The sequence below is a fragment of the Myxocyprinus asiaticus genome, chromosome 1 (assembly GCF_019703515.2).
Source record: "Myxocyprinus asiaticus isolate MX2 ecotype Aquarium Trade chromosome 1, UBuf_Myxa_2, whole genome shotgun sequence".
In the NCBI taxonomy this organism is placed as follows: domain Eukaryota; kingdom Metazoa; phylum Chordata; class Actinopteri; order Cypriniformes; family Catostomidae; genus Myxocyprinus; species Myxocyprinus asiaticus.
In genome coordinates, this window is record NC_059344.1 from 21,616,293 (window position 1) to 21,687,469 (window position 71,177).

General features: G+C 40.1%; 4 protein-coding genes and 2 non-coding genes across 10 annotated transcripts; 5 read left to right on the forward strand and 1 right to left on the reverse strand.

Moving 5' to 3' along the window:
• The first annotated feature begins 213 nt into the window (after nt 1-213).
• On the forward strand, nt 214-18,685 carry efs (embryonal Fyn-associated substrate). The gene is made up of 8 exons (XM_051697687.1): nt 214-394; nt 2,598-2,854; nt 7,807-9,201; nt 9,329-9,454; nt 10,306-11,235; nt 13,913-13,987; nt 14,115-14,372; nt 14,760-18,685. Exons 2-8 carry the CDS (start codon nt 2,843-2,845, stop codon nt 14,940-14,942), a joined length of 2,979 nt encoding a protein of 992 aa, XP_051553647.1. The 5' UTR covers nt 214-394; nt 2,598-2,842; the 3' UTR covers nt 14,943-18,685.
• On the forward strand, nt 15,814-46,704 carry LOC127440762 (apoptotic chromatin condensation inducer in the nucleus-like). 3 transcript variants are annotated; one of them, XM_051697625.1, is made up of 17 exons: nt 15,814-15,938; nt 21,653-21,718; nt 21,878-21,986; nt 22,798-22,877; nt 24,129-25,727; nt 26,059-26,120; nt 33,906-34,041; nt 36,584-36,629; nt 36,776-36,903; nt 40,918-41,073; nt 41,635-41,791; nt 42,003-42,148; nt 43,082-43,189; nt 44,362-44,469; nt 44,595-44,952; nt 45,169-45,266; nt 45,352-46,704. In XM_051697625.1, the coding sequence occupies exons 1-17, from the start codon at nt 15,933-15,935 to the stop codon at nt 45,697-45,699; spliced, it is 3,711 nt and encodes a 1,236-aa protein (XP_051553585.1). In that variant the 5' UTR covers nt 15,814-15,932; the 3' UTR covers nt 45,700-46,704. The 3 variants fall into 3 exon arrangements, with proteins under 3 accessions (XP_051553585.1, XP_051553576.1, XP_051553596.1); XM_051697616.1 differs by lacking the exon at nt 15,814-15,938 and adding an exon at nt 19,434-19,602; XM_051697636.1 differs by lacking the exon at nt 15,814-15,938 and adding an exon at nt 19,690-20,336.
• LOC127449338 (small nucleolar RNA U6-53/MBII-28) lies at nt 22,524-22,636 on the forward strand. The gene has a single exon (XR_007898717.1). It is a non-coding gene; the product is annotated as a small nucleolar RNA U6-53/MBII-28 (small nucleolar RNA).
• Nucleotides 25,799-25,907, forward strand: LOC127449343 (small nucleolar RNA U6-53/MBII-28). The gene has a single exon (XR_007898718.1). It is a non-coding gene; the product is annotated as a small nucleolar RNA U6-53/MBII-28 (small nucleolar RNA).
• A 339-nt stretch (nt 46,705-47,043) lies between the features above and the next one.
• ajuba (ajuba LIM protein) lies at nt 47,044-56,680 on the reverse strand. 3 transcript variants are annotated; one of them, XM_051697760.1, is made up of 10 exons: nt 55,823-56,680; nt 55,587-55,729; nt 52,925-54,443; nt 51,725-51,826; nt 49,693-49,760; nt 48,400-48,462; nt 48,179-48,309; nt 47,910-47,961; nt 47,735-47,803; nt 47,044-47,605 (listed from the first exon to the last, which is right to left on the reverse strand). In XM_051697760.1, exons 3-10 carry the CDS (start codon nt 54,420-54,422, stop codon nt 47,474-47,476), a joined length of 2,115 nt encoding a protein of 704 aa, XP_051553720.1. In that variant the 5' UTR covers nt 54,423-54,443; nt 55,587-55,729; nt 55,823-56,680; the 3' UTR covers nt 47,044-47,473. The 3 variants fall into 3 exon arrangements, with proteins under 3 accessions (XP_051553720.1, XP_051553711.1, XP_051553706.1); XM_051697751.1 differs by having other exon boundaries at nt 52,925-55,729; nt 56,263-56,679; XM_051697746.1 differs by having other exon boundaries at nt 52,925-55,729; nt 55,823-56,679.
• Nucleotides 56,681-67,976: 11,296 nt separating this feature from the next.
• Nucleotides 67,977-69,601, forward strand: mrpl52 (mitochondrial ribosomal protein L52). Its single transcript, XM_051701297.1, has 5 exons — nt 67,977-68,105; nt 68,345-68,414; nt 68,517-68,584; nt 68,750-68,814; nt 69,420-69,601. The coding sequence occupies exons 1-5, from the start codon at nt 68,072-68,074 to the stop codon at nt 69,564-69,566; spliced, it is 384 nt and encodes a 127-aa protein (XP_051557257.1). The 5' UTR covers nt 67,977-68,071; the 3' UTR covers nt 69,567-69,601.
• The last annotated feature ends 1,576 nt before the right edge of the window (nt 69,602-71,177 follow it).

The window sequence follows — 71,177 nt, forward strand, 5'->3', positions numbered from 1 at the left end:
GCTCTTTTAATTACTGTGTACATGCATTTATGCCAGCAGCATTAAACAGTCTGTGTAAATATATCTTTTCTTGGTTTATGTGTCACTTCAGATACAGCTGCTGTGCCACCTTTGCAGTGTCAGATGGCATAAGAGTGTTCCACTAGAGGGCGTGATGTGCCGTTAAGAGTCGTGCGGTGTCGGGCACAATGAGGGGGGAGCAACCATATGCGCTCAACTGTAATTCAAAACCAAGAAGGCCAGGGGTAGGGCGAAGCCTGGCAGAGCGAGACGTGTATCCCCAAAGAAAGAAAGAAAAATAACAGCCGTGCGTTGCGGACTTTTGAGGAAAGATGATCTGTAAGGTTTGACTCGACTGCTGTATTTCAAGATGATTTTTCCAGTCATGTGAACGGTAAGACGAGCATTGCTTATTTAGTTCATATTTTCCACTGGGTTATCGCCTTTTTGTTTGCGTCTTTGTGCTGGAAATAAAATGCATCTCATAATGTGAAAGAGTGTTATGTATTTAACATCTCTGTCTCTGGTTTATCCTGGGAATCGGAGCTTCTCCTTATTTTCTGTATTTCTCCGTTCTTGATGCCCTTTGTTTATCTCATTGGGCTTCCAGTGCATAAGGCTTCTTGGATGCGAAACGAAACGTGGCTTAAACTGTTGTGATATTTTTGCTCTCCTTTTTGCTGAGACAGTCTACTGTCATTCAATATTCGCGAAAGAGCTTGAAATAGATTTGTTCAGCAGGATTATAAACTGTCTTTGTATTAAAATGTAATGTATTTGTCCTGTTGTAAAAGGCCAGTGTCCTAGTTTTAGTAGACTGTTGTGTCCAAATTTAAAATAGATTTACTAATTAATTTCATGCATTTAGTAGGATATATATATATATATATATATATATATATAACGAATACAGAACGATGTCTGGTATACATAATTACTAAGTTATTATGATATTGAGGGTCTGCGGATTCAAATACAAAATTAAAGTTGTTGTTCTCAAAAAGTGAAAAAATGTCTGTTTTGTCTGAACACCACTGCTCCAGCCTCATGGCTGGTCTGACTAGTTTAACCACTGCAGCTCACTGCCTTGGAGGGTTTTAACAAAGTGTGGAAGTGGTGTGGAAGTGAAGCACAATTTCAAAGTACTTGAATGTTGTTTTGCATACAATATTGTCATCAACACACACACACACATACACATACACGTTTGCTCTAAATGGGGACATACCATTGACCCTTACTATAATTACTATAAACTAACCCAAAATGTCCCCAAAGGATTTATTTTTTAATTTTTTTATTTGATTCACTTTTGGCTACTAAATTGTCCCAAAACTATAGCTAAGTACACACTCACACAAACACGTTTGCTCAGTGATCTAAATGGGGACATACCATAGACGACTTCTATTGTTTATATAAAGCTAACTATAATTACTATATAATTAACCCTAATCCACACCCTAAACCTAACCCTAGCAGTAAATATTTTGCATTCTTTTAATTTTTTAAAATTAATTTTAATTTAAAGGTGCACTCAGTAACTTTTTGCTCGTGTCATCTTGGACTTACAGTGACACCTAGTGGTGTGGATGCAGCATCATTCAAAAACAATAGTTTTCAGTTACAGATGCTATTGTAGAAATTCACTATTTACAATCAGCCATGATTACTTTAATCCAAGAGTGAAAGTGACTCCAGCCAGGTCTTCTAAGCAACCAAATTGGCCCGGTTGCTAGGGTGGGTAGAGTCACGTTGGGTTAACCTCCTCGTGGTCACTATAATGTGGTTATCGCTCTCGGTGGGGCGCGTGGTGAGTTGTGCGTGGATGCCTCGGAGAATGATTTGAAGCCTCCACACGCGCTAGGTCTCCGCGGTAATGCGCTCAACAAGCCACGTGATAAGATGCGCGGATTGACTGTCTCAGACGCGGAGGCAACTGAGATTCGTCCTCCACCACCCGGAATGAGGCGAGTCACTACGCCACCACGAGGACTTAGAGCGCATTGGGAATTGGGCATTATAAATTGGGGAGAAAAGGGGGAGAAAATAAAAAAAAAAAAATCCAAGAGTGAAAGTGTCCAAGAACAAGACGGTAAATGAGATTAAGCAAGTAGTATTCAGCTGGTCATGTGATTCTAAAATGGCAGCCCCCATTAGGGCGCCCCTCCCCCATGTAGAATAAAACAGTTTTTATAAGGTTACTGATATGACCTTATCCTCATCTTATGTGAGTGTCATGATTTTATATATATGTTTCAAAATTACAGTTCATTTCTTTAGAAGTAAAACTTTTTTAATGGGGAAAAATTACTGCGTGCACCTTTAATTTATCTATGGATGTTTGTTTGTTTGTTTTTTTAATTAGATAGCCCCAAAGGGAGGTTTTGTCTGATTAGACTCACTTTTGGGTACAAAATTGTCCCCAAATTATAAGTACACACATAAACACACACACACACACAGAGAAAGAAAATAATAAAAAAAGTAAGGTGCCACTACCATGACTGCCACAAAGTTCGAAACTCTGCTATCATCATAACACAAATCTAAAGTGTTGATATTTATCAGTAAAATATATATTTTTCATCCACTAGGTTCAAAATGGTCAGATGTGATGAAAGTCACAGACTGCAAAGGAGGCTGGTCATGCGTTTGTGAACTCGATCCTTCTGGATGTAAAGGCCATCATATTTACCACCACTGCATAGTTCAGGTTAATGGAAAACCAGATCTGTAAAACATGCAGATGAGTCACACAGTCTGCATGTGAACTGGAGAGTTCTCTGGAGAGCCCATGTGGAATTAATGAACCCCAATCTGCGGAGAGCCAGTTGCAACCATGTCCCTTTCGGTGAGCGTGTGTGTTTATATGAACTTAACTGTGACAGCTTTATATGTAAGCTTTGGTATTAAGTCACCACTGTAAACCCCTCTGTTGTCCAAACTGATAATATTCAGGCTTATTCTACTATGGAGGAGGGGGGAACTGGGGCTCAGCTTGCCCCACAGCACAATGTCCCATGGGGGTAATGAGAGAGAAATTTAGAGGTAAAAAGGATGACAAAAGGACCGGGGGACAGATGTTGAACCCCTCCCCCACTTGTTTTTCTCATTATCATCAACTCAGCAGCTCTTTCTCTTAATCACTGTTTCGCTCTTTCCTGTAATCACAGACCTCTGCCCTTACTTATACGTCCTCTCTATCAGTATTGATTTACCCTTGAAGGCAGAAGTGTGGTGTTCTGAATGCAAAAATACCATAAGGCCAACCCTTTACATCAGTAACATCCCTCTAATATAATATAGCACGTATGCACTGGCCTTTTTGGAGATATTTAACAGAGTAATTCTCTGATAGGCTTTACGTATGCCAAGAAATAGGTCAGTGATTAAATTGCTATCTGCTGTCCATCTTTTTTAAGCTACTTGACTTTTGTTTCTTAACCTTAGCTATATTCATTTGCTGTGTCCTTTTTAAATGCTGAGAGACTCATTGAATTTTTTTTAATTCTCATACATTTCACACATGGCCTTCTTCACTCTGATGTTGTCATGATGGTCTGTTAGTTCAGTCTGTTAAACAAACAGAAAAGTTTGATGATCCTGGTTGATGTGCCCATGATAGATCCTCTATTTTATTTCCTTTTTCTGACTTATCTTATTGTGGCTAAAACTCTGCCGAGGCAGAGTCAGCTGAAAGCTCAAATAAATAGATTTTAACTGAGTACATTGAATTTAAACAACAACTTGATTATGTTGTTGCTTTAACGAAATCTAGCATTTCTAGTACACTGGGAGCCACACTACTGCCGTTAGGGATGGGCGATACCACTTATTTTCTTTTCAATCCAATATCAAGTACTTTTAGGCCAATATCGCCGATTTCGATACCAATACCGATACCTCTAATAAATAGAATTCTTATGAATTCTTTGGATAAAATGAGTAACATAAATTATTACTTAAATGTATTATATATTTATAGACCTAAGCAGAAAATTATTAGGCTGCTTTGTTTACCCTTTAAAAATGTGTTAGTGTAAGTCACATATAAAACCTCAAAATTAACCATAGATATTATTATATGGTTACTATTACTAAAACCAAGTTACCATATGGATACTACAGTAATGCTGTAGTAAAGTCGTGGTTAATTGTATCAAAACCTTGGTTACTGCCATAAAGAAAAAAAAGAAAAAAAAAACAAAAAAAAACATGGTTACTACAGTCATGGTTAATACAATATTACTACAGTAAAGCCATGGTAAATTTTCATAAGGGTATCATTTATTAATGAGGATTACAGATCATTATCAATGTTTTAACAATTCTGAATTTAAATAAACCTGTAAAAATGGTCACACAAGCCCATTATAATACATGTCACATCTAGGTTTATTCTTACTGGTCATTACTTAGTGTGAATAACAGATGCTGTTTTTCTGTCATTTCCTCTGGAAAACACTGCTCTCTCTTTGAACGAGCGCAATGACTGAAAGGGTGAGCGCTGTCTGTGACTGCTGGTATATTTTAGCATTTCTGCGCGTCAAGATGAGCGGAAGAAAAAATTGTTCTGGTGCCATGCAACTATTAACTAATATAATTCTTTTTTCCACTTTGAAGATTATGAGATGCATTAATATTCATGTTATTTAAATAATAAGATCACTAGTTCTAAAAATCTGAATAGATAATTTTATGTGTGGATCGATATTCTTGATACCACATCAGTATCGGAAGTAACCTAACTGCCGTCCCTCCCCATTTCTTCTAATTTGTCTCTTTTCATGAAATATTTATTTATTTTTTAAATATGTTAATTTTCCTGTGGTTTTATGTATCTTTACAAGTTTTAGTATTTAAAGCCTTTTCTTAGGGGGTATTTACACTTGGTTACTTCATGCGTTTTTACTAATCTGATTGCTATCCGATTGAATAAGCACATTCCATTTACACTTGGCCACGTCTCCACCAAAGTGACTCATCAATTCCTACGCTATATGCAATTAAAATGTAGTTCACGTCCATGGTTATGCTAATGCAGATCTATGAATTTTAAGGTGCACTAAGTAAGTTTTTGCTAATTAAAAAAGTTTTACACATAAAGACATGAATATAATTTTTTAGAAATATGTTGAAAATTATACACTTAAATGAGATGAAGACTCCAGTGTCAGAAACCCAATAAAAGCTGTTTAATTTTACATGGAGCGGGTCGCCGCCTCATGGGCGCTGCTATATTGACAGCACATGACAACCTCTGTACCACTACCACTAATAATGGCAATAATAATAGCATGTTTACTTTATATAGCACTTTAAGCAATGCTCAAACATAAAAGTACATGTAAATAAAATAACAAGCACAATATACAGGTGCATCTCAATAAATTAGAATGTTGTGGAAAAGTTCATTTATTTCAGTAATTCAACTCAAATTGTGAAACTCGTGTATTAAATAAATTCAGTGCACACAGACTGAAGTAGTTTAAGTCTTTGGTTCTTTTAATTGTGATGATTTTGGCTCGCATTTAACAAAAACCCACCAATTCACTATCTCAAAAAATTAGAATATGGTGACATGCCAATCAGCTAATCAACTCAAAACACCTGCAAAGGTTTCCTGAGCCTTCAAAATGGTCTCTCAGTTTGGTTCACTAGGCTACACAATCATGGGGAAGACTGCTGATCTGACAGTTGTCCAGAAGACAATAATTGACACCCTTCACAAGGAGGGTAAGCCACAAACTTTCATCGCCAAAGAAGCTGGCTGTTCACAGAGTGCTGTATCCAAGCATGTTAACAGAAAGTTGAGTGGAAGGAAAAAGTGTGGAAGAAAAAGATGCACAACCAACCGAGAGAACCGCAGCCTTATGATTGTCAAGCAAAATCGATTCAAGAATTTGGGTGAACTTCACAAGGAATGGACTGAGGCTGGGGTCAAGGCATCAAGAGCCACCACACACAGACGTGTCATTGAATTTGGCTACAGTTGTCGTATTCCTCTTGTTAAGCCACTCCTGAACCACAGACAACGTCAGAGGCGTCTTACCTGGGCTAAGGAGAAGAACTGGACTGTTGCCCAGTGGTCCAAAGTCCTCTTTTCAGATGACAGCAAGTTTTGTATTTCATTTGGAAACCAAGGTCCTAGAGTCTGGAGGAAGGGTGGAGAAGCTCATAGCCCAAGTTGCTTGAAGTCCAGTTAAGTTTCCACAGTCTGTGATGATTTGGGGTGCAATGTCATCTGCTGGTGTTGGTCCATTGTGTTTTTTGAAAACCAAAGTCACTGCACCCGTTTACCAAGAAATTTTGGAGCACTTCATGCTTCCTTCTGCTGACCAGCTTTTTAAAGATGCTGATTTCATTTTCCGGCAGGATTTGGCACCTGCCCACACTGCCAAAAGCACCAAAAGTTGGTTAAATGACCATGGTGTTGGTGTGCTTGACTGGCCAGCAAACTCACCAGACCTGAACCCCATAGAGAATCTATGGGGTATTGTCAAGAGGAAAATGAGAAACAAGAGACTAAAAAATGCAGATGAGCTGAAGGCCACTGTCAAAGAAACCTGGGCTTCCATACCACCTCAGCAGTGCCACAAACTGATCACCTCCATGCCATGCCGAACTGAGGCAGTAATTAAAGCAAAAGGAGCCCCTACCAAGTATTGAGTACATATACAGTAAATGAACATACTTTCCAGAAGGCCAACAATTCACTAAAATTTTTTTTTTTATTGGTCTTATGATGTATTCTAATTTTTTGAGATAGTGAATTGGTGGGTTTTTGTTAAATGTGAGCCAAAATCATCACAATTAAAAGAACCAAAGACTTAAACTACTTCTGTCTGTGTGCATTGAATTTATTTAATACACGAGTTTCACAATTTAAGTTGAATTAGTGAAATAAATGAACTTTTCCATGACATTCTAATTTATTGAGATGCACCTGTACTTACAACACAGCCCAAACCAACAGTATAGTCCAGAGTGATGGTATGTATTGATAAACAAGAGTAGACAGTCCGAAGGGAATGAGTGCAAGTGGAAAGATAAAATGTCCAAACAAGAGGTCCCTGCTGGAGTCATGAAACAAACCGCTACGACCTGAAGCTCTCACGGATAAGCGGCGCAACATCTAACGGCAAGCGCAAGCACAAGGCGGTGTTCAGCCGGGGCAGAGAGCTCGCGAGTCATGGCTACACAGTCATAGCAACAATGCGTGAAAATTCATTGGGATTGGATATAAGAATGTTGATTGTATGGATGTATGTGTTATGAGACAGATAAAAACACAGACTAAAAGTAACAAAACAGAAGATAAACAAACATATTCAGTGTAAAGCAGCAGCACTTAGTAAACAAACTTCCAGTACCAGGATGATGGGTGTCAGCATAGAACTAAAATCTTACTTAGTGCACCTTTAAAAGATGTGATTTATTATCTGATTCCAAGTGACTTTGCCCAGTGCAGGTGTGTGTCTTTGTGTGCACGCTGTGGCTTGTCACAGTTAAGATATGTCCATGTGCATCACTGCGCTCACTGTCAGAGTTTGAATTAACTAATTTATATCCGTCTCGAATCTATCTTGCAGGGCATTTACACTTGGTCTTTTTTTATGATCGGATTGCAATCTGACTAGCAAAAACGCATGTAGTGACCAAGTGTAAATACCCCCTTAGGTTCCACTTCCCCTCCTCTCATTTTCAATCTTTCTCCACCCTTCCCATAAAAAATTTATCTTTAAATGAATCCGTTTGCAAATCTTACAAGTCTTAAATGTTATCTCTATTACTGTCTTTTAGACTGTGCTTGCGAAGGCACTTTTTGACAATGCCGCTGAAAGCCCGGAGGAGTTGGCATTCCGTAAAGGTGATATCCTGATGGTTCTCGACCAGGAGCAGGAAGGTGGACCTGGATGGTGGCTTTGTTCCCTCCATGGACGGCAAGGCATTGCCCCTGCCAACCGGCTACGCCTTCTTCAAACCAATCAGACTCCCACTTCAAGCGCAGGTACAGAACCCCGATGGGCTCCTAGTGTCGATTCGGTCCATGCATCACCTAGCCAACAGAGCCGCGTAAATGGACTGAGTATTGAAGATTCAGATGGGGTATATCTCTCCCCACCCAGCTTGGCAGAAGGTGTGTACCAGAGCCCTGGGACCGCTCCTGCCGCAGTCAGGTCTGGGGAGTTACGCCACTCTGATGGTGGGAGGCCACGATCACATTCTAGTTCTGGTTCCAGGCCTCGTCCAGACTGGGGGGATATGAGTGTGGCAGGGCGACCTCGCTCACCCTCTCTTAGAGGACGGGGTGGCGAGTCAGGGACGCTCTACCAGACACCCACCTCACCTGCACCACACAGATCACAGGATGCATTGGCATCAAATTCGGTGTACCTGACTCCAAGTGCCGTTCCCAGGTCTGCAGCAGAAACAGCAGTGGAAGCGAGGTATTTGACTTCGAGTGATGCAGGGGCTGGACATTCCGATGGATGCTACTTGGTGCCTAGGCCAGCTGTAACTGCGTTGACCAATGAGAATTTATATCAGACTCCTTCGAGTGGTGCCCCAGTAGCAGGACAGTGTGTACCAGGAATGACTTCAAGACTTACAGATGGAATTACACCCAAGAGCACCTCTTCTCAATGTAAGACTAGCCAGGATGCACCAGGGATGTACCAAACCCCAACCCCACCCGGAGGAACAATATTAAGGACTCCTCATGCTGAGCCAAAACACCCCTCTGGAACTGTAGGAGTCTCTGCAGTCTCAACACCAGGACAGAACCTAAAGGAGACACCTCCTTCTTCCAGAGGATCCCTGAAGCCTCAGGTTACTTCTTCAACTCCCCCTGTTGGTAGAGGAAAACTGCCCCAGGCTGGCATGAGAGAATCCCCTCTACTTGCCAGGACAGGAAATTCTGGAGTACCAGGGTCTCCAAACTTTAGACGCAAACCCCCTCCGCCAGCACCACCAGTTAGAAGTGTAACCAGGAAGGATTTAACTCCGTCTAGTCCGATTCCAGCCACCAAACCTGTTCTCCAGGCAAAACCTGCACCCCCACCGACAAGCATACTGGAAGATGAGAGACAGGGACGTAAAAATGGACAAACACAAGTGGACAAGATGAAAAAAAACAGTGACACAGTGACCAAGAAGGAGTGTGCAAATTCTCATGATGAGAAACTCAGTGATGAGGTGAGGAAAACTTGATGAAGGGGAAGGATAATATTGTGTATGATGTAGTTCTTTGGAATATGGAAGAGGTTAAAGCTCTGCAGATATAGTAGAGATGATTGCTGATGCTTAACCTTGTGGTCTTTAGGTATATGATACACCTCCCACCAATAGGTGGCAACATCCTGTTCCTGCGGTGCCTTCTGAGGAGGAGGATGATGGGATCTATAACACTCCTCGTGCTATACCCCTACACACCGACCAGGCCTCTGAGGTGAGAACTAAGGTTGCCACTTTTGAAGTTTTAAAATAAGGGACACTTAAATGGGGGGTGGGTGGGTTGAGGAATCACGAAGCAGTCGCAGTGCATTTGTGTCGAAAGCGTTTGCATTCACTTGCGGTTAGAAAATTATACTTTTAAAGGTAATGCGGTCGACCCGGCACTATCCAATCCGGAAAGCACAAAAACGAAGTATACTCGTGTATTTACTCTTGCAGTTTTTTTCTCTAGCTATTTTGTTTTTCCTCTTCTCTCTTTCTTGCTGTCTTGCCCTTTGTTTTTAAACCACACCTTTTCTTCTGCTATGAGCTAATCCCATATAACACTTTTTTCCTGTTCACACAAGTCATACCCACCTGTCTGGTTGAGCAGATCAGCCAGACCCGAGAGCTGATCTGCTTGGCTCTTTTTTGCAATAACATAGAGAACTCAACTGTAAATTAATGTAACAGCCATATAATTAGGGGTTATTATACAAGGGATTTTCGCTCTTGATCCACAGAAATTGTGATGTTTCACCAGTCAGTGTCTCAACTGTGAAACCTGTTATTTATTCAGTTGCTGCTCTTTAGTTGTACTGCTGCTCTAGTTGCATATTGATGATGACCACACACAAGAACTTCACAAGGTCATGTAAACTTTGCACCATTTGAGAACACACACTATGCTGAACAGTAGACAAGGCTTTCCCACACAGAGGTCAAAGAAACAGAGGTTTTATGCACAGACTGCTTGATTTGTGCCAGCTTGCTTTTACAATTACACTATAGTGGAACTGAATGGAGTCTGGATTCACAGTTATAAACAGTGAGTAACACTGTCTTTCTCTCTCTCACATCATTCAGATATATGATGTTCCCACTCTGGCCCTGAATTCCTCTTCAGACCATCAGCAGCAAACTTACAATATTCCAGGATCACCTGCTGTGGGTAGAAATGCAGAGGATGAGGATGTATACAGTGTTCCCAGTCTCCCTGGTTTACCCTTGGAGGCAAGCGAGATGCCAGGATTGACTGCAGAAACTGCTGGAAATGGATGGGCCTATTCCATTTCCAGCCCCAGAAAGCAAGACTCAGTCTTTGAAGATGTGTCAGAACCAGACGGAAGCATCTACAACATGCCTGCCCTCACTCTGGATATCCCAACACGCCGTTTGTCTGTATCGAGCACTGGCTCTGCAGACATCCAGTGGAAAGCCTCTCTTTCTGCAATTGTCCAATCTGCACTGACCTCCGCCTCTCTCCCCACCACCTCTTCCAGAGACCTGGCTGCTGCATTAGCTGAGATCCTCTCTGTCTGGAAGGCCGGCCATGTTGGTGATGTGCCTCCAGTTCTCCAGCAGGCGTGGTCCCGTCTCTCAGACCTACTTCCTGCTCTCTCTGTGTGCGGGACTGCCCCTCCAGCCAACGGCCTACTCCCGATGGTCAGCTGTGCTCTTGAAGACTCCGCCTTACTTTTACAGAGTCAAACACGGCCCCGCCTGCCTTCCCAGGAGTCTCTGTCTCGGAGACCTCTGCCTGCTTTACCAGTGGCAGAAGTCAAACCGATTGCAGGCGACATGGGGTCACGGAAGGGCAGCTGGATCCAGGAACGACCACTTCCGCCTCCACCACCAGCAGCCTTCCCATTGCCCCCAACACAAGTCTTTTTAGCCCCTACCATAGGAAGAGTGCAAGATGAGGAACAAGGGAACGAGTATGCAGGAATCGGCCTAACTCCTACACCAGCACCTTCATATCCTGTAGGTGATAGTGTGGGCTACGTCAAACTGCAGGTTAGACACCTGTTTTATGGAGAAATTATGCGTAAAATTACAGTATTGTCATTGTTAGTTCATGTAAACTAATAAAGGAATAGAACCTTATTTTAAAGTGCTACCCAAATTTGATTAATTAAGTACAATATTTCAACCTTTCAAGTAGAGGTTGACGGATAGTGGATTTTGCCGATACAATTACTAGGGTGGTGGGAAAGGCTGATAACCGATCAATCAGCCGCTATTTTTTAAGATCAGATTTATATAATGTTCCCAGATGTAGTTTATTGTTCAACCAAAATTCTATTCATAACCAGAAAAAATTACGATTTGGTGCATAACTTTTAACTATAAACGAGCCCAGAACACACCAGGGACTCCTATTTTGACGTGACTTGGCGCCATTACAATGCTCTATATTAAGTATTAACCAAATTAAAAGTGCTGTTAGTGATTTTTAATGAAATGACAAGCAAAATATGTCTCTATTTTCTTAAAAAATCTGAATGAAATAGGTGCAATGAAATATTACACCTGTCTCTGTGACAGCACAATTCTCTGTAAATGGTGAAAAAAAATATAGCCGCGGGCGGCTGTCAGTTTGACGGTTGTCAATTTGAGAATGCTATTTTGCTACTGTTGATTTTTGCTATGTGAAGTTCTAGAACTGTTAAAATCGCTTACAGCACATTTAAGCTTTTAATAGCCTAAGTTTTATATATATATATATAGTCAGTATAGCATTCTGAGATGCTATTCTTCTCACCACAATTGTACAGAGCGGTTATCTGAGTTACCGTAGACTTTGTCAGCTCGAATCAGTCTGGCCATTCTCTGTTGACCTCTCTCATCAACAAGGCGTTTCCATCCACAGAACTGCTGCTCACTGGATGTTTTTTGGTTTTGGCACCATTCAGAGTAAATTCTAGAGACTGTTGTGTGTGAAAATCCCAGGAGATCAACAGTTACAGAAATACTCAAACCAGCCCGTCTGGCACCAACAATCATCCATGCGATTATCTAATCAGCCAATCGTGTGGCAGCAGTGCAGTGTATAAAATCATGCAGATGTGGGTCAGGAGCTTTAGTTAATGTTCACATCAACCATCAGAATGGGGAAAAATGTGATCTCAGTGATTTGGACCATGGCATGATTGTTGGTGCCAGATGGGCTGGTTTGAGTATTTCTGTAACTGCTGATCTCCTGGGATTTTCACACACAACAGTCTCTAGAATTTACTCTGAATGGTGCCAAAAACAAAAAACATCCAGTGAGTGGCAGTTCTGTGGACAGAAATGCCTTGTTGATGAGAGAGGTCAACAGAGAATGGCCAGACTGGTTTGAACTGGCAGAGTCTATTGTAACCCAGATAACTGCTCTGTACAATTGTGGTGAGAAGAATATCATCTCAGAATGCTATTCTGAGATGCGGGTTGGCACTGTTTTGGCGGCACGATGGGGACCTACACAATATTAGGCAGGTGGTTTTAATGTTGTGGCTGATCGGTGTATGTATATATATATATATATATATATATATATATAATTCACCAGAATGAAATGTATATTTAATTAGGAATAATGTTTATTATTATTATTATTAACAAAAAATGAAGCTGGAAACATAATTGCTGATGGGGCATGTTTCCATATAGCCATATAAACATTTTTTGCATGCTCTCGCTTCAATTTAGAACACTTGTTTTTATAATCAAAATAACAAAATATGCATTGAAGTGGGAATAATAATATGGATGAATACTGTCAATGATAAAAGATTTAAATACAGCAAATCCCCACAAAGTGATTGGTTTTATTTCACTTCTAGAGGCCACTGTTAAGCTGGCTCTACACTAGTAGACTCATATCAACTTGAATTGGGCGGGGGGTGTCACACTTAATGACTGTTTTTGCTAATCTTGCCCTCCTAGTCAGTGAGCCTGTCACATTTACCAATTAAAAAGAGAGGGAAGGTGTCACACTTAATGACTGCCTTTGACTTTGTTCTGTGCCTTATTACTGCAGCAGCAGTAGTATAAATATTAATCGCAACCTGTCATACAAACATACGTGCTGACTCCAAAGAGCAATAAACTTCTCCAAATGCACCGTCCACGAGCACTTTCCAGATTCCATAATTTTTCTGCAGAAAAAAATCAATTCCGTCTTCCGAGCCAGCTTTATACTGTAGAATCAAGCCTGTCTAGCTGAAGAATCCTCCAACGTCGACCACAGAGGAATATTTTATAAGAAATATATATATTTTTTTTTTAAACATTGGCAACTAGAGGCATAGAATTTTGCAGATAACCGATGGTTCCAAAAAGCATCTAACAGCACAGATTAACCGGTATATTGATCTACCTTTACTTTAAAGTCTTCTTTAGGCAATGGATTGAAACATCATACTTGTTTAATAAAATTTGGAGCAATAAAACTGATGTGTGAACATTTACTCTTTTCACCACCCTGTCTTCATCTATCACTCAAATTGTTTCCATCTCTTTCATGCTCACTCAAGCTTTCATTTTCCTCACCCATTTACCACTCTGTCTTGTTTAATGTCAGCCAATCAATCAGATATTTCCTTTTCACTTTTCTGTTCATACTTTGGTGTCTGCATATTTTGTATAATTTCTGTTACATGCAGTTCTCTGTTTGTGGAATTTAACATGTTTTGTTGTTCTTAATCAGGGAAAACCTGAGCCTCCACCAGACACCCAAACAGAGCACAGTTCTTTACCGCTTATCACCGCAACTGATAATAAAGTAAGTCTTTAAATATCTGTTTTTCCCCCTAAAATAGACATACACTTAGAGTTTGTACTATATATGTTAAAGTACAGTATATTATTGTGTGTGTACATAAACAATCTCCTTCTCTGTGTCTCTCCAGTTGAGTCCTTCTCCCCCTGCCCCGGTTTCTCAGTCTCTAGAGGATTCAGAGCTTCTCTCGTTCTACTCATCTCAAAGTCTCTCTCATCTTTCTTGCCTTGCAAATGCCATCGACTCCCTGTTTACAAGCGTCCAAGTGAACCAGCCACCTCGAGTCTTTGTTTCCAGAGGGAAGAGTCTCATTGTAACTGCACACAAACTTGTCTTCATTGGGGATACGCTTGCACGCCTTCTCAGCTCTTCAGACCTCAGGGCAAAGGTTAGGTCATAAATACTTGAGTTATGAGTTTTTGTCCTTGTATTAAAGCGCTAATTCATGATTCCATCAAGGAAAAGAGTGTGATTTGGGTGTGACTTATTAAATGTCATTTAGGATTCATGCCACAACAAGATCTAATTAGACGCACCTAATACTTGCAGTCCATGTGTCTTCTGTTTTGTTGGAGTAGCATGCACATACTGTATGTGAGTCATGGTCTCATTATTGTGACTGTAGATTACCTGGGGGCAAAACTCAACATGATCAGTCTGGGAAGTGAACAAGCTATTGGTAAACATGTTGACTGGTCAGTCTTCGGCAATGCAGTTGTAAACAGGTGACTTTATTTAAACACACTGAAACACAGAGCACTGTTTGTCTCCTCAGGTCACCACCTCCAGTGGACGCTTATGTCAAGCTCTGAAGGCTGTTGTTGTGGCAACCAAGGGAGCAGCCCAGAATTATCCTTCAGTCCCTGCTACACAAGAAATGGTGGACAGAGTAGCTGAACTGTCGCAGCATGCAGCTGGATTCTCTGGGCTTTTGCAGCGATTAGCTGAGATTTCTTGATGCCATTTGTGTTTTTTATAACCTTTATTCTTTATCACAGTGGAATGCCTTATAATTTTCATTTTATATATATATATATATATATATATATATATATATATATATATATATATATATATATATATATATATATATTTCTTTATTGATTATGTTTGAGAAGGTATTGAGAAAGTGTGTTAATGCTTGTATTGGTTCATCAGTGATAAAATGCTGATCCATTGATCAAAACAGTTAGTGGGGTTGTGTTTGAGTGTATCAGCTTGTCTGTGTGGGTTTTGAAACTTTAGACTGGTGTTTTCTCTTTTTTTCATATTTTTTGTGGTGCCAAGCACAATTTTTTTAATAACTTATTGATAGATGTTTTGTTTAAAGATGTTTGCAACCTCAGGCACATTTTCTAATAGCTTTATTTTGTTCCCTTATCATGTGATCTCACCATAGAGTTATAACTGACGATAACAGTGGTCCTCGGAAGAGAAATTCTCCACTTAAAGGGATGGTTACCGAAAAATGAAAATCGAAGCTCTAAAAAGCACCTACAGGCAGCATAAAAGTAATCCACATGACTCCAGTGATTATCCATATCTTCTGAAGTGATACAGTATGATAGGTTTGGGTGAGAAACAGATCAATATTTAAGTCCTTTTTTTACTAGAAATATCCACCTTTGACCAGCCCTCGATATGCACGAAGAATGTGAAACGCCAAAAAACAAAAGAATAAAAATGTGAAAGTGGAGATTTATAGTAAAAAAGGACTTAAATATTGATCTGTTTCTCACCCACACCTATCATATTGCTTCTGAAGACATGGATTAAATCACTGGAGTTGTATGGATTACTTTTATGCTACCTTTATGTGCTTTTTGGGCCTTCAGAGTTCTGGTCACCATTCACTTGCATTATGAGGGCCTACAGAGCTGAAATATTCTTCTAGAAATCTTTGTTTGTGTTCAGCAGAAGAAAGAAAGACATACACATCTGAGATGGCATGAGGGTGAGTAAATGAGGAGAGAATTTTCATTTTTGGGTGAACTGTTCCTTTAAATACCCTCTTGTAAACTGATTACCTGATAATTCTGTTTGTAAATGTGAAATGGCCTTGGTGATATAGAGATAGATGAAGTGACTGATTGGACAGCCCAGGAGGTTGAAGTTTTGCGACCACCGTAACTAAAACAACAGGGCCATTTGTTCAGATAGGGCTAACCCACCGTAGTAGTGCAGTTACAGAAGTAGAAGGAATTGTGAAGTACAAGAAATTAAATAATTTATTGAATTTTTTAGGAGAGATATTAGATTGAGTTCTTTCCCATGACACTGATTCAGATATAAACCTGTCTGTCAGGTTCACTCACCTTCTCCCTTTTTTACTTACACACTCTTTGTTTCTCTAACAGTTTTTCTTCTCGTAATTCTCACACTCCCACAATCAGATTCTGCCAAGTTTCTTCTTGCAGAAATAGTACTATATGGGGTTTTCATTTTTAAATAGGCTATGCAGCATTCCTGAAACAGCAATATATACAGTATCTACTAGCTTCTACTGTGGCATTCAAAATGCTGGTGCATGCAAAGATTCAACAGGAATAGTTTAATATGCAGACAGGACTGCAAACTGCTTGGTTCTAACTAATATAGGCTTTGTGTATCTTCACTGGAACAGTGCTTACACAGGTTGAAACATGCACCTGTTCCCCTCCTGTCTTGAACAATCAAGTCAGTGTCATAAACACTCATGTTTACATGTCACCCTTATAGCCTGCACCTCAGAGACCACTCCTGCATATAGTTAAACCCACATCTCTTATTTTTATATTCAGGATTTACATGTCAGCTGCCAATGTAATACTTTCAGTGTTATTCTTGCTGTTCGACTTAGGTTCGAAATTAGATGTGTTAATTTGTGAAAGGCAAAAAATGGTATGTGGAATGACACCACAGAGATGAGAAAGAGTCTACCCAGGGACATTTGCACCATTTTCATAATCTGGGCAATTGTGTCTGGCTTTACAGTGATCATTATCCAGAAAAATATCTCGCAAGTTAACAGGTCAGCCATGCAATTTCAAAGTTCACACCTCAAGTAGCCTTTCCCCCTTTTTTTTTTTTTTTTTTTTTAGGTATGTACTGCTTACTTTAAAAAAAAAAAAGTCTTGTCTACTCTACCTTGTGGCCTTTTAAGTTTTACATATTTTGTCAGTCCTTTCACAATGGTGTTTGAAAGTGGTGGAATCTTCAGTTGAATGCGTCGAAGCTGGTTTATTCTAGTGCTAGTGTGTGTGAGTTGCCTCAAAGTGCCATCTGGTGGGCTTTATCAGTATTAATACATAACTTGGTTAGGTTAAAGGGATAGTTCACCCAAAAATGAAAATTCTCTCATCATTTACTCGCCCTCATGTCATCCCAGATGTGTTTGACTTTCTTTCTGCAGCAGAACATGAATTAAGATTTTTAGAAGAATATTTCAGCTCTGTGGGTCCATGCAATGCAAGTGAATGTTTACCAAAACTTTGAAGCTCCAAAAAGCACATACAGGCAGCATAAAAGTAATCCATATGACTTTAATCCATGTCTTCAGAAGTTTTTACTATAAATCTCCACTTTCACCAGCCATCCTATGCGATCTTCTCTCCTTAAGAGTTATTTTGTTTTTGGCGATTTGCATTCTTTGTGCATATCACCACCTACTGGGCAGGGAGGAGAATTTATAGAAAAAAAGGACTTAAATATTGATCTGTTTCTCACTCACACCTATCATATCACTTCTGAAGACATGGATTTAACAACTGTGGATTAATTTTGTGCTGCCTTTATGTGCTTTTTGGAGCTTCAAAGATCTGTCCACCATTCACTTGCATTGTATGGACCTACAGAGATGAAATATTCTTCTAGAAATCTTTGGTTGTGCTCTGCAAAAGAAAGAAAGTCATACACATCTGGGATTGCATGAGGGGAAGTAAATGATGAGAGAATTTTATTTTTGAGTGAAATATCCCTTTAAAACAAGAACACAGAGCCCCTCAAAAGGTAGTTCAGATTTTACTTTCAAACATTTTCTGGTGGTCTAAGCCAAATAATGTTTGAAACAGCTCTCTTGTCCTACTGTACAAACACAAATAGTTATGTGGATATAATCATTGCAATTATAGTTCTTTCCTCAGCATCCTTTTCTCTCTCAAGGCGGTATATTCAGTTCTTAAATTAAGTGCTCACAGCAATTCTTAGATTTCACGGCCCTATATAGTTATATATATTTGATTTTGTTAACCAAACGTCTGCTTGTCTTTAAGTTGCTTTTTAAAAGATATACAGTATATGCACATATATCCAGGGATGTTTTCATGTAACTTTGCTTTAATAATTCAAAGTTTGCTCTAAGAATGTGATTTTTATTTTTATTTTTTATTTGCCATCAGAATGTATTTTTGACATGCATTTTTGTGCTTCTTTGCTAGTCCATTTTTACATTTTGTTTGTAAGATGTGCCCCACAGGTACTTTGCATATATGAAGTTCTTTGAAACTTGTCTTCAAAATGACTTCAAAGAAATTTTCATTACAGAACACAGACAATTAGTTGTGTTTTAATGTTTTGTAATGCTAAACACAACATATGTGCCCCTTGTTTCTATGTTAAGAATGTGTAGAAAATTGATCTGCGCATCACTGTGTCTATTTATAATAGACGCATGTAATGTCAGATTGTTTTTGTACAGTACAATACAGTCTGAATGATTCGGTAGTTGTATGCCTGCCTCGTTCTGTCCTAGGCAAGATATTCTGTTTGAAATTCTTCAGAGTCTGTTTAGGATATGCCAGTCACAAATACTAGTTTCTTTCTTGTGGGTACCAGCTCATGTGGGTGTGGAGGGTAATGAGGAGGTGGATGGTATGGCTAAGCATGCTCTGAAACATGCTAGAATAGAGGTTAATGTCCCTCTATTAAATCTAAGTCAGAAGTTAAAGGATTAATTAAAGGAGTGGTAAAAGGGATGTGGCAAGAGAAATGGAATAAGGAAGTTAAGGGACGACATCTGTACAATATTCAAAGTCAGGTTGCATATGAGAGGATTATATATGGAAATAGAAGGGATGACACAATATTAACAAGACTCCAGATTGGACACTCTGCTCAAAATAACATTGGTAAACTTGAATCTGATTGCTGCAATAAACGTGGTCTTTCTGAAACAGCTGAACATGTGCTGTTAAATTGTGTTGCATATGACAGAGTAAGATTTCAGCTAATAGAAGAATTAAAGTCAGTGGGTATTAAATGTGAGTCTATTCAGAATCTGCTAAATAATGCTCTTCTAATTTATCTTAAGAAAACAAATGTGTATGATAGGATTTAGTCGATAGGGTGGAGTTTTTCCCCCCTTAAATCTATGCTCCACACTCCAACCCAGTAGGTAATGCACCAAAAGGTGTTTTGCCAACCGCCATAAAAGCAGAAAAAGCTCTGCGATCGGTGACGCACAGCGCGCTCGTGCACAGCCACATAAGTTCGAGCGCAGCAAAATGGCGGAACTCGAGGATGTAACGTTAGACGGTAAACCGCTTCATTCGCTTCGTGTTGCGGATTTAAAAGCCGCACTGGAGCAAAGAGGTCTCGTCAAAAGTGGACAGAAAAATGCACTCATTAAACGGCTGAAAGGGGTGAGTTTGGTCGAGGGGCGGAGTGTGAAAATCGTGAGCTGTCTGTCAAGTTGAGCCGGAGACGAGCAGGCCAAGTGTCGGTGCTTCGCTAGCGGGAATGTTTGTCGAGTGCGTGTGGACTGTTCAGCTCGTTAACCGCATATCCGCGCCGCACAACAGTTGTTTTACACATTTGGGAGAGTTATAACACGTTGTTTAAAAGATAGAATAACGTTGTGTTTTGTAAACAGTCTGTGGACAAGCCCGTGGTCTCTGAGTTGACATCGTGCCCGCGCGTCGTATGTTTGTAGTGGGGGGCGCGCGGTGCAGGGGGCGCGCTTGTCAGGCTCATGCGATGGATGCGCTCTTGACAGTTCTAGCGAGGAAACGTTCATAAACAGAAGATCATAGCTATCTATTTCGAGTTGTTTCGAACTATAGTCACTCTCCTTAATCCAGTAAGAATGTTTCCTTGGCCAGTTGTTTTGTAAATCATAAATTGTTCATTTGTTTTGAAGTAGCGCGCATTTAAGAGTGGAACTCTTTCACTATCGCATTAACATGACCAGTTTTCTATCGTAGTGCCTATATTCCGTCGGTACTTTGCGTAACGACCGGTAAATTGTCTTATTAATACAAGCATCTGTTAAGGATGTGTTTTAGCCAGTGCCACTCCCATCTCTATTACAAACACTTGATTTAGCCTCATGAGCATTTGCACTGTCGTATGAAGTCGGTCATGTTTTGCTGGTCCGGTAAGTGAGAAATATGTTGGAGCTTTTGGGGGTTAGTTCCTTTTCTTTAAGCTACTGTCTAGAATATTTATGTATCTTAAGCAATATGCTTTATAAGACTTAAAGTGCATTATGCATTTGTGGCATAATATTGATTACCACAAAAATGATTTTGACTTGCTCCTCCTTTTCTTTAAAAAATAAGGAAATATCTGGGTTACAGTGAGGTACTTACAATGGAAGTGAATGGGGGGCCATTTTTTGAACATTAAAATAATCACTGTTTCAAAAGTATAGCCACAAGTCATAAACAATATGCATGTTAACATGATTTATGTGTGATAAAATCACTTAATAACCCTTTCTGTGTAAAGTTAGGTCTAATTTTACAACTTTGTTGCCATGACGATGTAATGTCATAAACACTAAAACCCTAAAAAGATTGAGAAAATGACTTTACAGCTCAAATAATACATGAGTTTTAACAGAAGATTTAATGTAAGTGCTTTTATAAAAGTATAAGCTTCAGATTTCTGCCTTTAAACCCTCCAAAAATTGGCCCCATTCAAGCACCTCACCGTTACTTCAGTTTTTGCTGCTTTTTTTTTTTTTTAAAGAAAAGGAGGGATGTGTCAATTATTTTTTGTGGTAATCAACATTATGTCACAAATGTTGTCGATTGAGGTTCACTTTTATTGAACCCGGAATATTCCTCTAAGCAGCTGAACGGAGTGCATGAAATCAAAAAAGATTATTTGTTTACTTGTTCATCTAGTCCAATCTAAACTTTTTTTTATTATGGAGGAATATTTGCCCTCTGGTTTTAATTTTAGGAGCATTTTTTTTATCTTTATGAGGGCATTTAAAAAAACATTGTGTCTCCCTTTATGTCAAATACTCAAATTTAATTTAAATGTATTAATATAAATTCCAAATTAATTCAGTAAGGTTGTTACCTATACAATTAAATCAGCATCAAAACCCAAATATTTAAAGTTTAATTAATTGTTTTAAACATTACATAGTTAAATTACAAATCTTAAAAGCGTGAATCTTAAAAATAGGCTAAAATATCTTGGAGTGTAATGGGGGCATTTTTTTGCCCCTACATTGTCAATTTTGAGGACATTTTTGTCATTTTCAGTGGCGTTTTTCCCCAAACCCCCATTGATGTCTGACCGTGATGTACAAGTTCAGCTGAACTCCTTGGGGAAAAGTCTGTAAATGCATGATTAGTTGAATTAACCTTTGCTGATGACATTTAAGCAAGAATGTGAGGAAGCAGCATGTTTTCTATTGCTTTATTTAATATGTGCATCTTTGCTGTGTTTGTAAAGGCCCTCATGTTGGAGAATCTCCAACGATCATCCACCCATCACATTGGTCTTCAGCCCAACTCTCAGGTAAAAGAAGTTCTTTTCACCCCTTCTTTTAGACTATAATAGAGTCACTATTGAAAACCTCTATAAAACCATAATACATCTGTGTGGAGGAAATCAGTATGTAGTGGATATCTGGGAAATGACCGTGGCTGAAGTGAGTTCTCTTTCTCTGTACCTTAGATAGGAGAGGAGATGAGTCAGAACAGCTTTATACAACAGTACCTGGCCAAACAGCAGGAGCTCCTTCGACAGAGACTGGAGAGAGAAGCCCGCGAAGCAGGGGCAGATGGTAAGCAGACCCACATGTACATGTACACACAGGTTTGTAACTCTGACTTGACTACACAATCTGTGTAAATGTATGCATACATTTTTTTTTTTTCTCCCCAATTTGGCATGCCCAATTTCCAATGCGCTCCAAGTCCTTGTGGTGGCGTAGTGACCCGTCCCAATCTGGGTGGCGGAGGACGAATCTCAGTTGCCTCCGCGTCTGAGACAGTCAGTCTGTGCATCTTATCATGTGGCTTGTTGAGCGCGTTACCGTGGAGACATAGCGCATATGGAGGCTTCACGCTATTGTCCGCGGCATCCACGCACAACTCGCCACATGCCCCACCGAGAGCGAGAACCACATTATAGCAACCACAAGGAGGTTACACCATGTGACCCTACCCTCTCTAGCAACCGGGCCAATTTGGTTGCTTAGGAGACCTGGCTGGAGTCACTCAGCATGCCCTGGATTCGAGCTACCTAGGCCCCCGTATATATACATTCTTAACATACATGACACACACCATGTTCATAGTGTCATATGCTCATTTAGTGTTTCCAATGATGAGCCTGCCATGCTAATACTGATGCACCAGAGTTTGACTTAGTCTCTCTGGGTGTAAATGAGTTCAGCGTAACTTCTCACACTTGCAGTGTGCTCTGAGGAAATACTAAGTAGATTTCAGTCACTGACATGCAATCATACTTTCTGTCTGCTTATTAGATTTCTATACCTGTTCATTACTATTGCTTTCCTAGGGACTTTTAATTTGTCCTCAGCTTAGGCAAGCATTTAGGTTTCTACATGTGACCACTAATATTGCTCTCAGACACACAGAGTCCTGCTGGCCCAGAAGAAGAGGACGACCACTCTCCGACTAAAGACAGCACTTCCTATCTGCCAGACAATGTGAGTACACACACACACACAGAGTCTTTATCTTGGTTTAAAATCAACTTAAATGCTTGCACACAGTAAAGCTTTACTTGGTGTTTTACTTTGATTCATTTGACCAGCATATACACAAACTGATTTTTGTGGCATATAATTTACACATTATCTGGCCACAGACTGAATCTTAAGGCCCCAGCACACTCACTTTTTTGTTCAGAGCCAAAAAGAGGTTTGAAACAGTTTAGCAATGACATACTGTTTGTGAACATTCAGAAACTGGCCACACAACTCTGTGAGGCATTTAGAGGTACGTTTAAATATGAGGACGCTCAAATACATGTAAAACATAAACTTATATGACATTAAAATGTGTTACCAATGACTTCATGCCTCATTCTATGAGTAGAATTCAGACAAGATCAGTAAAAGAAACAGTTTTAACTACTTGATTATTTAAAGTAGTATATATGCAGTAGATAATGTTTCATTTGTAATGTTTACCTTGTGCATTCATGGCACTAACACACTATATGCGGAAGTAATATGTGCCAATTACACTCTGTTATTGTAATTTATGATGACGCTGATACTACTGCAAAGATGGGTGTATGAAGAGTGTCAATGGGCAGAATACAGACAAAATAATGATTGGGCAGATGTGTGAATGGTTTCAGCTGCGGGAGGCACATGAGTGAAATAGCATATCAAACAATAGAGTGAATGGGCACTTATGAGTATTTGAGTAGATTTGATTACTTTTGAAGACTAATTAAAAAAAATACATGACATGTTCTTGGAAAATGTCTCTACGTGAACAGTTGTACAGATGTAGGTACATTTGCACCAGCTCGCTAATAACTCTGCACGCTGGTGTGTTCATGTTGACTGATCTGATCTTAACTGACTGAACGGAAATTAGTTGTTAGACTTTAAAGTAGGTGGAGCTCTAGGTCACACCGAAAGATGACATGGATCAATGGCAGTAAGGAGGTGTTTAGCAGCTGGTAAGAAGTTTTCCTGAAAATTTATGCTGGCGAGCTGTTACGAACCATGGAAACAAACTCAAAAACACCTTGTTTTTGGCCAGATTTTGTTCTAAATGACATCAACACTGTAGAGTACTACATTATTAGTAATAGCTGAAAGCATCATCCAATCAGCAAAAATGTTAAAAAACAAAAAGGACACAAGGAGCAGTGAATATGTAGAACTTGTTTTAAAGTGGTTTAAAATTACTTTTCTGATTGTTTTGGATTTATTTTCCAGCATCACGGCATTATCTCTCATCTTTCTCTTACCCAAATGGAAGGAGGTGGTGAGGATCATGGAGGAGGGTTGCCACAGGATTTAATGGGATCACGCAGACTGGATATGGGCCCTGCACCTGTGTTTCAAGAGTCAACTGACTCCAAAGCTGGGAGGATCAGGCATCCTTTTCTCCCCAGCCATGAGGAGGTTGCCACATCCTCTCCTCCACGTGCAGTTGCCTCCTTGTCTGTTCGAGTGGTTGGACAACCTGAGCGTCAAGGCCTGCCGCTCATAATGCCTCGTACCTTAGAGAGAGAAGGAACAGCCCCTGTTGAAGCTGGTCCTGCCCATTCTGTGTTACATCTCAGCCGTTCTGCAAGGGCCGTGGCTTGTCCTCAAGTTGACAGTGATGAAGAGGATGATGATGACAGTGATGAAGATGATGAATGGGGTCCTTCCTCTCATGGGAAAAAGAATGTCCGGGCTCCTCCTGTACACACTCCACCTGCCGCAGCCCCCCAGCGATCCCGGCGAAAGCTTCAGCCACCACAGCACATCCCTCCCCAGCCTCAACCAATCCACCAGCCTCCTCTGCAGCTCCGCCAACCCACTCCTCCCCCATCGCCACCTCCAGAGCTCTCTTTCCCCCTACCGGACACTCCCAAACAGAGCCCCAATGACCAAGATGAACCAGCAGGCCTAGGAGAAGGTGCTGCTCCTGGGGCAGGCACCATGCCCTCTCCGCCCCTCAAGAGACAGGAGTCCAGCTCTAGTTCTAGATCCAGCAGCCCAGAACCCCGGTCCACACGCACACCTGGTCCTCTTAGCCTGCTGGTACACAAAATGGAGTCTGAGGGTGTGTTTGATGGTGGACAGAAGGTAGGGATGGAGGGAGACGGAAAGATGGAAGTTGATGAGCAGGAGGATGGCGAGGCAGCAGAAGGACCTGGAGTGATCGCGCGCACCGAACAGCAAGGTACAGTTCAGAAGCTTCGCAAGCCACAGGTGTCTGTGTCAGTACCCACAATGCCTCCTGCTTGGCATGATAATGACTCTGAGTTGGAGAAAGAGAGAGGACCTCAAAGAGAGGGAGAGGAGCAAAATGATGTGGAGAAAGAAAAAGAGAAAGTGGGTAAGACATCTGCGCCATTCCATACAACATTACCCACCACTTTCCCATGTAAGAGACCACAAATGTTCTCAGAAGTCCCCCCACCTGAGTCACTTATATCACCCTCAAAACCTAAGCAAGTGTCAGTCCTCACCACGAGCCCTAAGTGCTCTGAAGATGTTGCTCTTGAGACAGAAGCCTCAAGTAAAATGACTAAATCAAAACACAATGAGGATGACAAAGAAGTTAAGATTCTGGAGAAACTGGCATCTTTACAGTCAGCTGGAATGACTAAAGAGAATAAAAAGGTCCTATCTTCACCCCTTCCATCTGCAGAAGGGGAAACAGAAAAAAAAAGAGACCTTACACGGAGAGGAAAAGCAAATGAGCGGCACTCATCGACGTCAAGTCAGTCGTCGTCATCCGACTCTGATTCAGGATCATCATCCTCTCGTTCTTCAAGCTCTCCTTCACGGGATAAATCCAGCACACACAGCCGAAAGAAGGTGTGTTATTGGCTTATCCACATTCATCATTTAGTCATGAAATCCTCTTGGTTAGTTCTGCCTTTCGTGTGTTCTGATGATGAGCCTGCCATGCTAATACTGATGCACCAGTTTGACTGTGTCTCTCTGGGTGTAAATGAATTCAGCACAACCTCACACTCACAGTGTGATCTGAGGAAAAACACAAAGGAGGTTTATTGTTTTAAGAAACAATATTATAAATAGTTTAAATAGTAATACATTTTTATTTTATTTAGCTTTCTGATTTTTGGGAAGACTTCACTGTAATAATGATTCTAGAGAGTTGAATTTTTTTTTTTTCTCAAACTAGGACCAGGAGGAGAAGAGCAGAAGGGCATATGTTAAAGAAGAAAAGAAGACTCAATCTTCCAGGTCAGCGGCATCTTTCATACACAATTTCACTGCAGTAAAAACCCACAAACACTGTAAACAAAATAAAACGTAAAAACATGCAATCTCATTATAATATATTTTATAATATACATGCATAATACATAACAGTGTGTGTATTTCTTTTACTTTTGTGCTGTTCACCTGTTGTTCAGGGTAATAATAATTTAATGTCTTTGTTGAAGTGCTTTTTGGGATTTATAAACACACATACATATTCCCAATTACCATTTATCACCTCATTGGTTTTCCTAACCATTTGTATTGTCTTTTCCATTGCAATCTCTGGAATTAGAGAAACTGGTGTTTAAATGCAGTTCTCAGTTGGGCCACCCAGCATGTGTGAGCAGGGCCATATTAACGCACGGGCTTACTGGAGCTTAAGCCCTAGGTCTCCTGTCAGTGTTCTCAGGAAGGCGAGCATGTAAACACGTTCAGTGGGAGGTGCTGATGTAAATACAGAGAAGGTGCGCAATGGTTAAACCCATCCGTGTAGTGCATGGTGATTGAGTGCAAAGTCCGGCTCTGACGACTGATAGGGCCCCAGTGAAACGTTAAGCCCGGGGCCCCAGTGCACCTAAATACGGCCATGTGTGTGAGCGCAGAAATACGGCCGTGTGCGAGTGCAAAAATGCCAATATTCTGATTTTTTTTTTTTTTTTTAATTATCTGCATTGGCCGATAAATTTTCCTGTTTGGCAGTTGTTTTTTTTTTTTGCATGTGAAGCGACAGAGACATGTAAACGACCACTCATGGTTCGTTTTGTTACTCGTGTTACAACAATAATAGATCGATGTGCAGCACAATGTTATTTAAACGATCTGCATATCGGAGCCGCAGTAGACACGTTTGAGCTCGTAATGTGAAAGTGCTCGCCTGTTTCATTCTCCCTCTCTCTCCTCAACGGTTCCCTGTAACTTTTTACCATCTTTTCTAATGATAAAAAGGCAAATATAAATAAAACTAATATCTGCTGTTTTGCACACATCTCGTTTAAACAGATGTAATAAACCAACCTCACAAAATTTGAGCAAATCAAGCATACTGTGGAGCGCTCATTTATTTACCTTCAAAGCACATTCTATCAGCCTATCCTCAACAGTTCCCTGTTACTTTTAACTTTCTTTTCTAATGATAAAAGGCAAATATCATTAAAACTTCTATTATATATCGTTTGCAAATATGCAGATATCTCGTTTAAACAAATGTAATTCACGAACCTCAGGAAATTCCAGCAGTTTCTTCCCGTCGAGCGCTCATCTAATATCTTCCTCTGAAGCATGTATTCTATCTGCCAGAATCAAAAACTTCAGGATCAAAAGTTCCTCTGATTCACAAATCATGACAACAAACTAAGCAAGCGATCCAGGCCGTTTAAACTGTCAGGTGATTGAGGCTCACACTGGATCCGCATGAGTGCAACTTCAAGGCTGCGTCCGAAACTAGGAAATGCTGCTGCCGGAGGCTGTATACGGAGGTACAATGAAAATAAGGTGCTTTATCAGTTTTCTTAAGAGTTCCATTCATTCAAAACAGCTGTCAGTTAAGCCATTAACTGATTAGGCAGCAAGGTAGCAAGTCGGCTGCCTACGTTTTCGGATGCAGCTCAAGGAAATATCGCATCACGTGTGCTGTAAGTAAATGTCTTATTCACTATGCACTGTATGTACAATTGGTTTGATTCTGGAGTAAATGCGGTTTAATGAGCACGTGCCATCCATAGTTGCTGGACTACTGCGTGTACTGTTATTTCCTTCCTATTATATTAACAATTTCTTCATGTGCAATTAAATTACTAAAATTTGATGACAAAACAGAAATCTGAACTGCTATCTACCATTTAACATACAATATTATTTTTTAGTTTTGTGTGAAATGTAGTAAATCTAGTTTATTTTAATTTTATTTTTAGCAATTTTACATTTGTTATTTACTATATTAAATTATGTGATGTATCGGCCTACCGGCCACCCTGCTTTCTGGATATCTGTATCGGCATATCGGTTGATCACTAGCCTGTTGTCATGCATAGTTTATCGTGATTGCCCATTTGCCCTCATTCACAGCTTCTCACCAGGACATGCAGCAGATGGAAGTCCCGAAATGACCTGTTTGTACCAGTGAACCACATTTACTGCTAGAGCAATTTTCACTTAAATTGGGTAAAGGGATTTGTAAATATTTTGTGTTGCACACAGAGTTGTGACATTAACAATTACAACTTTCTTAAAATTCATCATTTTATGATGCACCTAGAGACTCAATTATTGTTGTGCACGGGATGAGTATTGTGATGGGTCATTCACAAAAAAATGTTGACCTTCCAACTTACAAAATATTGAAATTCCAATACAGTTCAGTTTTCAGCCATAAAAGCTGAGGGTGAAAAAAATTTAATATCTTGACATTGTATTTATTCATAAAGGACAACTTGACTGTATTGTTTCATTGTTTATTGTTTAATTTTGTTTCACAAATGTAGTGTTGTAACACCAATGTATATAACACCAGTGACAAAGTCTTAAAAGATTCATTTTCAAACATGGTGGGAAAATCACTATATGCACATTGAGCAGCATTTTCTTCCTCTGAACATTGACCTTGAAAGGCTTTTTTCCTGAAAAGTCAAGGGGCATGTTTGTCACCATATTTTGATAATGACCCTGATACTGAATAACAATAATTGTTTTATTCTGACGAATAATCAGAAATCAAACCATTTCTCGAGCTCCTTATTTTCTCGTTCCAACTCGAGCACTGTCTTGTGATTAAAAGAAACGAACTAATAAAGTAATAAGATAAATAATCTCGTGCCTTTAGGGACGGTCACCCATTCAAGCAGCAGTTGAATCGAGTGCTCTGGGAAGTGAGAGTGTGGTTGTATTTTTAATCAGGCGTTCTAAATGACAGCCGCTCTCCCGGCGTGGTCGTGGAAGAAGGGTCCTGCCTGCTCTGCTCACACTTCCCCCAAGCGCTGCTCAATATGGCTACTCAGTGAGCGCCGCCGTGCTTAAACCGACGCATTGCACAAGAGAGAGAGACGGAGAGAAAACATATTCGCTGGACGCCCACTTCTCAGATTTCTTCCTACGCATCCGTGACCGGCTGAACTGTATAGAGTCGGCCTTCGCGGTCCCGGTGTTAGCTTGGCATTATGCTGTCGGACGGCAACAAAAACGGGTAAGGGTTGAGACAGACAGAGAGAGGGTTTCTAGAAATACCCTCCAGCGTTTGGTTGGCACATCGTTGATTTGATGGACATTTATCTCACTATCTTAATCGATCGAGCGGTTGTGTTTATTGTCTGTGAAGTGTCCTTTGTTTATAAATATAATTTCTCCCAGGGACTGTCTCACGCAGTCGCAGAGGGCTTTGCTGTCTCAAACCTTGTGAGCTGCCTACCTAGACAGCGTTTTAGGCATCATATTTCTGATCGTTAGAATTATTTTCGAACGCTTTTAAAATGCTGTTTTGGTAGGAAGCTCACTAGGTTTTGAAACATTGCCACGGAAATACAGAACACGGTGTTGGGGGAAGGGGATCTTGCTCATGCGCTTGGATTCATTAAAGGATGCGGGTAATTTACTGGCATTATTAATCATGAGAGGCGCGTGTAGCGATAAATTAGTAATGGAGAGACCCATGTCCACAATAGCCTGTACTAAAAGGCTGTTAAAAAAAAAAAAAAAAAATGAATAAAACAATGCCGGAGTCCATTTAAAAATGTAATTATTTATGAAAGCTGGCTGGTGTGACCAGTAAACGCATAGTAATGATCAGGGGCATAACTGCAGGGTGGACAGCCGCTCTTGGGCCCGGGGTGAGAGGGGGCTCGCAACGGTTGACCAAAAGAAACCTAAAAATGACTGGGCACCCCCCCCCCCCCCCCCCCCCCCCCCCAGCTCCCTAACACCTTAGAGGAATAGTTCAAAAATAATTCTCATCATTTACTCGGCCTTAAGCCGTCCCAAACATATGACTTTTTGTTTTGCGGAACACAAAAATAATTTTTGGAGATATGATGTAAATATACAGTGCAAGACAGTGGGGACCAACCTTCTTGCTCCATAAAGGACATAGGCTAAAGGCAGCAAAAAGGTAATCCATACAAGTGGTTCCACTTTAAGAAATTTGGTGTTTTAAAACGCATCTTAAACTTACTGTTTAAGATAAATGCTTTAGAAATGGCAGCGTATATACAGTTGAAGTCAGAATTTTACATACACTTAGGTTGAAGTCATTAAAACTCATTTTTTTTTAACCACTCCACAGATTTCATATTAGCAAACTATAGTTTTGGCAAGTTGTTTAGGACATCTACTTTGTGCATGACATGAGTAATTTTTCCAACATTTGTTTACAGACAGATTGTTTAACTTTTAATCACAGTGGGTGAGAAGTTTACATTCAATAAGTTAACTGTGCCTTTAGGGGCCTGGGTGGCTCAGCGAGTATTGATGCTGACTACCACTCCTGGAGTCGTGAGTTCGAATCCAGGGTGTGCTGAGTGACTCCAGCCAGGTCTCCTAAGCAACCAAATTGGCCCGGAGGGTAGAGTCGCATGGGGTAACATCCTCGTGGTCGCAGTTAGTGGTTCTCGCTCTCAATGGGGCGCGTGATAAGTTGTGCGTGGATCGCGGAGAGTAGCATGAGCCTCCACGTGCTGTGAGTCTCCGTGGTGTCGTGCACAACGAGCCAGGTGATAAGATGTGCGAATTGACTGTCTCAGAAGTGGAGGCAACTGAGACTGGTCCTCTGCCACCCGAATTGAGGTGAGTAACCGTGCCACCACGACGACCTACTAACTAGTGGGAATTGGGCATTTGAATTTGGGGAGAAAAGGGCATTAAAAAAAAAGTGCCTTTAAACAGCTTGGAAAATTCCAGAAAATTATGTTAAGCCTTTAGGTAATTAGCCTATTAGCTTCTGATTGGCTAATTGGTGTCAAATGGGGGTGTACCTGTGGATGTATTTTAAGGCCTACCTTCAAACTCAGTGCCTCTTTGCTTGACATCATGGGAAAATCAAAAGAAATCAGCCAAGACATCAGAAAAATAAATTGTGGACCTCCACAAGTCTGGTTCATCCTTAAGAGCAATTTCCAAAGCCTGAAGCTACCACATTCATCCGTACAAACAATAGTACGCAAGTATAAACACCATGGGACCACGCAACCATCATACAGCTCAGGAAGGAGACACATTCTGTCTCCTAGAGATAAACGTAGTTTGGTGCGAAAAGTGCAAATCAATCCCAGAACAACAGCAAAGGACCTTGTGAAGATGTTGAAGAAACAGGTAGACAAGTATCTATATCCACAGTAATATGAGTCCTATATCGACATAACCTGAAAGGCTGCTCAGCAAGGAAGAAACCACTGCTCCAAAACTGCCATAAAAAAGCCAGACTACAGTTTGCAAGTGCACATGGGGACCAAGATTTACTTTATGGAAAAATGTCCTCTGGTCTGATGAAACAAATATTTAACTGTTTGGCCATAATGACCATCGTTATGTTTGGCAGAGAAAGGGTGAGGCTTGTAAGCCGAAGAACACCATCCCAACCGTGAAGCATGAGGGTGGCAGCATCATGTTGTTGGGGTGCTTTGCTGCAGGAGGGACTGGTGCACTTTACAAAATAGATGGCATCATGAGAAAGGAAAATTATGTGGATATATTGAAGCAACATCTCAAGACATCAGCCAGGAAGTTAAAGCTCGGTCGCAAATAGGTCTTCCAAATGGACAATGACCCCAAGCGTACCTCAAGTTGTTGCAAAATGGCTTAAGGACAACAAAGTCCAGGTATTGGAGTGGCCATCACAAAGCCCTGACCTCAATCTGATTTGAAATTTGAAATTTGTGGGCAGAAATGAAAAAGCGTGTGCAAGCAAGGAGATCTACAAACCTGACTCAGTTACATCAGTTCTGTCTGGAGGAATGGGCCAAAATTCCAGCAACTTCTTGTGAGAAAGTTGTGGAAGGCTATCCAAAACATTTGACCCAAGTTAAACAATTTAAAGGTAATGCTACCAATTACTAACAAAGTGTATGTAAACTTCTGACCCACTGGGAATGTGATGAAAGAAATAAAAGCAGAAATAAATCATTCTCACCACTATTATTCTGACATTTCACATTTTTAAAATAAAGTAGTGATCCTAACTGACCTAAGACAGGGAATGTTTTCTACGATTAAATGTCAGGAATTGAGAAAAACTGAGTTTAAATGTATTTGGCTAAGGTGTATGTAAACTTCTGACTTAAACTGTATGCTTGTTTTTGAGCAGTGTAACCTTATTATTCATACATTTTTCACAAGTGTCTGTGTTAAAGTAATGAAAATGAACGAGTCCACTGTAGTTCTGTTTCAGGCTGTCCTTCAGGTTTTTCTCCTGATGGTTGCCAACTTTGCATTCATGTGTAAATGTCAAGCATTCTAAGCGCTTTGCTTTTTTGTCCAGGAGGGATCTGGCTGCTGTCCCCCTTCCCCTCAGCATGTGTTGACTGCTTTAATACAAAGGGAAAACTTTTGGTCTCAGAACACAGAGATGGTCTCCCCTCCTCAGGGCAATCACCATCAGGGTTGTTGTTGTTTGCTAGGTGTTGCACAGGTGTGTGTGTTTCTGTGAGAGAGAGGAGGGAGTTGGTTACTTATAGAACAATGAAAGTGATTGAATCCCCTGTAGGTACAAGAATGTTGTGTGCTGTGTGGCTTAGGGATGCCTCAATTATACGTTTTACTGTTAACCGCAATTAAAATTATCACTGTTAATTTAACCATGAGAATTTAGAATCCACGGTTAAAAAACGTGAAATGCTTTGTTTACATGTGGAAAAAATATTAAACAGGTCTATAATGTATAAGTCTATAATATAAGAGTTTTTCGTAAGATTTTGTAAGCCTAAATGGGAGAACTCTTGTGCCTGTGTGGGTACTGGAGCTATTGCTATGGTTACGGATGGTGGCCGTGTCTAATTTTCAGAAATTCGCATTAAAAATGCGAAACATTTTGATGGAAACCCAGCTACTGAAGCACATCACTGAGCTCGGGATGCACATAAGCAGTGTCGTGCCCTAGATTGAAGCATCTCTTATTACCTCCTATTTTACATTTATTTTTATTTTTTGTGTATTTATCAGTTTTCTTATTGTAGATCTTCCCTTAGCATCCACATGTCTTCCAGAAATACGTCCACTTAGACATTCAGTTGTTATATGATATGCATTTTTTTTGCATCAGTGCTTTTGCATAACAAGAAAATGTGCAAATAATTGTTAAACCAGTTAACCGAGATGTATTTTTTTTTCTCAGACGGTGATCTAACTGTTAAAAACTCACACCGCGGCATCCCTAGTTTGGCTCAATTTCCCTGACAGCGGTTCATTTGCCAAGGTCTACATTTGTTACATGCAGTGAAGACAAGTGGGAACACTGATTTATATGTATAGGAAGTTTAGAGGCATTACACTGAGTATAGCTTGTAATTAATGAAAGTTATTATTAGTACAAAGAACTGATGGTTGATAATGAAGGTCATTAGCTGTAATATTGCATTGATGGTCCTGGGTCACAGATGGTTTTTAGGGAGAGGACACCAAGAGTTTAGTTTGCTCTCCCTCTATTTGTAATCTTAAAGAATCAGACAGCATGGATGTTTTGTTTCCTCTTTTGACAATTGCAAGTGTTCTATCCCTGGCAACCCAGCCAACTTACCCCTCAGTCTCTTTCTGTCTCTCTCTTGTTCTCTGACTCTTTCTCTCTAGGGAGGTAAAACAGGAAACTCTCTCTGAGCCTACAGGCCAAGTTGCCATGGAGCTGGAGAGCCGCTCTGACTTGGAGAGTGCTAAGCAACAGTCAGGCCACCAGGGGGCAGATGCCAGTGAGACTCACCCAGAGGAGGTAAGGAGATCGGTGGAAATAATAACCCTGAATGGGCGTGGGTTGGAGTAACTGAAGTTTTAGAGGCTATTCTAGTTTAATGTCTGGGAGGTCTAAGTGAGCTCAGGTCCCTTTCTGAAAGGTTAGCTCATGGTTGGGTATTAAGAATATCGCTCCCTCTCTCTACACTTCTGTTACTTCCGATCCCTCCTAACTCTGTAGCAGCAGTTGTGACAGTGTCAGGGGGATGTGGGTGGATGGCTGGCTAATAACGCGTGAAATTAGACACTTTTTGAGGTCATTATGCGTGAGAGTAGGTACAACAGTGCTTATTTAAGATGTGCAGTTTAAAATAGATTCAGATTTCATGTTTCTAACTAATAGACCTATACAGAGTATGTTTATCTTCACACAAAAAAAACAAATCTTAACAAATTCTCCAGTAATATACTTTTTGAACTTTTGTAATCATAGTCTAACAGAGCTAAAAGCACTGTCTGAGATCAACCTGTTAGAGCCTAGAGTATATGATTTGTAATGTGTAGAATGTTAGATTATGAACCCTGACAGAGTAGTGAGAAGTAGGCTTTAGACACTCTGTCCCCCCCCCCCCCATTCCTGCTATTTCTTTCTCTCTATCTTCCACTCAACAACTGTAAATCTCTCACTTTTGTTTTGTTTTCTGTCTCTTTATCTCTTCGATCTGGTAGTATGACTGTTTTGTGGTTTAAAATCCCATTGATTGCTTTGTTGTGAAGGTGCCCTCCCCTCTTCCATTGCTCATACTGGTACCTGCATTCTGCTACCACCTCTTCTTCTCTTCCACCTCCATCACCTGCCCCGTAATGCCCAAGCGTCTCGGCTGTACCTGAGCTAGGCCCCCAGAGTCTCCACTGCACACTTAGCTTGACGGAACCTGACGGATCATTGGCCACTGCCTCTCGTCATAGAAACTGATGTGGCCTCCTGATTGGACTGCTTGGGAGAAGGCAAAGCACTGGTGAGACGTGGGAGGCTTCAGCCGCTTTGTGCAAAAGAAAGAACACTGCATGCTTCCTGCCATGGCTTATCTACAAAGACATTTTCAAAGTGTTTATGCCAGACACAAGCACAAAATGCAAAATGGACTTCTCCTGTAAACATGGTGGGCACACAGCTCCTGCTATTTCTGCCCACATTTCTGGACTTATATCAATAAACTGATATCTATACAGACTCATTGCACAGCCATCTGCAGTTTCTCACATGCCTGTGGACTGATCTCAGACCTCAGAGAGTCAATCACTCTGAGCTGGCAAACAAGGCTTATGGACTAACCACTGGATTCTTCCTTTACATTTTCGGGTCTCATCAGTTGCCTGATCCAGTTTTTCAACAGCCATCAATTGCATGCAGTGACTGTTTTTTGAAGGGATTGTGTCCTTTCAGAGAAATCCAAATGGACATTCTGAAATGTTTTTAAGAACTATAAGCTCCAGTTTATACGGAAATAAACTTTTCGCAGATACTCAAGGTTCCTGCTGCTGTTATCATCCCAAACCTCCAAATGAGCATGTGGACAGTATCTGTATGTTCCAGCATGAGACCCTTTGCAAAATTTCAAAGAAAGAGAAAACCGTCTTTGGCAAGTGTGTACAAAAGGACTACTATGTCAGATCATGTACATCGTGATGATTACCAGAATTGTGGCTTGTCAAATGAAACAGGATTTATTCTTAGTGTGAACAGTCATGCCATCAAAGACACACAAGTTAGCATCAAGTTTGCATGGGCTGGAGAGATATCTCTCTATTATAAATTCCTGTCATCCGTCTTTTGCCAGAGACTTCCACTTCTCATTAAAGACCCAATCAAACCTTCAAAGACTTTTTCAAAGACCATTTGAATCATTATTCCCAAACTTCACAAGTGCAAAAAATGGCCATTGAAACAAAATGTGCTGCAAAAAGAGCAGTTCCTGTCAGCCAGCCAATCAGCACACTCAGTTGTGACCGTATCTCACCCACACTCCTCAGCCTCCTCTGATTGGACTTTGTTGCCTAGATACAGTGCACACTGCTGTACGGTTGGGCCATAGCCGAGCCAGAGAGGAATCAGGTGTCAATGGTACCAGGAAAACCCTTTTTTGTTCCCAAGATGTATTTGTTTTTAAATAACTTAAGGTGGAAAGAAGTCTTTTTTGTTTTGTTAAAATTGGTCTCAGGATTTAGAGATTGTTTTATTTTGTTAATCCTTAAGTGTAAATTGATAGTGATTTAAGCTTGGGTGGGAAGTATCTGTATTTTACAGTACATATGGTAAATTAGGGAAGTTGGTCAAGCATGTCAAAAAAACTATTTAAAAAATAAGGTAATAGCAATGCAAGGGGCAGGATGTCATAAGGGTGGGTCTGTCAAAGCAATCTGTACATTTTTGGTTTAACTGATGCTGTGCATTTGTTCCTCCCCCCCCCCTTTTTCTCATTCCCCTCCTTTTCCCAATGTCTCGTTTGTCTGTTGTGTCTGTCTCCGTCTCTCCCTCCGCACATCCATTGGGATCTTGTTTCTCCTCCTTTTCATTTCAGAGTTCCACCGCAAAATCATTTGCTGCCCGTAAGATCTCGTTGAACAGTAAGTGTGTCTGTGAATTCTTCTCTTGAGAGTCGATGACGAATTGTATGGTCAGCTATGTTTGGCTATAATGCACCAGTTGTTTGCGCTAATGTGTGTTTGTTTCTGTGTACAATTTTGTAAATGTGTGTTTTTCTCTGCTGCAGATAAAGCAGAAAACGCTTCGGCTGAGTCAGAGTCTGTGGGTGGAGCCAACAGGAAGAGAAGGTGGGGTTCCAGTACAGCTGTCACCGCCAAGAAGCCATCAATCAGCATCACCACTGAATCGCTGAAGGTGAATTTTTAAGTTAATCATTTATTTTATTTTTTTACATAATGACTTGCTCGCTGAACAGATTGTAATTCAGTGCGAAATTACAGTGTGCAAGTTTGATCAAATAACTTTTAAATAACGTATAGAAGGGGTTCTACTCCTAGTTGCCCATCTTCCTGTAGGGTTTAGTTCCAGCGCTGCTCCACTACACCTGGCTCTAATTTTAAAGTAAAGCCTTAAAGGGCTAGACTTTGAATATACAATGTGCAAGAGGGAACAATAAAGTGCAAAAAGGATGGATACTTGTAAATCCAGGTGAACCTGGTTAGCAGCTTCATGGTTAAAGTGAATCAAATATTTTAGTCTATGATCAGTTGTGGCTATAGACCATTTCAAAAGCTATTCGTCGGTTTAAGGAAGTGACGTCTTTGTCCTTTTGAACATTTCCGGCTAGTTGTCATGCTTCATTCATAATGACTTAAACAGGATTAATGTTAATACAATTGTCATGAAATGTCATTATTAAAATGTGGACCATGTTATTCGGTGGATGGATGCTTCCTGGATGCCCGGAACTAATGGAAATTAAAGTGTTTCAAAATAGTGGATTAGTACAGTACTAACAACAGTTCGTACAGAGTCTTGAAAGTCTGGAAAATGCTTGATTTTCACAGTAAGGTTTTCAAGGTTTGAATATGCTTGAATTTTATTATGTTCCTTGAAAATGCTTGATTTTTTCCTTAGGTTGTTGACAGTTATAAAAGAGAGAAAATTATTTCAAATTTTAAATAGATATTATATTATAGACACTACATTGCAAATGAGCTTATTATTATTATTATTATTATTATAATTTTTATTTTTTACTATGCAAGAAATACAAATCTTAAGTTTACCGTAAAAAAAAAAAAAAAGGCTTGAGGGTTTAATAGGACCAGTGCTGAGTGAATGTAAGGAAAATTATGACAGAAATATTACTGTTGTACTACAATAAATGTTAATTAATCATTTATTGCATGACAGTAGTATATTAACGTTTGCTTTTGAAATCTTTTAAAAGTTGTCATGGACGTCCCTGCATGATGCTTTACGTTAAATAATTCAATATAATTTGTGGGTAAATGTTGTTGCTTATTAATCGGCTGTGCATTGATATATTGGTACGTTTACCAATTTGAATATGAAACACAAATTTATATTTATTATATTATTCTTCCATTAACTGAAAGCTGAAGGCATGACTTGATCATTTTAAACTTGCAGAAACCCTATTTTACTGATAAGCAGTGTTACATGTTCTAAGGCTTTTTGAGTTAGTGCTTCAGCCTGGCTATACAATAATCCCTTAGCCTACATATTTTAGGTGTCAGAATATCTGAAATCACTCAATATTAATAATATAATATTCTTTAAATCAGTCTGATAATTGCAGCCACATTGTCTTCTGGTGTGGGGGAAAATGATCACTTTAATCACATTAAATAAATTTCTGCTGCAGATGTGCATGATTCGAGGTGAGATTCCACATGAACCTCATCTTGTCACTGAATAGCTCGTTTTTCAAAGCAGTCTTTTAGCCATTATTCAAATAGCTGGGGACAACATTTCAGCTGTAGAATTTTTGCTTTTATTTGAAGTGTTAAAAGAAATATCACACACGCACACAAACTTTCTTTAAAAATAGCCAAATATATTTGATATTTCTTTACATTTTCCACATGGAAATGAATAATTACAGTAACCAGGATTTGTTTTCTCCCATTTTAATTCACGCCCTATAGATAACTGGCATTGCCGACTTTGTGTTAATGCAAGACTTTGGTTGTAATCATATTAAGGATTCAAGTCTTAGATTTCTGTGGGTTTAAATGAATTCTTGAAACTTATTTTATTTTTTTTTTATTATATATATATATAGAGAGAGAGAGAGAGAGAGATTGGGCAATGTTTGAAATAACAGAGGATGCTTTTTTATAATTGAATTTGTCATTTAACATTTAGAGTTATTATTTAATATTTAAAGCTTCGAGGTGCTTGAAAAAGATGATTACGGTACCTTAAAAAAAGTGAAAAATTGCTTGAATTTCTCTCTTAAAAAGCTATATGAACCCTGTAACAACTGTAGCACACATCTTATCTCTAGTTGATGAACAAAATGTATGCCAACTAATAGTAAGTTTGATACGTAGAGCTCTAAAAGTGACTATACACTGATCAGCCACAACATTAAAACCAACATACCTGGGTAGCTCAGTGAGTATTGATGCTGACTACCACCCTTGGAGTCGCGAGTTCGAATCCAGGGTGTGCTGAGTGACTCCAGTCAGGTCTCCTAAGCAATCAAATTGGCCCGGTTGCTAGGGAGGGTAGAGTCACATGGGGTAACCTCCTCGTGTTCGCAATTAGTGGTTCTCGCTCTCGATGGTGTGCGTGGTAAGTTGTGCATGGATCGCGGAGAGTAGCGTAAGCCTCCACATGCTGTGAGTCTCCGCGGTGTCATGCAGAGCGAGCCACGTGATAAGGTGCGGATTGACGGTCTCAGAAGCAGAGGCAACTGAGAGTCGTCCTCCACCACCCGGATTGAGGTGAGTAACCGTGCCACCATGAGGACCTACCAAGTAGTGGGAATTGGGCATTCCAAATTGGGAGAAAAAGGGGATAAAAAAAAAAACACCTGCCTAATATTGTGTAGGTCCCCCGTGTGCCGTCAAAAAAGCACCAACCCGCATCTCAGCATAGCATTCTGAGATGCTATTCTTCTCACCACAATTGTAGAAAGCGGTTATCTGAGTTACTGTAGACTTTGTCAGTTCGAACCAGTCTGGCCATTCTCTGTTGACCTCTCTCATCAACAAGACATTTCCATCCACAGAACTGCCGCTCACTGGATGTTTTTTGGTTTTGGCACCATTCGGATTAAATTCTAGAGAAAATCCCAGGAGATCAGCAGGTACAGAAAGACTCAAACCTGTCTGTGATGGTTGATGTGAACATTAACTGAAGATCCTGACCTGTATCTCCATGATTTTATGCACTGCACTGCTGCCACATGATTGGCTGATTAGATAATCGCATGGATGATTGTTGGTGCCAGATGTGCTGGTTTGAGTATTTCTGTAACTGCTGATCTCCTGGGATTTTCACGAACAACAGTCTCTAGAATTTACTCTGAATGGTGCCAAAAACAAAAAACATCCAGTGAGGGGTGGTTCTGCAGATGGAAATGCCTTGTTGATGAGAGAGGTCAATGGAGAATGGCCAGACTGGTTTAAACTCAAAGTCTACGGTAACTCAGATAACCGCTCTGTACAATTGTGGTGAGAAGAATATCATCTCAGAATGCTATTCTGAGATGCGGGCTGGTGCTGTTTTGGTGGCACGAGGGGGACCTACACAATATTAGGCAGGTGGTTTTAATGTTGTGGCTGATCGATGTAGATCGCTCCTATTATATTGAATTAAGCTGCGCAGGCAACTTACATTTACATTTAATCATTTAGAACAATGTTCAAATTTGTATAGTCGAAAGACTTTTGACCAGTATAGACAGTAAATGTCACATTTAGACTACTTGGACAAAAAATTTGACATGAATGAAGCTCACTTTGCCTGCCTCACATAAAAACAAGTTTAAAAAAATGCAACCTTCAATAACAAAAAATAACCTGTATGGTATGAAACTACAGTAGATGGTATATTCTTACATTTATAATTTTTTATTTGAATCAAAACGGAAAGCCTTGGGGTGTGACATCATATCCTATTGCACCTACTCATTGCAGTATCTCTAATAATTTGTCATGCTTAAAGTTTAGTGTGACTGCACATTAAAGACTTTGATTAGCTGGTTCAGGTGTGTTTGATTAGAGTTTTTGGAGCTAAACTTTGCAGATAGGTGGACCTCCAAGGGTAGTATTGAGTACCACTGATGTATAACTTGATTAGCATATTAACTGAGAAGATGCTGTTACTATGTATTGGTAGTGCTTAGTTTTGTAGATGTTTGGAAGTAATGAAGTTCTTCCTCTCCTCCAGACACTAATTCCAGACATCAAGCCCCTCCAGGAGTCATTGGTTGAACTGCACCCAGGCGAGGGGCGTCTCTCTGGGGATGAGGATTCAGCACGGCCTCATGACCGGGAGGAACCAGCGGAGGACCAGGGCCTCAAGATCAGACGCACAGTGACACAGGTCAGCATGCCAAAAATCCATATTTTATTGGCCACAAGGTTCTTGCTGACTTGAGAAACAAAAATTTGTCCAAAATGTGTACAATTACATTTTGACCAGAACAGAGAGCAGGCAAAATGGAACAGTGACTCCCACAATTAAATTGTTGCATTAAAAGGCTTAAGCCCCGGTCACACTACACTTAGCCTCATTAACTCCCATTGAAACGCATTCGAATGCGGGGGACAGGAATTGAAAGCTCGTGCAAAGAAATATTACATTCTGCAGCGGACGAAAGTTCAAGTTTTGTGAACTCTGACCTGTGAATCCGTATAAAGAGGGGACGCTGCATCAGTAGATCAAAACGTCATAAACTGACCTCTTGGCTCAATATAAAGAATACATATTTCAAAGCTGCGTCTTTTATTGTTGTCAGGGAAGTGAGTAGACAATATATTTGACCATTTTGAACATGATGTGTTATGCGATTGACTGTTCCCAAAAGCCTTCCAAAATGTTGTCATCAACTCTTTAATGAGGTTCAAGTGTTTTGTTTAATTTTAATTCTCAACTGTGGTTCAGGTTGTTTCATCTGATGCATATGAGAATGGGCAAAAAGAGATGGTGGGTGATGAAGATGAGGAAGAACAAAAATGGGCAACAGGAGAGAAGGAAAAACGCTGTAGGAAACTGGAGAGCTCCTCTGATGCCATGGAAACACAGGAGGGAAATGTTAAAGGTGACTATCCTTGGAAAAAAATGTTGTCATTCAAACTGCTTATGACATGAAGTCTGTTCATAGCTAAAGTTCAGATGATTCTTTAGAACCTCTCCTTTTTTTTTTTTTTTTTTTTTTGTGTAGTCTTGGTGTACTTGAATCTTGTTTTTTTTCTTCTTTCTAACAGGAATATAGCTACTGGCTAATATATTTCTCTCTTTCTTTCTCCCAGTCACTCCCAACGATTCTTTGGTGCGGCGCTCAATTAGTCAGCAGAAATCAGGCGTCTCCATAACTATAGACGATCCCATACGAACAGGTCGCCAGCTGTCACCTCCTCACGGAAAAACCTCCAACATCATACACATCTGCAACCTGGTGAGGGGACACTCTGCTCATGTTACTGCTCATTGTTGCAGTTTAATGTATGGATGCACAATAAAAAACTTTTTTTTTTAAAGTACATGTACGAATGTTGTCTGCTCACATGAGTGTAAATTGTAGCATTGACAGCATAGACATTGTTAAAGGTGCACTTTTTGCTAATTGTTAAACTTTTAAAACAAGAAATGGTAATAGTAGAATATTATTTTTGAAACACGTTTCAAATTAATCGTGTAAAATACACTTACATGAGATAATGTCTCTAGTGATATTAAAGATAAAGCTGCTTTAATCTACATATTGTGCTGGACACACATTGACGAGTGCTGCCATGTTGAGATCAAATGACTAGCCGAATATTACTCGCTTTATCTCAGTAATCCCTTATAATTGGACACTTTCACTTGTGGAATAAATTAATCATGTCCGACTAAAAATAGTGCATTTCTACAATGACATCAGTAGCTAAGAACTTCTGTTTATGCTTGATGCTGCATCCACGCCACTAGGTTTTGGCACAACATTTACACAGATTTAACTGAGGGCACCTTTTAATTCGAAAACTCAAAACCCAAAACACTGACATTTTTTGTTCTTCTACCGGGCTTTTTTTGCATTGCAATGTTTATGCAATGGACCTGCCTAGTTTCTAAGTTGGTATCAGAATTTGTGTATATTGGCATCTGTGCATCCCTACTCTAAAGTCTACTGAGATTAAATTGCCTTGAAGTTGTAAAACATAATTTATTGATGCTTGGATGTTTATCGATAAGCAGACAGATTTTTCTGAAAATGCTAAAGGTTTATTTGCATCCTTAAGTTTCTTCAGTATCTTTTCCTTTGCTACATGATGCTTGTTTTTTGGTGGTGTCATTAGACATTTTGCTGATCTTATGACCCATGACCTATAAACTTCTTTTGCTCTAGGTGCGACCTTTTACCTTAGGACAACTGAAGGAGTTGTTAAATCGGACGGGTACATTGGTGGAGGAGGGTTTCTGGATCGACAAGATCAAATCGCACTGCTATGTCACAGTAAGTTTCCTTAGATTTCCCATTCTGGTTTTATTAGGGATGTACCGATACCAGTCCGATACTGCGCTGATGTACTGGTACTCATAAAAATGCTCTGATGCCAAAAACCAATAACATCTGACGTACGAATGTCATTAAATAAACATTCAGCCCACAAATTAAAATCATGTTATGCTCTAGTGAGATTATTTAACCACAAAAGCTACGATTTAATGAGAAATGTGTAGTTTGGATATAATTCAAATCTGAGCACTTGTGAATGTGTAGGAGACAGTGTTGTGCTGACACCGGCTGCTCATACCTTTTTAAAAAGCTCCTCCAAGGCTCATACAGGGAAAACACCGTCATGAGCATCTCGTGCTCTGTTTGTTGCAGATGACGGTAAACAGAGTGCAAATTCACGTTGTAAGGTGAGACATATACAGAGTACATACTTATTTAATTAAATAGCAGCCTTTTGCGGTTTAATCACTTTAAATCACATAGTGACCGGCTTTTCCAGAGTGGTAAGCTGCCATCATAACATCAGAGCTCCTTGGTCAAATCAACACAGTAACACATCAAAATAAAAGCTCAGTCAAAATTAAAGGTCAGTTTATAGGAAAAAAAGTATGACAGAAATATATCACTACTGTAAAGTTATGTAATATTCACTGTAATACTACTACTACTACTACATAATAATAATAATAAATCAGTAGTAATTGTATTATACTTAAGCAATATCTCACATCTGTGATGCTCTCTTATGCAGCACTTTATTGGACAAAATATAACTAATGTTGTCATTTGGATTGTGCTGTGAGGGTCTGTATATAAGCGCTTCATTTGATGAAAATAATACAATATTATATTGAAAATGTAATTGTTATATTTTCATATGATTAAAGTTTTAATGAAATCATTTATTTAAACACCATTTTGATGATAAAATTGGAATAAACTGTTGATATGGAGTTTAGGAAAAAAAGAAAAGGTATCAGACTCTGTATCGGTGAGTACCAAAAATGAAATATCGGTACTCGTTCTCAAAATAATGGTATTGGGACATCCCTATTTTTTTTTTATTGCTCCCTCTGTTCTATTAATGCTTACATGCAACCTCAGACCATTTCTTAACTCTATTTATTCCTTTCTGTCTCTTTCAATCTCCATGTAATTTCCTCTCTCAGTACTCCAGTAAAGAGGAAGCAGTGGCCACTCGAGAAGCACTACATGGTGTAAAATGGCCTGCCAGTAATCCTAAAGTACTGCGCGTGGACTTCTGCGAGCAAGATGAGGTCTGAACTGTTTTTCTGTCTAAACCCATCTCAGTTGCTTTTCCTGTCAACATTTTCTTGTACCCTTTGTCATTCTTTTTCATCTTGCAAGCTTCTCTTTTTGGTGTATTTTGTTCTTTCTTTAGTTGAACTACCATAAAGGTCTCGTGTCTAGTAACCGTGCTGGTGACGTTCATGACCCTCAAGCCTCAGAATCTCCTATCCGTCCCGCTGTCCCTCCCCCACTTATGCCCACCCATCGTGAAAAGGAACGAGAAAGAAATAGAGATGATGGGGCTTCAGCTGTGAGAGACCAATGGGCAGAGAGAGAAAGAGCAATGGAGAGGAGAGAGAGGACTCGTTCTGAGCGCGAATGGGATCGGGATAAAGTGAAGGATTTTGGGAGAGAGGACAGAGACGGAACCAAAAAGTCACGGTCACAGGACCGGGACAGAAGGCGCAGAGAGAGAGGGAGAAGTAAAGAAAAGAGAACAGAAAAAAAAGGTTAGGAAAAAAATCATCTACAGATGTTCAAGTTTGTCACACTTGCAAGCCCCCAAACTTTTTTTTTTTTTTAGAAACAATGTTAAAATTAAAGAAAACAGAGAGATTTACAATTTGTACATCTAAAAGTATTGTTGCAAAGCATATGCATCACTGGTAGCATTCTGTCTCACAGAATCCTCCTTTTTTGACTCTGCAACCTCCTTCACTCCCCAGATAAACTAGAAGAGCCTCCTGCAAAACTTCTTGATGATTTGTTCCACAAAACTAAAGCAGCTCCCTGTATATACTGGCTACCCCTCACAGAGGAACAGGTCAGGATGACACTCACACAGTGACAGAACTAAATAATCTCAAACTTCCTCAGTCTCATTTAAAGTCTTTGCTGTTTCTTTCCAGGCAACACAGAGAGCTCTGGAGCGTGCTGAACGAATCAAGGAGCGAGAGAAGAGGAGGAAGGAACTCCAGGATGAGGAGGACAAAAAACGAGAGGAGCGTCAGGAGAAAGCAAAAGGCCGTGACAGAGAGGGAGGAAACGCAGGGGGTGGAGGAGGAGGTGGTGGTGGTGTGGTTGGACATTCTGCTGAGGGAGATAGAGACAGGGAGAGAGAAAGAGAGAGACAAAGGGGTAGGGAGGAAGAGAGGAGGAGAGATGGCCACAGAAGCCGAGGTAGTGACTCCAAAACTGCAGGGGGCAGCAGAAACTCACAGAGCCATAGCAACATCTCCAGAGACAGACGTCACTGAGTGTGTGTGTGTGTGTGTGTGTAGTGAAACGTGTGGGTAAGCATGGGAGAGATTTGTAAGATCAGATTTGCCCGCATGGTGATGGCTCCAAGTATAAAATGCCAGTCCTTTTGACACATTAACATACTTTTCTTTATCCTAAGAGTAATGCCATCAGCCTTTCACTCCTGTGCACATCAACACATACCTCAGTCTCGCCACACATGAACTGAATAATCTGCTGTAAAGCAGCACTATTAAGAGGATACGGTCTCTCTTGTTTACTTATTCTCAAATGAAACTCCACAGGACTTAACCTAACAAAGGGACTGGTAACGTTTGGCTTATTTTCTAAATTAATTAAGAGTGTGTGAATATGTGAGTGTGTCAATTGTTAGGCTGACAAACACCAAAGCCTAGAAAGACTAAGAATTATAATATATTTACTTCTCTCCACCCTAGAGTCTCCACTTTCGTTTTTATTTTTTGTTCAATTAGTGCCACTTTAGCCTGGTGTGTAGATAATTCAGTGTGTAATTATTGGACTTTAAATTCTTTGACTTTTAAAATGGTAGTTTTACATGTTTCATTTTATCCACTTGGTCAGAATTTCCATTTGAATGGGGAAAAAGTCCCCACCCAAATGTGCTGGCCACTATCCTGAGCCAGCCCTGGCTGCCGACACTTTTTCTCTCAAGATCTAAATGTATTCAAATAACTACTGATGTCCATTAATGAAACCGCACTGTAGAGGATTCGTTAGACAGAGATTCTTAATGCATCTCACCACCTCACCCTCATCTGTCCTCCTATTGTCCTGGTCTTATGAAGTTGTTTACTGTTCATCTCTGTGAATCATACAAAGCAGAAATCTAACCTTTATAGAGAAAATGGCAAGAAGGCCTTTTAATATTAATTAAAATGTTAATGTTTTAGTTTTGAAGATAAATTGCAAAATATTCTCTTTTTGGATTATTTTCTTTATGACTGTGCAGAATGTACAAAATCATTAAAAACTAAAGGACATTTTGCTTCTGTGTTTTTAATACTCGTGTTTTAAAGCAAGCAAGCAGTTATCACTGTCAGAATTGGCGTGTGGAGACCTTTTGTCTATTTCCTAAAATAGATTTTTACCCCTGATTCTCTTTACTGTAATGAGGATATCAAAGTCTGTATTAGACAACTGTCAAGAAACTGATTTTGTCTCTTAAATATTAGTTTTTTATTATGGCTGTAATGAGTATTTGAGTTATCTTGGCATTATTATAACGATGTTTGAACTGTGAAAACAGAATACAGAGAGAACAATTTATTAATTAAAACAGATACAGGAAAGCTTTAGTCTTTTGCAATCACTTTCTTTAAAAAAAAAAAAGGTAAACATGTTTAAGTGCAAAATCTTTGCTAGTGATATTAAATACAGAAAAAAAAAGCAAAAAAGTCCCTTGTTTTTTCCCTACAGCAAACAGTAGATATGGGAATAAAACAGTATTCTGTGATATTTCAACTCCCCCATATTGTAGTAAACAGACGACAATCTGAAGCTCAGAACTGTTGTAGAGAGATTTTGTTCAGCAGGATTCAGTTGGTGCATTTCCCAGCCACTAGGGGGCAATATTGCTTTCACAAGTGCTGTGATTTGTGTTTGAAATGTTCTATGACCTCAAAACTCTAAGGTAAAACATGGAGTTGGCATAGAAGAGAGTGAGTCGTTACACAACATTTTACAGTGATCGCTAGTGTGCATATGGCAGTACAAAGAAGTTTGTGTTGGTCTGGCACATTAGTTCTCATTTCAGTGTGTATCGTGAGGGGGAATGTTATGTGTGGCGCACACCCTGCTCATGTGACAAGAGTGGCAGAAGAGGTGGGAGTCCAGGGGAAAGCACTGAGATCCAGGCTCATCTGAGAGTTGCTTCCCACACTCCTAAAGAAAGAGAGTAAGGGAGGATTACAAGCCTTTATGATGACAATGTAGATATGGTCTTATTTGAAATAAAACCAAATGGACTCCAACATTATGATGATCAGCTTATCCAAACTACTAAATACCCACCTCACAGTGATAACACTCAAAGTGATAGTCTTTGTTCATAGACACCACCCTGAGAATCTCCTCACTGCCCTGAAACAGACACACCAGACAAACACAATCAATATACCTCTGGAATGTCATTCAGAACTCACTATAGCATTAATTGAAAGCTGTTTACAACGAGGGAATTATTTACCTCAGCAGGTAAGATGGGTTGTAAACAGGCAGCACATTTGGGAGCAAATGTCCTAAGGACAAAAAACGTGAAAGTGTAAGGGGGGGGAGGGGTATCGGTCTTGTTTCTTTTTCTCCCTCTTCTTGGACAAATAAAATATAAGAAATAATGTGCATTATTTGTAACATGTTATCTTCAACACTTTTTGGCGATGTCCTAACAACTAAGCTCACAACTAATAAAATCTCATTGTGGCCATGCCATTCATTGCCTTGTTCAACCTAACAGACCTATTGTAGTCAGAGACGCAGTAGACATTGTTCAGGTAGTCCACTGTGAATGGCACTCCGTCCAAAGCCTTAGAGCAGACAGTGCAGCGGAAACATCCTGGGTGATACGAGTTCCCCAGAGCCTGTAGAATCTGAGTTACATGTATAAACAGAGAGGTGTGAACACCATGATCTATACTGTTTTCCAACATCGTAAATGAGCTCACACTGAGACTACAGACCTGCTCCAAGATTAGGTGACCACAAACACTGCACTTCTCAGCTGCCTCCTGGAAGCCTGAGAACTGGAAATAGTGACAAGAAAAGATTAGCAAAAAGCAAAAAAATTATGTAACATTCATTGTACACCGATCAGCCACAACATTAAAACCACCTGCCTAATATTGTGTTGGCCCCCCTTGTGCCACCAAAACAGTGCCAACCCCCATCTCAGAATACCATTCTCAGATTATATTCTTTCACCACAATTGTACAGAGCGGTTATCTGAGTTACTGTAGACTTTGTCAGTTCAAACCAGTCTGGCCATTCTCTGTTGACCTCTCTCATCAACAAGACATTTCCGTCCACAGAACTGCCGCTCACTGGATGTTTTTTGTTTTTGGCACCATTCTGAGTAAATTCTAGAGACTGTTGTGTGTGAAAATCCCAGGAGATTAGCAGTTACAGAAATAATCTGGCACCAACAATCATGCCACTATCCAAATCACTGAGATCAGATTTTTTTTCCCCCATTCTGATGGTTGATGTGAACATTAACTGAAGCTCCTGACCCGTATCTGCATGATTTTATGCACTGCACTGCTGCCACACGATTGGCTGATTAGATAATCGCATAGATGATTGTTGGTGCCAGATGGGCTGGTTTGAGTATTTCTGTAACTGCTGATCTCCTTGGACTTTGACACAACAGTTCCTAGAATTTACTCAGAATGGTGCCAAAAACAAAAAACATCCAGTGAGGGACAGTTCTGTGGACAGAAATGCCTTGTTGATGAGAGAGGTCAACAGAGAATGGCCGGACTGGTTTGAACTGTCTACGGTAACTCAGATAACTGCTCTGTACAATTGTGGTGAGAAGAATAGCATCTCAGAATGCCATTCTGAGATGGGGGTTGGTGCTGTTTTGGCAGCACGAGGGGGACCTACACAATATTAGGCAGGTGGTTTTAATGTTGTAGCTGAGCGGTGTATTTTAAAATAATACATAAAACATTTTATATTAAAAATGGCTACTGATGTTTTGGCTTTTATGGGAACTGTAATAAATACTGAGAAACAGGTCATATGATACCATCACCACAATGACATTTAAGGTGGATACACACATACAGTACATTTGCACCAGCTTCAATAGGTCTGAAACTACCCCCGCATCCAATCGGTCAGCTGCATAATTGCTTCTGACTCTGTTGTCCACTAAATAACTTAAACACTTACTTAAGACAAATACTAGAAATGCCACATAAATCTCACAATTCAAAATGAATCATTTTTAACCAGAGGTCTTCCTTACCATGTAGTCTTCCTTACAGTACACAGAGCCACTGACATTGTAAAAGTCCTTGTTTCTGAGAGTTCGCCCTAAAAACAGGAAGAGACAGACATGTTCAGATCGTGATAGAGGAATCTACATGTTTTGGTTATATTTTACCCCAAAATAATTTATTTTTATATCTAAGTCTCGTTACTGTTATCCATCCCCAAAAAATTCTCATTACCATAACGCGCCAGGGCATTTTACTTTTGGAATTCCCATTATGGCGATTCTCCATATTGTAATACAGTGTTTTTTTATTTAAATAATCATACATTAAAGGCAGTAAAACAAATGCTAGAAAGACAAAATAACCCAGGTGTTCCTGACAGATTTCCTGAGATTCACCCAGATACTGACACAAATAAAGAAAGCAAGTAGCTTGTAGGCCTTGTGACATGGAAGATTCACAGGAAACCTGTCAAGAAGATGTCCTGGTCGTATTTTACTCCCAAATAAAAAAATTTTTTTTAAAATAAATAAAACTATATATATATACACATTTCATTATAAAACTAAAATTGTATTAAAAAATAAAGTTTTTGTAATTGACGACTTGGACCAAATAATAAAGAAAAGCAGCCAATAAGTGCCCAACATAGATGGGAACTCCTTCAATACTGTTTAAAAAGCATTACAGGGTGATACTTCAAGAAGTTGGTTGAGAAAATGTCAAGAGCACATGTCTGCAAAATCTAGGCAAAGGATGACTACTTTGAAGATGCTCAAATATAACACAGTTTTGATTTATTTTGGATTTTGTTTAGTCACAACATAATTCCCATAGTTCCATTTATGTTATTCCATAGTTTTGATGACTTTACTATTATTCTAAAATGTGAAAAAAAAAAAATTATAATAAAGAATGAGTGTTTCAAAACTTTTGACGGGTAGTGTGTGTGTGTGTGTGTATATATATCTCTTCTAGAAAATGAAGCATTTTTAGGGCAATTTATATTTTTTACATTAAATTGTTTTAACATTCACATTGTTTACATTACTTTCATTAAAGCAATGCAAAAAAAATATGGTCCTTATGATATTGTCATTACCGTAACATGATTTTAAAAAAATATTATTGAAATTGTGAAGTATTTTATACATCACAGTAGTACTCTCATGGTACTGCCTTTTCACTTTTTATTTGAAAATGTTTTAATAATTGTGCAATAGCATCATTTTTACCATAATACAGTAAAAACATGTCTGTGTTACAGTAATGAGCAATAAACAACAGGAATAATAAAAGTAAAATGTCTGGACATGTTACAGTAATGTGAATTATGTCCTTAATGGTGCACTCAGCGATACCTGAGAAACACTGCTGATATTCGAACTCAACTGCCATAACAAACACACCCCTACCTTCAGTGCTCCTTTGGAAGCTCCGCCCCCCAAATTCATGCACGCAAATTCATTCCTTTTACCTCTCGGAAGTCTCTCCACCGCTGAAAAGCCTCGCCGATGTTGATGCAGCTCCTAGCCCTCGACTTATAATCCTTTTTTTTGTTTGTTTATATTCGTCTGACCTTTTTCTGTCAGTCTGTTTCTCAGCCATTTGTCCTCCTTGGAGTTTAGAAAGTTCGCATCAGCCAGATTTGCCGTCGCTTTTCAAATGAATTTCCCTCTCGCTCTGCCCTCACCCCCCATCCTGTGTACACGCAAGAACCACCCCCTGTTTCTGACTGGCTTGTTGTGTGGATCGGTATGATCCACTTTGTTTTTGTCCCATTTACAGAGCCAGGGCTGTGTACAAATACTAGATTTTGCAGAATTTGACAAAAAGTGTATTGGATTAGAATTACTGAGTGCACCTTTAAGTGTCCTGAAAATTATTGTAACAAGGCAAAAAAAACAACAAAAAAAACAATTATGGATCTAAATGTAGGCTCCATTTTATTTTATTCATTTTCTTTTATGCAAAATTTTCATTTGGGGTTAAATATGACCAGGACATTTTCTTGATAGCTTTCATCTAGCCATCATAGATTATTGGTGACTGATAACTTACCACAGGAAACGCATGTGAAGCAACGGGTGTGATAGAGGCTGTCCAGAGCCTGGCAGGCATTATCTGCGCCATATACACCTTTACCACATTTCACGCATGTACCTGAAAGCAAACATGCAACCACAAACACAGTCTGAGTACAATAAACAGAGGCATCAAAAACAAGATGCTACTACATCCTTTAAAGGCATTTCTCCCATACAAACGCACACAACGGGTATCTACAACACTAAGGTCATTATTCAATCATACCAATTACACAAAAATACAGCGGCAGATCTGTCTGGACTCAAATACATGTCAGTGCAGCATTGTACGATCTTTCCTGAAAATAACAACCAGTGAGTTTATTTCTTGTAGTAACGGTGCACGTACACACACACACTAATGAATCTTATCTGAGCTCAGCAACCAGTTCATTACATGAAAAAAAGGCTAACTGGCTGCTAAGATGAAGGAATTAGATTTAGTAATGTGTCAGAATGAGGTAATGTCCTCAACTTTACACAGGTGCTTTTCAGATAACAGGGAGGTTTCCTTGTTGCAACAAAAAGCACTACACACACAGAAGGCACAAACACAAGCCCAACCCTCTCAATTCAGTGTGTGAGAGAGCGTCCCCTCAGGACTCAAATACCTGAACTAAACAAGCACACGCCAGCACACGCTAACACATGAACATACCCTCGCTCAAAGTGGCCATGATCCAAGAGCACTCACTCACACACACACACACACACTGAACCCTCCTCTTAACCAAGCCTCCGTCCTATTGTATTACTCGCCACTCTCTGGTATGACCACTGTAACACAGAGCCTGTAATTTGGGGTCATGCATAATCACTACGCTTGCTATAGGAAGATATTTTTGCCTGTGCAGTCTGTTCAGAACTCTATGTAGTCTTGGGTGGAGGGATTATATATTTGCTCAGTGACATGCGAGTTAGTTATTATGGTTAGTTAGAGAAATGAGCTGAAAAGAATGCCTAGTGTGTATTTTCTGCTCAAGTCTTTGAACTTATCATCTGACTGGATGCGTCTTGATGATGGCAGGATCTCCCAACTGCTTTTAGTCTAAGAGAGGAAGCCTCTGCAAGTTTTAGCAGGTCTGAAGCAGTCCCCATTTCACCACATCACACACACACACACACATCATCAGTCATAACCAGACAAGAAATAGTAAGGAGTTAGTGATCTCACCAAAGTACTCCTGTCTGTCCATCGATATTGATGAATCCCTCCCAGCCATCTGTTCCTCCAGGGATTTCCCTGGCACTCCAGCAGGGGCTGGTGTAGGTGCAGAGTTGGCTAGGTTGGTGGTGGTGGATACGGACTGGTCTTTTAGAGTCAGACCTCCAAGTAATGCGTCTCCTTCCAGGACAGCATCTCTCAACAGCAGGCGGGTGAGCTCTTGCTGGTAACGGGTTCCTGGCAAGTCAGAGTGCCGTCCCGTCTCACCCACCCCATCTCCTCTTGATCCTCTTTGGTTAATACCCCCCCATTCCGGATCTGCACGGTGGTAGGTCACCGTATGTGCGCTCAACGCAGGTGGATACGAGTGACGACTGTCATGCACACAGCCCCCAACCCCTGACACCCCTTCAAGATAGTCCCTCCAAACTTCCATTGGGGGCGCTCCTGTTATCCCAGATGCTAATACAGGGTACACCTGACATGAGGTGGGGCCACCCAGTTGGTTAGAGGAGAGCTGCAGCTGCTGGGCAGGCCCAGGTGTATGGCGGGTGTCGTAGCCCAAGCTGATGCCGCTGGTCCGGTTACTACTGCACCGACTTCCCATGGGGCTCCCACCACCTCCACCTCCTCCACTAGCAGTACTGCTAGCAAAACTCGAGCGAGGACTTGCCAACACCGATTCCTGCAAACTAAAAGAGGAGCAAGGGCTTAATGCTGGCGCAGGGGGGAAGAAAAAAAATCCTACTCCACTGTCATGGGTCCTCTGTGGGGGGTGAGAGAGGGAAGCAGGTCGGCCACTGTCCCAGGGTTCACCACCAGAGCTCAGACGCTTGTAGAACAGAGCTTCCTGCAGGGACAAGCGCTTATGACGCTCTAGTTCATGTAGGAAGCTGGGCTCTGTGGCAGCTGAACGTGCTGCTGAGTTGTGTGTCGGGTACGGAGGTGGTACAGAAGACAGCGGAGGAGGCTGGGCGAGAAGCTGCTGACGGCGGACAAGCTGCTGGAGCTCCAGCGAGTAACGCCGCTGGTTCAAGGCTATGCGAGAATTTGGGCTGTACGCCCCCTGTGGGTCACCTTCGCCTCTCCTCACCTGGTCACAGGTTCCGTGCCCCTCCACAGTTTCAGGCAGGTAGCATGACGCTCTCTGCTGGGGTGACCGGCGTCGCAGAGGGGCAAGAGTAGAGGGGTGATGTTCAATTACAGGCCCACATTCTTCAGGTACAGTGGTTGAGGTGGTATTTGAGGGCGTGATTCGCTGCGAAGCGCCCACCTTGCCAGGTCTTCCACCTGACTGTCCACAAACCTCTCCAGAGGTGGAGCAGGAGTGTGGAAACGGAGATGTGTTCACGGCTGGGTTGATCTGTGTCACAGTTCCATCACTGGCATTGTTGCTATTACTGTTGTTATTTGCATTAGCCAACTCGTTTTTCTTTTTGCTGAATTTGACACTTCCAGAGTCAGTCAGTTTTAACTTCTGCTTCAGTTTGCTGCCTAGTCGATCCATTGTGTTTTTATATAAGCTCAACTACAATATAAAATGAAATACAAATTGAATTGTGCTTAAATGCCACCTGAAAATGACGTTTTACGTTTAAATAGTGTATGCCATAAATACAGTGAAATACAGTGTGGACACGGACATCATTCAAGTGTTTCAACAGCAGATGAAATAACAGACCCAAAGATGGACTGTGTAACGTTTACATCCAAACAAGACATGACATAAAATAAGAAAACAACAACAACAACAGACTGTTAAAAACTAATACTTTGTGCTGAGCTACAAAAATAAATATTTAACTTTGAAGATAAATAAAAACACTTATGACATTTTCTGCAGGCTACATGTCGCACTGGTCAGACTTGAACAAAAGCAGTTTGTCTGTTAAGTATTTTCTGGACATGCGTGTGAACAGGAGCATGTTCATCCATTTGTTTGCGATCCCTTTCGCAGCTACTTGTGGCCTTGTCTTCGGCAGTAAACAAATGAATGTGTGGGAAAACACAGTTTACAGTCAGGTTTCAAAGAGTCTTTAATTCTCGTCAAACATACACGCCACAGTCCTGCAGAACTGATCCTTATAAACAATAAATCCACCAGTCGGTATCACTGATCCGCTGGGGCTGTAGTCTTGTAATCACCGGCTTTGTTTCGGTGGATTTAACCAAACGGAGCTGTTGATTAGTTAAAGAGAAGAATGCTGAAAAGTCCAGCGTGGTCCTCGTAAACACACAGGTTAAGCGGAGACTTTGTCTCAACTAGCGGCTTTCAAAACGGGCAAGTTGAAACGCTTTTCTGTGCGGATCATTTCGATTCGTTTCTTTGAACCCAAAAGCGTTTATTCCGCCCGAAGAGTGCACGGCAGATCAAAGTCTACCGTTTTCCCGCAGGATTTCCACTTTGCCCGGTCCAGTTTGAAATAAAATGATCATTATTCCCAAAATAAAATTGTGGAAGTCTCCAAAAGCGCGTAACCAAAAAAAAAAATACAAATACAAATACAAATAAAATAATAATAATAATTACAACTTCAAAAAGTGGAAAGAAGTTCGCATGTCGCTCACCCAAACATATTGACAATGACGAACACGCACTGCGCGCTCTGCGCCAGAAAAGTGCACCAAAATGTTCAACGTACAGTTTCTTTCTTTCCAAACTTTTTCCTACCTCCCCCTTTCTTCTTCCTCTGTGGCTTTTCTCCCGACCGGAACACCTTTCCCCCGGGCGCCGCGCATGAATAGCATATCCCTCTATTTCGTCACACAGCCCAACTTCTTCAAAAGACTGCGTCCTGTTGGTTCAGGAGCAACCTTAACACAACAAGAAAATGTTTGAAGTTTATCCATTGTCATTGCGACGAAACACTGAGCATTTCAACTGCCGAAAGCATCCGAGAAGCAAACCTTATCACATGGTTCCTTTTTGTTTACACCTTCCTCAGATGTTTGTATTAATGTGACGGATAGTCGAGTAAATATCGTTTATATGACTTTAAACAATGTTTAAATAAACAACAGAACCCCTACAGTGTTTTGTGTCCCACTTTTACAACCCTACGGTCTAACTGGTCGTGCCTTTCGTCTGTGGAATGTGCGGAAGGATATCTGTTCGTTCACTGGGACGGCGTGAGTCGGCCGCATGTGTGCTTTTCGCTAGCGCAACAATGTGGCTGTTCTTTCTTTTCTTCCCTCGCGGAAAATGCCTCTCACTGCTCCATAGTTACCGAGTGGCGTAAATTCCGGTGACAACTGACCTGCTGTCGTATGGTTACTGTATTCAACCCCACCGAGACCCTCAAAAGACCTAGCGCTGTTCTATTGTTTAAAACCTCGTTTTTCCCTACCCTGGAGCTCCCTCCTCCCTTTCTTGTGTTGTCTGCAGCGTCTCCTGCGGTTAGTGGGAGCGCGCACGGCCGCGCGCTGTGTGGCAAGTGCGGACTTGTCTGTGAGCGCACGCGGGAATGTTTGTGCTCTTACTCAGCAGCACTGCTCGCACTGATACACAGGAGGAATGAAGGGCTGATGAGGTGGTGATGGTGAAAGGCAATGTACCATTTAAGCTCTAGAGGCGCCGTCGTGTTGTGTTTTGTCATCTCGAGACATAAAAACATTAGCATATATAATGTCCATCAGCGTATCTGTAAAGCTTTGCGAGGCTTGTGTTTGGCAAAAAATAGAAAGTAAATGAACATTTAGCAACTCTTACAACTAAAGGCACGCGTAAATATATCAGTGGTTTATCTTTGTTTGGTCTGCTGTGATAAGAAGGATAGAATAAGTCGTGTGTAGTATATTCAGCAGGTGAATCAGACCAATTTAATGCAATCGTAGCATCATCTACTGGTAGAAATAACTCAAGCCAGAGATCTTTTATTCTTCTCTAAAAACTAAATCTGCGTTTTACCATGGTAGAGAGCGTAACGATCAACTAGCGTGTTACGACAGTAAGTCACCGTTTGCGGATAGTATACAAATGAATGGGGAGAGCCATAAATTGATACCTGCCTGTCGCAAATTGTCTGTTGCTTAATAAAACGTACATTTTACCGCAGTAAACTGCACACATAGTTCACGGAAAAAGGATCGTTTAGTGTAAAACATGTTACACTAGGTGGTTGATTCATTAAGTGATGAGCTGTTGCCTCAAAAAATATTATTTAGCACACTAAAGCATCTTGTCCATAGACGCCCGCCGCGGTATATATTCGTGGCTAACCTTGTAGCTGTACATGATAGAAGCGCTCTGACTTAAAGGAATATTCCGGGTTCAATACAAGTTAAGCTCAATCGACAGCATTTGTGGCAGTTTTGATTACCACAAAAAATGTATTTCGACTCGTCTGTCATTTTCTTAATAATAATAATAATAATAATCGAGGTTATAGTGAGGCACTTACAATGGAAGTGAATGTGGCCAATTTTTGGAGGGTTTAAAAGCAGAAATGTGAAGCTTATAATTTTATAAAAGCCCTTACATTAATTATTTGGTTAAAACTTGTGTGTTATTTGAGCTGTAAAGTTATTTAAATAGTCATTTTTACAGTCGTTTTAGTGTTTTGGGGTTTGTTGACATTACGTCGTCATGGCAACGAAGTTGTAAAATTGGCTATAACTTTACACAGAAAAGGTTAAATCATGTTAACAAGCATATTGTTAAATCTTGTGGCTATACGTTTATACTTCCATTGTAAGTGCCTCACTGTAACACAGATTTTTTTATTTTTAAGAAAAGGAGGGGCAAGTCAAAATAATTTTTGTGGTAATAAATATTATGCCGTGAAATCTGTCGATTGAGCTTAACTTGTATTGAACCCGCAACATTCCTTTAAACCAGCCAGTCCACCTTTTTCACAGGCAGCGAAATTTCCCATTATGCTTAGCATGTTCTTCCGATACAGATGCTACAGACTTCCGCTTCACAATTTATTCCCATTTACCAAGAACTGAAATATCACTAACAACAGTCAAAAACGAGTGAACAGTCTGTGTTTACTTAACGTTAATGACTTTCTCACTAATGTCTGCGTATGGACATTAGGTTTCGACGGCAATCCCTGAATAGATGAGAACACAACCACACACATTTACATGGTAAAGTTACTGGACTCTAGCGCTCTCTGCATGCACCCTGAATGTGTGTGTGTGTGTGAAAGAGAGAGAGTGAGGCAGACATACAGCATGCAGAATGAGAGAGAGAGAGACAATCACAAATTCTGACGTCTGGATAGCCTCACACCTAACTAAATTTCAAAGGCCTAAAGCAATCAAGGTGATAATGGATGGATGTGCCTCATCAGAAGGGTGCGACCTCAACATTCTGGCCATCACATATCCTGATGATGTAACCAGCGAGACTGCAAGGAAGAAATGTAAAACTAAATTAATCAGAGAATTCCCAGAAACTCTCAGAGCAGATTTCATGGAAATAAATGACGGAAGAGTAAAAGCAGACTTGCTCTTTTATACAGAGTACCCAAATGCCTGGCACTCGGCACTCTGCTCCAATTTTAAAGACCTAAAAATGGGTGGACATAGAGCCATGAGACAACTGTATCTGGACACTACGCTAAAGTTCAACATCAACCTGTATCACAATGGAACTGTAATGGTCCAGGGCTCAGAGGACAGACTTGAGCAATTCGAGAGAGACTTTGCTGAACTAAAAGTCCTAGCTGAGAAGGAAAAATTTTTCTCTCCTCCCAACAACAGCAGCAGAGGAGGCCACAGCTTCACCGTCACATGCACAAACAGTCCCTCTCTACCCACACACACACACCCAGATCAACAGTTTCTATTCAGTGCATTCAGGAGTGCCTTTCCCAACTGGAAATGGAAATCACTGAATTCAAAGAAAGCAAACTGCAAGAAACTGACACTTCTCAACATCTAAGAGAGGAGTTAAAGGCTTCTAAAGAAGAATACAGCACCACAGTAGGGCTGCTGGAGATGAAAATAAAAAAAGACAACAATAATTTAAATGAAAAAGTGTCTGAACTGAGAAAAGACCTGATGGAAAAAGACACTCTTATTTATAGCATTAATGAAAAACTGGAAAACGTAAGCAGAACCACCGATAAAGTGCATTTTAGTTGCTCATCCACAGACTCACAGACAGACAATGAGCAACCTGCTACAGAGAACAGTCAGGAGACCAGCGACAGCACTGTCACACAGCCAGCTCAGCGTAGTCCTCCTCAAACACAAAACCGTCAAACCCCTCACCACACCCCAAAGCACTCTCGGAAACCTCAAGTCCGGAAACTACAACCACCAAAAACATCAATTCTTATAGACTCAAATGGTAAGTTCTTGCACCACTAAAAGCTCTTCCCGAAACACACGGTTGGCAAATTCTGGTGCCCAACAACAAACAGCACACTCCAAATCCTCTGTCAGTCCACTCTGCACAACCCACAGAACATCATCATCCACACAGGAACCAACGACCTCTATACCCATAGGGAAAGTGTTGCAGACTTTGTCGTAAGAGTGGCTAAGAATTCCCGCAGGCCAACGTCACCATCTCAACCCTGATGCACAGGAAGGACTACCCTGTTGACCTGATCTATAGCGTCAACCAGAGGATAACAACTGCATGTTCCAGCCTTACAGCCATCAACGTTGCCCAACACCCAAGTCTAACGACTGAGGATTTATATGCAGCTAAGCCAGGAGAGTGTGAGTCTTCGCTAAAACCTAAAAGATTCATCAGTCGGCAGAAATTCCCAATCTGCACCCTCACAACATCGGCGTAAAAGTTCCAACAGTCATCGCAGTAACCAACATTCAACTACACAAAGGGGCCCACAAACAAGATACACTCCAGTAAGAAGAGAGCAACCAACCACACCACAACACACTGAAGCCCAACCAAACATCTCTCAGCCCAGCTCCAGACAACCTACAAACATTAACCCTCACACACAACAACAGGAGGCACCTGACAGAACAGCACAGCCCTTCCCACAGCAGCTCACTTATGCTGACGTAGTGAAGGGCAAAATACACACTGTCTCCTCAGACATTACAGAGATGAGACATCTTCTACATCTCATCTGTAGAATACTGGGGTAAGCCATCTGGACCACCAAAACGCCACACTTTATTTCACAATGACTTCTTTCACTATAAGCTCTTGAAATATTCAAGGCCTCTACTCCACAATCTTAGGGGCCAAGACTTTAAAAACAGAGAAGTGGACAGTCACTGCCCTTTAGAATACAGGGAAATTGTATTGCCATCACTTAAAAACTGTAACGTGAAACGTGGAAGAGACTCTGGTGGGGTCATCATTTGGTACAAAGAGACTTTAAAAAACAACATATCAATCATGAAAAAAGACTCAACACATGTTTGGCTTAAACTCAAAAAAGGCATCATAGACTGTGACAAGGACCTTTACATCTGTGCAGACTACATACCTCCATCAGAGTCTCCGTACTACAAGGACAATCATTTTGATCAGCTTCAGATGGCCCAGGGGAATGTTATGTTGTGTAGGGACCTAAATGCAAGGACAGGTTCAGAGTCGGACATTAAAGATACCCATGGAAATAACCACATACTGAAAGCCAACACAAATCTTACCCCCACCACTACAACACGGAACAATACGGACAGTATTGTCAACAAAAAAAACGATAAGGAGTTAGTGTGTCTCTGTCAAGGCCTTGGTCTGTAACAGGCTATGGCAAGATTGATGTAAATTCCACAGTACAACAAATAAATGATATTTATCAAAGATGCTCAATCAAAGCAAACCTACTCCATACAAACAAGAAAACTAAACTAAAAACTGGGGATGAAATTTGGTTTGATAAAGAATGTAAAACTGAAAGAAAACTACTCAGACAGATCTCTAACCAAAAACACAGAGAGACACAAAAAGATGAAACCAGACAAATGATTGTGAAGCACTCAGGGATTATAAAAATACAATACGCCACAAAAAGCAACAACACCTAAACCACACTCTTAATGAAATTGAAGACTCAATTAATAATAATCAGTTCTGGGAAAAATGGAACAGTCTGAATAAACAACACAGCCAGGACATAGCCATACAGAACGGAGAATTATGGAAAGGCTATTTTAAAAACGTATTCAAAGAAATCTCTCCAGAAAATCTCACACCTGACCAGAAAAAACATGCAAAATAAGCCGAGTCAATTGGAATCTACAATAAAAAATAACCAAAACCCTTTAGACTATCAGATTAGCAGAGAAGAATTGACAGATGCACTTAAGAAACTAAAACCCAGAAAGGCGTGTGGTTTAGACAACATTAGAACAGAAATGCTGAAGCACAGCCCTGCAGTAATGCAAGGCCTTGCTAAAACTGTTCAGTCTGGTTCTGGAAACAGGCTACTTTCCTGATACCTGGAGTATGAGCTTAATACACCTATTATATAAGAGTGGGGACAAATTCGACCCCAATAACTACCGAGGCATTTGTTGTATCCTGAATGCCCGGATACAAGCCTTCTTTACCAAGCACAATGTCTTGAGTAAGAGTCAGATTGGATTCCTACCAAACCACCGCACCACCAACAATATTCACACGATACACACGATAGTCAACCAGCACGTTCATCAAAAAAGCAAAGGCAAAATTTATGCATGTTTTGTTGATTTTAAAAAAGCATTTGATTCCATTTGGCATGATGGTCTATATTATAAAATTCTACAGTCCGGCATTGGGGGTAAAATGTGCAGAGTTAAAATTGGCAATAAAAGAACAGAATTCTTCACTCAAGGGCGTGGAGTGAGACAGAGTTGCAGTTTGAGTCCAACTCTGTTCAACTTTTACATGAATGAGTTAGCAGTGCTACTGGAACAATCTGCAACACCCGGTCTTACTCTAAATAATTCTGAAGTTAAATTTCTTCTCTATGCAGATGATCTGGTGCTGCTGTCAGCTACTGCACAAGGGCTACAGCAGCACCTGGACCTGCTGGAGAACTACTATCAGAACTGGGCCCAGACAGTCAATTTGAAAAAACAAACAAAAAAACAAAAAACAACTAAAATTATGATCTTCCAGAAAAAAGCCAGATTACAGAAAACCAGATACACATTCACTCTGGGAAACACTGCAATAGAACACACCCTACACTACGACTACCTCGGTCTTAAAATCAGTGCTTCAGGGGGTTTTGGGCTGGCAGTGAATGCACTAAAAGAGAAAGCTAGAAGAGCATTTTATGCTATTAAGGGCAAATTTACCCAAATAGACATTCCTGTAACAATTTGGTGTAAAATCTTTGATAGAATTATTATGCCTATTGCTCTGTACGGATGTGAGGTTTGGGGTCCACTCTGTCTGGCAGATTACTCTAGATGGGACAAACACCCCATAGAATCCCTGCATGCAGAATTCTGTAGAAACATTCTAAGAGTTCAGAGAAGAACACCTACTAATGCATGCCGGGCCGAACTAGGCAGATACCCCCTAATTATACATATTGAAAAACAATCCCTCAAATTTTGGACACACCTAAATTCAAGTTCCCCTAACACACTGCAACATGAAGCCCTTAAAACCCAAGAGTTGAAGCTAAAAACCAGTCTTCCTTGTCAGCTGGCCCTGAAACTCACAACCCCACTAACAGATCAGCACTGCTGAACAAAACAAAATCAGAATAAAACAAATCACAAAAGAAAGCAAAAATTCATATTTGGACCATTGGGAAAATGAAAGTAAAAACCAAAGCAAATTGGAATGTATAATCTAGCAGAATATCTCCACACTGTAAGAGATCCAAAACAGAGACGGATCCTCACCAAATACAGGCTCAGTGATCACAGTCTGGCCATAGAAAAAGGCAGACACAGACAAAAAACTTTCTCCTTCACTGTGAGAAATTTACAGAGGTGAGAGAGAAATACTTTGACAAACTCTCAGACCTCATGCCACAGTTTTCCAGTTCAGCCGAAACAGATCAAATACAGGTGTTACTGGGGAGGACAATCATGCATCAGTTGCAGCTAAATTCATTTTTGAGCTGCACACCATCAGAAACCAATTACTGCCTTAATGTACTTTTGTTTTTTTTTGTTTTTTTGTTGTTTTTTTTTATGTTCATAATGTCTTGTTAAATGCTTATTTTATATTGTATAGTGTATATTGTTGTTATAGTTTTTATTTTATTAATTACCTGGCACCTTATTTTAATTATATTTTTATTGTTATTTGTTACTGTTTTATTATTATTATTTGTCTTTTCATTATCTGTTTTGTGTATTAATGCTTTGGTAACATTGTATGTAAACACAATCATGCTAATAAGGTACTTTAAATTGAAAATTGAAATTGAGAGAGAGAGAGAGAGAGAGACATACAGCATGCAGAGAGAGAGAGATGCAGAGAGAGAGAGAGAGAGAGAGAGAGAGAGAGAGAGACATACAGCATGCAGAGAGAAAGAGAGAGAGAGAGAAAGAGAGACAGACATACAGCATGCAAAGAGAGAGAGAGAGAGACAGACATACAGCATGCAAAGAGAGAGAGAGAGAGAGAGAGAAAGAGAGACAGACATACAGCATGCAAAGAGAGAGAGAGACAGACATACAGCATGCAGAGAGAGAGACAAACTTACAGCATGCAGAGAGAGACAGACATACAGCATGCAAAGAGAGAGAGAGAGACAGACATACAGCATGCAAAGAGAGAGAGAGAGAGAGAGAGAAAGAGAGACAGACATACAGCATGCAAAGAGAGAGAGAGACAGACATACAGCATGCAAAGAGAGAGAGAGACAGACATACAGCATGCAGAGAGAGAGACAAACTTAAGAGAGAGACAGACATACAGCATGCAAAGAGAGAGAGACAGACATACAGCATGCAGAGAGAGAGAGAGAGAGAGACAGACATACAGCATGCAGAGAGAGAGAGACAAACATACAGCATGCAGAGAGAGACAGACATACAGCATGCAGAGAGAGACAGACAGCAGCAGAGAGAGAGAGAGAGAGAGAGAGAGAAAGAGAGACAGACATACAGCATGCAAAGAGAGAGGGAGAGACAGACAGACATACAGCATGCAGAGAGAGAGACAAACATACAGCATGCAGAGAGAGAGAGAGAGAGAGAGAGAGAGACAGACATACAGCATGCAGAGAGAGAGAGAGACAGACATACAGCATGCGGAGAGAGAGACAAACATACAGCATGCAGAGAGAGACAGACATACAGCATGCACAGAGAGAGAGAGAGAGAAAGAGAGACAGACATACAGCATGCAAAGAGAGAGGGAGAGACAGACAGACATACAGCATGCAGAGAGAGAGACAAACATACAGCATGCAGAGAGAGAGAGAGAGAGAGAGAGAGACAGACATACAGCATGCAGAGAGAGAGAGAGAGACAGACATACAGCATGCAGAGAGAGACAGACATACAGCATGCAAAGAGAGAGAGAGAGACAGACATACAGCATGCAGAGAGAGAGAGAGAAAGAGAGACAGACATACAGCATGCAAAGAGAGAGAGAGAGAGAAAGAGAGACAGACATACAGCATGCAAAGAGAGAGGGAGAGACAGACAGACATACAGCATGCAGAGAGAGAGACAAACATACAGCATGCAGAGAGAGAGAGAGACATACAGCATGCAGAGAGAGAGAGAGAGACAGACATACAGCATGCAGAGAGAGAGAGAGACAGACATACAGCATGCAGAGAGAGAGAGACAAACATACAGCATGCAGAGAGAGAGAGAGAGAGACAGACATACAGCATGCACAGAGAGAGAGAGAGACAGACATACAGCATGCAGAGAGAGAGAGAGAGACAGACATAGCATGCAGAGAGAGAGAGAGAGACAGACATACAGCATGCAAAGAGAGAGAGAGAGAGAGACAGACATACAGCATGCAGAGAGAGAGGGAGAGACAGACATACAGCATGCAGAGAGAGACAAACATACAGCATGCAGAGAGAGAGAGAGACAGACATACAGCATGCACAGAGAGAGAGAGAGAGAGAGACAGACATACAGCATGCAGAGAGAGAGAGAGACAGACATACAGCATGCAAAGAGAGAGAGAGAGATAGACATACAGCATGCAGAGAGAGAGAGAGAGAGAGAGAAAGAGAGACAGACATACAGCATGCAAAGAGAGAGGGAGAGACAGACAGACATACAGCATGCAGAGAGAGAGACAAACATACAGCATGCAGAGAGAGAGACAGACATACAGCATGCAGAGAGAGACAAACATACAGCATGCAGAGAGAGAGAGAGAGACAAACATACAGCATGCAGAGAGAGAGGGAGAGACAGACAGACATACAGCATGCAGAGAGAGAGACAAACACAGCATGCAGAGAGAGAGAGAGAGAGACAGACATACAGCATGCAGAGAGAGAGAGAGAGAGAGAGAATTCACGTATATGATGCGCTAGATTTAATCATGTTTCTTGTTGTACACTTCAGTATGAAAGTATAAGTTTAATGCAACCTCAGATTATTAAATCTGGTTTGACTCTGGTTTCAGCACTGACAGCTTTTAGGGGGCTTATTGTTGTGACATTAATTTCCCAGTAGTCTTTAAGCCACCTGTAGTTGTTATAACACCCTATAACAGCGCATTAAGAAGTCAGGAAAAAGGTGGAGTCTTTGGCCCTGTCCCGATACCCCCACTTGCGGGTTTGGTCTTGCCTACTTACCCACCTTACTGTAAAAAATTGCTGTAAATTTACGGCCAAATTCCTACAGCAACCTACTGTGATTCTTAAATACAGTAAATTGCTGTTAAAAATGTTGCATTCTGGGAGATCAAGAGCAGGCTCACTGTCGAGTGACTAGTTTGACGGTAAATAGCTGTTCTATGCAAGGCATTAGGGGAATATGAACATTTAAAATCATGATATAATTTTGGTGAAAGCTATAGTGACATTTTGAAATGTATATTTTAACCCCCACCCATGAAAATTTAGTTTGTGGAACATGGTTAGTGTTCATGATGTTTCTGACCAACACCTCTGTTCTTTATCATCTCACATCAGCCTTCACTTGTCTGTCTAATAAGAAGTCAAATAATAATAAAAAATCAACCTTTGAAGCAATGTACATATTAAATGTACAATTTTGCCAGGATTGAACAATGTATTTTTTTATGAAAAAAACAACAACATGTACACAGTAAAATAACAGTATAGCACTGCACTGTGGGTTATAATGGTGAAATACCCATAAGCCTTTGCGCTTGAATAAGTATGTATGCTTTGGCAATGCATTGGGGCTACAAAAACTGTAAAAAAAAAAAAAAAAAAACGCGTACAAAAGATTTATTCAGACTTAATAGAAGTCTTAGTTTAATAGTGTTGTTGTTTTGTTATCAATAGTTGTGTTTTGATTGAAGTCACCATTATGGTGATTAGTGATCTCTTGAGCTGGCACCTTGGACCTTCTTTATTATTGTATTATGTTCTTCCAGCCAGTCAATTTATGTTTAAGTAAAAGACAAGTTGTTGCACTGTGCTACTTGGAAGACAAAACCTAAGGTCAGACTGAATATCTGATCCTACCTTGCAAATGGCACTGTATGTGGCAATAGTGATGCATTACACATAAAAGCAAAAACAGTAAAGGATATTTCAGCAAAATGATATCAAATTGAGTGTTTAATGTTTTTGATGAACTTATAGCATAACACGAGTCTTTATCAAGACACACAGATATCAACTCTCGGCATACAAAATGCAACAATGGTGACAATTTACAAACATACTTTTATATAAAGTAAAAGCTGAACATTAAAATCCAAGTAACTTAGACTACAACAAAAACAATGTCAAAATAAACTAGTACATATTAAAAAATCAAAGTAATTTCTTCATGCCGCAGTGCATGCTGGGAACATATCTGTTAATTTCAACAACAGTAGATAGTATGTAATTTGACAGCTATATGCTGCTAAATTACAGTTGTATACTCTAGCTGTAAAAACAGTAACTAGCTGTTAATTTCAGCAACAGCAAGACACCGTTAATTTTACAGTAACATGCTGGCAACCCTGTTCCAAGATCAAGGCTTGGAACAGGGTTGCCAGCATGTTACTGTAAAATTAACGGTGTCTTGCCATTGCTGAAATTAAGAGATGCTGACGCGTAAGAGAGCGTCTTACGTATTTCCGGTGTTTGGCCACAAGTGTGCAAGTAGATGTAAAGACTGTGAGTGTGTGGATGACTTTTGATTGCACGTTGGGACACTCGTAGACTTAAAGATGTTGGTGCTGGTTGCGACAGCTGTTTTTGTCTTTTCACTCAGCTGAAGACTGATTGTTTTTGGTAGCAGTGACTGTTATAGCCTATAATAAATAACTACAATTTTACCCATCTTTTCATTTATTAGTACACTACTGGTTGTTGGAAGTGTATTGTGATGTAGAAAATCTGTAAGTAAAATTTTGTATAATGTTTTTATTTTGTGAAAATAATTGTAAAAGTTCATTATTTTTACTCATTTTGATTTTCAATACTTTGCACATTATAAAATGTTTAACTGTAAAATTGTCATCCATAACTGCTGTAAAATATGAAATAACCAATTTATTTCTACTGTATTTCTCAATACACTGCATAAAACTTAATTTAACAAAATAAAAACTTTATTCTATAAATTTGTGTGATCCATTAATAGCTACTAATACAAACCATTTAAATTATATTCTTTGGCTTGTCATTTATATAAGACAACCAAAGACTGTTTTACACAACTTATCAGTATGTGGTTTCATACAACAAATAAAAAGCATTAAAACATATATTTTAAATACATAAAAATGAGAAAGAACCTGTGGTAGTAGTTGATACATTTTTAATTTTAAAACAACATTTACTAGACCGCATATTGTATGCCACACACTGGCTGATAAATGATCAAAATGTCCAGCAGTATTAGGCAAGAAACAAAATAAGGTGATTACTGGGCGAGAACGATAACAAAGAGGTATAATAATATTTTATTACTAGTTTGGATTTTGTGTGGGTTAAGTGCACTGAGCTGTGGCATGTTTTAGTCATGAGACTGTCTTGAACACTTCCTGTCGCGTGCACGCGCACTCAAGCGGCCAAGACCGCAAGTGTGGGTATGTGCGCAGGGCCTTTATTTTGTCCCTCTCGCGTACCGTAGTAGACTGTGGAATCCAAAATGGCAGCTCCATTGAGGACGTTTTGTTCTACAGGTGAGAAAGCGAGTTATTTAACATATAGACTAGCGATTTTACTGACAGTGATTTTGCATTGTTTCAAAATAAATGTTGGTATCAAACTGAGCGCGAGATTTATTTCTAAACGTTATTCCTTCAAAGGTATGGCGTTATATCCCCGAACTGTCAATGGTGCTCCTGTGGCAAATACATATCAACTGAGTAAACTACTCTTAAATTTACAGTATTGGTTGGTGTTTTTCACATATTTTCAGTGTTGACGCAGTCTATACGCCCGTTTTCATCGACGTGTGTGACCCATGCAGGAAAGAAATGGAGACTGGAGTGAGTTACAATTTGACATGAACAATCATTATTTCCATAATATGGATTTTAATGTGTTTGTATGCTATATCTTAAACCGCTAAGTTCCCTTTTTGCTTGCAGAAATGGTTTAGCACGCAGTGGATCTGAGTATGGACCACTAACAGATCTGCCTGACTGGTCATATGCAGGTGAGCTTCATCAGAGTCAGTGGCAACAAGAGAATATTAAACTGAGACATTCCTATTGAGTGTGCGGGTTATGAGTGCTTGGGTCAGATTCACCTGTCAGCAGCCCTCGTGTGAATGAAATACAGGATCAAGAGTGATTTGTTGATGTATTATGATGACATTCAGATGGAAGGCCTGCACCTCCACTTAAAGGACAGATCAGAAGACAAAAGCAGAGAGAGGAGTTTGCGGTAAGACTCGTATGTTTTTAGATCAGTCGTCATGATTAACAAATATTTTCTGCTAAGTTAATATTTTGGCCAACGATGTGATGCTAAATTTTTTTGTCCAGATCTATTAAATTATTCCAAAATACATAAAAAATGTAATTCAGACAACAGTTATTTGAATACACTTCTGTGATGAATATATTTTCAATTTCTGTGTTTATAGTCATTTTAATATATATATTTTTTTTATGTCATGTGGTGAAATGTCATGAGTAGTGCATAATAATCTTTTATTATTATTCCTAAAACAAATAAGCAGTGAAACAATTGTGTTTGAAAATATGATTGATTTGGTGGACAAAAGTGTTTTAAAATATCAAAGTCATGTTGTGTAACCAACATGTAGGTAGCCATTTTGTTTGTTGACAAAAAAACATAAAACAGAGAGGACACCTTTAGACTGAGTGCGAAGTTGAAAATGCTATAAAGCTTTTTCAAAAATGCATGAAACCAAATTGGACACATTCTAAGAACTTGACACGTGTGTTTTAAACTAGATTTTGAAAAGATTTCTCATTTTTAACACCTCGGACAACCTTATTTGTCTGTCTCATTTACATCTCTAGAGAAGAGCGGTGTATCTCAATGCAGAGGTGGATAAAGGGATGGAGCGATGGCGGGAGAAGAAGGAAGAGGAGAGACTGAAAGAAGAGCAGTTGAAATCTTTAATGCTGAAACCTAAAGGCAATTTACTTTTAAAGAACAAAAAATAAAGATATTTGAAAAATGAAATAGAAGCTGGTGCATGATTTCAATATTTAAGGCTGATTACATGCTAAACATATCAACATGCCAAATGGATGCACATTCACTTTTTTGTTAGTGGGAAAATTATTAGCCAAATTTTGTTTTATTGATTGTTCACAGGACAGTAAGCAGGCAGGCATTTAAAGGGATAGTTCACCCGAAAATGAAAATTCTCTCATTATTCACTTACCCTGATGCCATCCCAGATTTGTATGACAGTCTGTCTTCAGCAGACACAAATACATACCCATAGTAACCTGTGGGAGCAGAAGGTCACTGTTGGTCAGCACTTGCGTGCCATGAACCGTCAAGCTTTGTGTTTCTAGCCCAGAACTTCAATCACTGCCCACACCACCCTATGTACTGTGAAGGTTGTGAATAAGTGAAACCTGAAAGTAAGGTTCTCGACTTTGGTCAAATATGCAAGTTGTTTAAAGCATTGTTAGCATCTGAAACCCACCTCATTTTAACTTTGTATAGATGCTTTGTGAGGACCAGTAGTTGGTAGCAATATGACATTTTCTTTTCTGTATAAATCGCACTCGTGTCACTTGAAACTATTCACTGAAGGACAAATCCTGGCAAAACTACTATAGAACATTATGTAGACTGTCTGTTATTCTGTTAATCTGTGTTTGCTTTACAAAAACTATATTGATGTTTCATTTTATTTTTCTTAAAGGACTATTCCATAGGTAAACACTACAAGCTTCTGAACTGAACCAACAAATGGTTATTTACTAGATAAATATACATGGGTACAAAAAGTCAGTGTTTGGTCGATCATAGACCAAAAATACCATCCATAATGAAAACCCTGTCATAATGTATCACTCCACTAGGTTGCAGTGTTTGTCCAACTACTTGCTGATCTCAGCAGCCATTTATCTCTGACCATTGTTCCAGATGGGTTAAAAGATCTAGGCAGGCTGAAATATTTTGTTTTTTCTGCTTTCATCAATGTTTGTATTTTAAAATTGTATGTATTAATTTTTAAAAAAATAACCAGTGATCATCTGTTTTCTTATGACGTATTGCCATAATATTGCTTTCAATGTACACAACTACAGACTAACAGTGAGATGATATTTAAGGCTTTGCCATACTGTCTCCAGCTTGAGAAAGTAATTAAGGGCGTTGCTATAGTGACTCTATTTTATATTAGCCGCAAAATGCCAATCCACTTTTTTTTCCCCCAGCTAAATCTTGAAAATCAATCAGCGCAACCATGGAAAATGGGGAAATATGAGATTTAATCATTTTCTAGACAGTAGCCTTGATTTTAATTTTTGGATTTGTCTTTTTTAAACGTTTTTAGTCTTGAGGTTTTTATGATAAGAACAGGAGCTCAGACACCCTAAGACATACTGTTTGTCATTGTCTGTTACTATCAGACTTGGTTTGTTGGTCTCTCTCTCTCTCTCTCTCTCTTTCTCCCACACACAGGTCTTCCTGCTGATTTCAGCAGCCTTTCTCCACAATTATGGCTCCAGTTGCTGAACTGCAGATTTTTTTTTTCCTCTGGTGTTTTACTGGACGCTGGAGCAGATTCAACCATTTTTGTCAGCACTCGTAAG

Excerpts from the sequence above, each read along its gene's own strand:
- efs (XM_051697687.1), top strand. Across the intron at positions 9,455-10,305 it reads ACACCGACCAGGCCTCTGAG|ATATATGATGTTCCCACTCT; the intron begins GTGAGAACTAAG and ends CACATCATTCAG. Across the intron at positions 13,988-14,114 it reads TCACCGCAACTGATAATAAA|TTGAGTCCTTCTCCCCCTGC; the intron begins GTAAGTCTTTAA and ends GTGTCTCTCCAG.
- LOC127440762 (XM_051697616.1), top strand. The coding sequence starts at position 19,465 with ATGGCGGAACTCGAGGATGTAACGTTAGACGGTAAACCGCTTCATTCG. Across the intron at positions 22,878-24,128 it reads CTTCCTATCTGCCAGACAAT|CATCACGGCATTATCTCTCA; the intron begins GTGAGTACACAC and ends TTTATTTTCCAG. Across the intron at positions 36,904-40,917 it reads TCACCACTGAATCGCTGAAG|ACACTAATTCCAGACATCAA; the intron begins GTGAATTTTTAA and ends CCTCTCCTCCAG.
- ajuba (XM_051697760.1), bottom strand. The coding sequence starts at position 54,422 with ATGGATCGACTAGGCAGCAAACTGAAGCAGAAGTTAAAACTGACTGAC. Across the intron at positions 48,463-49,692 it reads ACTGTAAGGAAGACTACATG|TTCTCAGGCTTCCAGGAGGC; the intron begins GTAAGGAAGACC and ends CACTATTTCCAG. Across the intron at positions 47,804-47,909 it reads AACCCATCTTACCTGCTGAG|GGCAGTGAGGAGATTCTCAG; the intron begins GTAAATAATTCC and ends TGTCTGTTTCAG.
- mrpl52 (XM_051701297.1), top strand. The coding sequence starts at position 68,072 with ATGGCAGCTCCATTGAGGACGTTTTGTTCTACAG. Across the intron at positions 68,106-68,344 it reads GAGGACGTTTTGTTCTACAG|TGTTGACGCAGTCTATACGC; the intron begins GTGAGAAAGCGA and ends ACATATTTTCAG. Across the intron at positions 68,815-69,419 it reads AGCAGAGAGAGGAGTTTGCG|AGAAGAGCGGTGTATCTCAA; the intron begins GTAAGACTCGTA and ends TTACATCTCTAG.